Source organism: Arachis hypogaea, chromosome 6, assembly GCF_003086295.3.
Source record: "Arachis hypogaea cultivar Tifrunner chromosome 6, arahy.Tifrunner.gnm2.J5K5, whole genome shotgun sequence".
In the NCBI taxonomy this organism is placed as follows: domain Eukaryota; kingdom Viridiplantae; phylum Streptophyta; class Magnoliopsida; order Fabales; family Fabaceae; genus Arachis; species Arachis hypogaea.
This window is the reverse complement of record NC_092041.1, coordinates 65,624,370-65,696,458: the sequence shown is the minus strand read 5'-3', so window position 1 is coordinate 65,696,458 and position 72,089 is coordinate 65,624,370.

Sequence of the window (72,089 nt, the reverse complement as noted above, 5' to 3'; positions counted from 1 at the left end):
TATTCCTCTCTTACACGTTAGAGTTCACGTTAACTAAGTTAACATGACTCTTAACGTGGCTCATTGCCAATTTTTGGAGCGTTGGTGGTGTTCACGTTTACCACTAATGTTGGAGCTTTCTTTGTCTCCACGTTAACTACTACGTTAGCCTGGTTAACATGGCAATTAACGTGGGCTTATGATGGCTTCGCAGGCGTTATTGGTGATCACTTTTCTCATTAACGTTGCAAGCTCATTCCCATTCTACGTTAATGGTCACGTTAACTAGGTTAATGTGGCTACTAACGTGGCTCTTCCATGCTTTCTTTGTCCTGAAATCAAGCAAATAAAGTGCATCAAAGCTCTAGTCAAAGTCATGAGATTATGCATCATCAATTTGTCACTCAATTCTTGCAAAATCCTCATGAAATCATGTAAAATTCATAATAGTTGCTTGAATCAAGGTGTGAGTGTATTTTCATCCAAAACTTGCCTTATTCTCTAAGAAAATGCATGAAACTATCCTAAAACAATAAAAAAAGGTCAGTGAAACTGGCCTAGATGCCCTGGTATCATCTATCTTTGAGACGGTCCTTCTATTGTTTCCTTCCCTTTTTTGAGAATTGTGGCTGCTTCTCTCCCTCTTCAGTCTTCTCTTGATCATCCTTCTCTTTGAGCTTCTCTGAAATTTGCTTGCTTGTGTCACTTCTTTGTTGCTAGCTTCCTCTTTCTCTGTTGGCTTTTTGTTGCTTTCCAAAGGCTTATTAGTTGCCTTTTTGTCCTTCACCAAGGTTCTCCAACTCCTTAGCTGTATAGCTTTGCATTCTTCTTTAGGATTTGGAATGGTGTCACTTAGGAGTGAGCTTGATGGCCTTTTAATCATAACTTGCTTGGAAAGTTGTCCAATCTGCCTTTCTATGTTTATTATGGAAGCTTCATTGTTCTTGTTTGTGAGTTCTTGCTGTTTCATCATTTTTTTCAATAAAAATCTCCAAGTTGGAGATTCTCTGAGAGTCTTGTGGGATTTGTGGTTGGTTGTCAGCTGTTGAGGGTGGACGATAGTTGTTTTGGTTGGTGGTTTGGTTATTTGATGGATAATGGTTGGAATTTGGGTAGTTGTTTTGGGGTTTTCTATATGAATTATGGTTATTATTCTGATGGTTGTAGTTCTGGTTATTTCTTGAGTTATTTTGGTTTGAATTCCTTTGCCATGGCTGCTGGTTCTGGTTGTGGCTATCTCCCCATCTAAGGTTTGGATGGTTCTACCAGGGTGGGTTATAAGTGTCACCATAAACTTCATTTGATCCAGATCCTTGGTTGTGCATGTAGTTTACTTATTCTTGCTGTTGATCTTCACAAACTTCTTCACTTTACCCCAATGTGGTTGATGGTTGGCTTGTATTCACTGCTGCAACTTGGAGGCTATCAATTTTCTTGGCCATTTGCTTAAATTATTGCTGAATTTGCTGCTGCATCACTTTGTGTTGAGCTAGGATTGTGTCTACTCCTTCCAACTCTAGCACGTCTTTCCTTTGTGATGGTTGGCGTTGCCTTTGATGAGCAAAGAAATATTGGTTGTCAGCCACCATATCAATGAGATTTTGGGCCTCCTCTGCAGTCTTCATCAATTGTAAGGAGCCCTCCTGCTGAGTGATCTAGTGCTTCTTAAGCCTTCAAAGTTAGTCCTTCATAAAAATTCTGAAGTATGTCCCATTCATTGAACATTTCAGGAGGGCATTTTCTGATCAGGGTCTTGTATCACTCCCAAGTCTCATAGAATGACTCTCCATCCATCTGAGTGAATGTTTGGACCTCTGTTTTGAGCCTAATGATTCTTTGGGGAGGATAGAATTTGGCTAAGAACTAGTTTAGTAGATCTTCCCAAGTATTGATGCTATCTCTTAGAAATGACTCCAACCATTTAATAGCTTTATCTCTTAGGGAAAATGGGAATAGTAACAGCTTGTAAATATCAGGATGCACACCATTGGTTTTGATAGTGTCACAAATCCTTAGAAAAGTAGATAAGTGTTGGTTTGGATCTTCAAGTGGGCCTCCTCCGTAGGAGCAGTTGTTTTATACCAAAGTGATGAGTTGTGGCTTCAATTCAAAGTTATTTGCATTGACATTGGGAGTAAGGATTCTACTCCCACAATGCCTTGGATTTGCAAACGTGTAGGAAGCAAAAACTATTCTCTGAAGTGGATTGTTATTGGCCACTCCTTCTAGTGGGTTAGAATGAGAAGGATTCCCTTCCATTTCTTGATATTCTTCCTCAGGAACTTCTTCACCAATGACTCCCTTCCCTCTGGCTTCTCTTCTTATTCTTTTCAAAGTTCTTTCGTCTGGATCACCAGAGTTGGGAACCTCTCTTCTTGCCTCTGTCATACAAATAAAACACAAGAAACATACAAAACCAGAAAACCAGTAACAATGTACTCTATTGCTAGAGTGAGGTTATGGTTAGCTTAAGAAAATATTCAAACAGTTAGTGTGTTAGTAAAAAAAAGAAGAAAAGTAAAAAAATGCTTAATCTAGACCACCACCTTACTTAATCATTGTCAATCTAATCAATCTCCGGAAACGGCACCAAAAACTTTATGTGTGGAAAGCGATCCAACACAAAACTCACCGGCAAGTGTACCGGATCGCATCAAGTAGTAATTACTCACATGAGTGAGGTCGATCCCACAGGGATTGAAGGATTGAGCAATTTTAGTTAGGTGGTTGATTTAGTCAAGCAAACAAGTGTTAATTTGAGTGATTTGTATCCAACAGAGGCTAAATTGCATGAAATTTAAAGGGAGAGGGATAATTGACTGTAAATTAAAGGGCAAAGGAAGTAAAGAAGCTGAATCTTAAAGTGCAAGTAACATAAATGACAGAAGCTTAGATTGCAAGAAATGTAAATAGCTGAAGCTTAGAGTGCAAGAGATGTAAATTGCTTGATTCATAAAGGGATTTGGAAACTGGGATTTCAAAAATTAAACAAGAAAAAGTAAATGACAATCAACAGAGAAGTGATGGGTGAATTAAAATGCAGCAGATCTAAACAAAAAAGAAGAATTGCTTGAAGAAGCAAAACAAAAGGTAAATTCAGTTCACTTGCAATAATTAAAAGAGAAGTTGAAGATCTCAGGGGTTGAATAAGACTAGACAACAAGTCTAGATCTCAATTTCTTCCTTGATCCAACAGAGAACAATTGCAGAAGAAGTAGATCCAAATCACAATTCTTTGAAATTATGCAGAAAATAAACAAAGAGAGATGTCAGATCAAGAATGAAACAGAATTTCTTCAATTCTCAATCCAAGATTCAAAACAAAGAATGAAGAGTGTAGAAGTAAGAACAAAGAAGAAGAGAACTCAATTCTCTCTTCCAATTCCCAAACCTAAAGCTCAAAATCTCAAATTCAGCTCTCCAATGAAAATTAAAAGTGTCTAAAAATCCTAAAAGGTAAGAAAAGGTAAAGAAAAGTTTCCTCTAAATCAAACTAACTTCTATTTATACACTTCCTATTTTTGGATATTAGAATTTGGAGTGGGCTTTTTAATTTGGTGAAGAATTGAATTAAATTGAATTTTTAGTTGAATTTGGACCATGGGTCACACTCCCAAGGCAATGCTTGGTTGGTGGAGTGAGCGTAGCATCCCCCTTGCCTTGGCCTTCAAATTTTGTGTGACAAGCTCCTTGGACATGCATCAGGATAGTGCTCGGTTAATGGCAAGAGCGCAGCATCCAAGCCTTGCCAAGTCTTGCGCACCAAGCTCCTCTGGCCATGTCAAATTACTAAGTTTGTTGCGCTCCCAGCGCCTTGTCCGTGTCAACAGCGCTCGGTGAGTGGGGAGAGCTTAGAGCTCTTTGCTTGAGATGGGACCCTCCCTTCGAGGCTTGCTGGGAGCACTTCAGCTCCAATTTTGGAGAATAACCCAAGGTAGCGCTCCTCGGCTCCTTGGTTCAAACCCCTGTGAATGCATTTCAGCCAACTTTTGCTTATTTTCCTTGCAAGGAGCACTTCTCTTGGTCCCTTGGCTCATGGGTTTGAACCTTGTGGCCTTCACTAGTAAACATTGCACCTTGGATTTAATTTGGATTGGAGCCCGATAAAGTTAACTGTGTTAACCAAGCATTGTGATTTTTGCCTTGCTTTTTTGGTGCTCGGTTAACAAGCAGAGCACATCATTCCTTGCTTTGCTTCCTTGGCCTTGAGTAAGGCTCTCATAGAGAGCGCTGAGCTCTTTTAGAGAGTGCTATAGCTTCTCCTTTGATGTGCCACGCTTTCCTTCTTCCATAGGCCACGTTTTTCTTCTTCCTTAGGCCATGTTTTCCTTGTTTCTTTCTCTTCTTCACCTACAAGTAATCAAAACAACCAATCAAAGTATCACGAAATTCACAAGGTTTGTAAATCATTCAAAACCCCAATTAATTTTAGCTTAAACCTCATGATTTAGTCTCAAATAAAGGATGGTTGATTGATTCAACAAAACCATGCAATTCCACTCTAAACCACTTACTTACAATGCAAGAAAGTGCATAAAACCTAATGAAACAAGTGAAAAATGCTTGAAAAGCTAGCATAAGATGACTTGTCATCATAGTGAGCTCCGCTTCTCAAACTATCAGAAGAAAAACCTCAACATAGAGAAGAAATTGGCCATCCCCGCCGACCTGAGACGACGGATTAAAGCCCGTATTCAGGGGATGGGCCTAGGTTTTGTTGATAGGGAGTTGGGTAGGATAAACACGTCATGGGTCAAGAAATTTTACTGTAATTTCTTCAGAGCGACCCTGGATTCGATTTACCCACGAGGCAGACAAATATTGATTACCGAAGCTGCTATTGAGGATGCTCTCCATTGTCTACCTAAGACCGATGCACAGATGCCTATGAGTAGGTGGAGGTAGCGATGTATTGCATGAATTTTGACTATGAGGCTTTGAGATGTGTTATTGCCACCCCGGATGCCCCTTGGGTCATGGATACCGATAATAAGAAGCCAAGGGGATGCTGTTTGCTTATTGTCGAGAGAGGCTAGGACATGGCAGCAGATTTTTGCCACTTATATCATGCCTACCACCCATTTTACAGAGATTCTGGTGGACATGCTTGTCCTGATCGGATGTATTATAGAGGGGAAGGAGGTATACTTTTCCCGGTTGATCAGGAGATACATGTGGCGAGCACATGTCCGTGGCATACTTCCATTTCCCACTTTGGTCACTGTTCATACCCTGGGTCAAGCTGTTCGACCCGGGTTGCTTGATGACAGGATGACCGACCTCTTTAGGTTAGGAATATCCAACCTCTTCTCAAAGAGATCGACCAAAACACTACTGAGGCCCAAGAAGGCCCAAACAGAGGAACACGACCCAAATCTAAAGACAGCCCAAGCCTGAAAAGATAAGGGCGGTTCCCTTGAAGATAAGATGACTTCACTCAAAGATAAGATAAGATAACTATCTTATCTCAAGAGAAGATCACTCCACACTATTATAAATACACTAGAGCACCCAGGTATAACTCATACTCTGATTCTACTAAAAACCTGTTTAATACCCTTGCTAACTTAAGCATCGGAGTCCCTTGTAGGTACCACAACCCTCCGGTGACGAAGGATCAGCATCATCACCAAGTCCAACAAGCCGGACACGGCGGCTCTAACCACCATCATCAAGTCGGACTCCACAGCGCCGACCAGTATAGAAGATCTCGTCCGAGATCGACCTACAGTTTCAGGTAACCTTCAGAACATTGGCACTAATGCCGAGGAACCTGAAAGTCATCCCACCATCATGGCGGGCAACCTGGACAACGACCACAACTCTGATGTGGAGAACAAAACACCACATAAGAACGTGGAGGTTACACTAGATGATACCTCTCAACCTAACAAAGACAAGGACTTCGTAAACATGGGACCCATGGATGCACTTCAGGATCGCCTAAAATAACTCAAAAAAAGGTCAAATACCAGCGGGAAGCCGAGAAAGACCTACGAAGGGAAGTAAGGCGACGCCGCAAATTACAAGACAAGCTCCATAAGCTCAAAGCTAATCTCAAAACTAAAATTACTCGATCCAGTCACGAGGATAATTCCCGCAAGGACCAAGACCCATTCACCAAAAAGATTATGAAGGCCAAAATCCCAAAAAACTTCAAACCCCCCGATATGACTTTGTATGATGGCACATCAGATCCCAATCATCATCTCAGCAACTTCCGAAGCAGAATGTATCTCACCGAGGCCTCAGACACAACTCGGTGCAAAGCTTTTCCGACCACCCTAACAAAGGCCGCAATTAAATGGTTCGATAATCTGCCTCCCAGGTCCATCTCAAGCTTCGACGACTTAGCCAAAAAGTTTCTAGCCAGATTCTCCATCCAGAAGACAAAACTAAACACGCCCCAAGTCTACTAGGAATCAAGTAAGGAGATCGGGAAAGTCTTCGTAGCTACATGAAAAGATTCAATAGAGCATATCTGGACATTCAGAGTCTGCCAACCGAAGCAGCCATTATGGGTCTCATCAATGGCCTACGAGAGGGATCTTTTAGTCAATCCATATCAAAGAACCATCCCACATCTCTGAATGAAGTACAAGAACGAGCAGAAAAATACATCAACATGGAGGAAAACTCTCGACTAGAAGAAACCCCAAAATCTGGATTCTACAACTCCTCCCGAGATAAAGACAAAGATTCCAAGAAAAAGGATGATCCGCCTGGAGAGAAGATTAAGAAATACCACAACTACACCCCTCTCCAGGTATCTCTTGTAGAAGTTTACAGAGAAGTATGCCACACGGAGAAGATTCCACCACCCCGACCACTTAAATGCAAACGGGAGGAGGAAAACGGATGGAATATTGTGAATACCATCGAATCTATGGACATCCCACCAACAAATGCTTCGACTTAAAGAATATCATAGAAAAATTGGTCAGAGAAGGGAGACTAGATCGGTACTTAGCCAGTAAGACAGATGAGCCTAGAAAGAGAAGAAGGGATAAGGAGGTTGGTCGAATAGAACGACCACCTCGTACTCCGGAGAGGCATATTCACATGATACATGAGGGATTCACGGGAGGAGGAATCTCCAAATCATCTCTCAAAAGACACCTCAAAGAAGTTTACCATGTCAAGGAAGGAGAAGAGGCACCCAACCTCCATACTATCACCTTTACTAAAGAGGACGCAGCTGGCGTCATCTCGGGACATGACGATCCCATGGTAATTACTATCGTATTGGCCAATGCTAACCTCCACCGAACACTGGTGGATCAAGGAAGCTCGGCCGACATCTTGTTCAAAACAGCCTTCGACAAGCTCGGCCAAGAAGAAAAAGAGCTCAGAGCATATCTGAACAGCTTATTCGGACTAGGAGACACACCAATCCAATCACTTGGATACATCTCACTACACACAACCTTTGGAAAAGGGAACCAGTCAAGGACCCTCAACATAGACTACATCATGATCGACGTAAGCTCAGCCTACAACGCCTTAATAGGTCGGACAACACTAAATTAGCTGGGGGCAGTAGTCTTAACTCCACAACTATGCATGAAGTTTCCAACTATAGAAGGGATCGCTATGGTAAAAAAAAGACCAGAAGACGGCCCGCCGCTGTTATAACGAAAGTTTGAACCTCAAAGGCAAAGGAGAAGAAGTCCACACCATCGAACTCGGGGGAGTTTGAGGTCCGAAAGAATTCTGTCCGCAACCAGAAGGCGAGATAGAAAAAGTCCAGATCGGAGATGTCCCAGACAAAACAACCAATATTGGTACAACCCTTAAAGGAGACACAAAAAAATCCCTTATACAGTTCCTAATAGAAAATGCCGACCACTTCGCATGGAAAGTCGCGGACATGCAGGTCTTTGACCCCAAGTTAATGTGCCACATGCTGGCAGTATATCCAGGGTCTCAGCCAGTACAGCACAGATGTAGAAAGCTCAGACCAAAAAGATCCCAAGCCGTCGAAGAACAGGTACAAGCTCTACTGGAGGCAGGATTCATAAGAGAGGTCAAATACCTATTATGGCTAGCCAACGTCGTCTTGGTGAAAAACTCAAATGGAAAGTGGCGGATGTGCACTGATTACACCGACTTCAACAAAGCTTGCCCAAAAGACCCCTATCCACTCTCGAGTATCGACTCTCTGGTGGATGCCTCCTCCGGATACAAGTACCTCTCATTTATGGACGCCTATTCATGATACAATCAAATCCCAATGTATCCGCCTGATCAAGAAAAAACCTCATTCTTAACTCCAAAGGCAAACTACTGCTACGTTATCATGCCGTTTGGACTCAAAAATGCAGGAGCTACCTACCAAAAGTTAATGAACAAAGTCTTCGCAGAGCACATCGGAAAACTAATGGAGGTATATGTAGACGACATGCTAGTAGAAACACAAAGCGAGGAATCACTACTGTCTGATCTCGCCCAAGTGTTCAACACCATGAGAAAGCATGGCATGCGACTTAACCCTGCAAAATGCACCTTCGCGGTAGAAGCCGGCAAATTCTTCGGTTTTATGCTCACATAAAGAGTAATAGAAGCAAACCCGGACCAGTGCAGGGCCATACTCAACATGAAAAGTCTGACTTGTGTCAAAGAAGTGCAACAGCTCAGCAGGCGACTGGCCGCCTTATCCAGATTTCTAGCCGAAGCAGCCATGAGATCTCTCCCCTTCTACGCCACACTAAGGAAAGGGAAGAAGTTCGAATGGACACCAGAGTGCGAGCAAGCTTTCCAGGATTTCAAAAGATTCTTGAGGCAACACCCATTCTTACCCGACCACAGGAAGGAGAAACACTCATTTTATATCTTGTAGTAGGAAATCAGGCAGTAGCCTCAGCATTAGTTAAAGAGGACGAAAGTTGACAAAAACCCATATACTTCATCAGCAAAGCACTACAAGGGTCTGAGCTAAAGTATCCAAAGATAGAAAAATTCGCATACGCTCTCATATGAACGTCGCGAAGACTCCGTCCATACTTCCAAGCTCATACCATCACAGTTCGGACTAACCAGCCCATAAAAGGCATTCTACAAAAAATAGATTTGGTGGGGAATCCTACAATGGGCAGTCGAGTTATCTGAATTCAACCTTCAGTATAAAGTACGGATGGCCATCAAATCATAGTATCTGGCCGACTTCATTGCGGAATACACCGACACCCCATAAATCCCTATAAATTGGAATCCCTATGTGGATGGCTCATCAAATAAAATTGGGAGTGGAGCAGGCGTGCTAATAGAAAGCAATCAGGGAACCCAAATTGAAATTTCTCTCAAATTCGGGTTCCCTGCTTCGAACAACCAAGCCGAATATGAGGCACTACTAGCGGGTTTGAAGCTCGTTAGGGAGGTAGGAGCTCAAAAGCTTGTCATCTTCAGCGATTCACAGGTAATCACCTCACAAATAGCGGGGAGCTACCAAGCCAAGGATCCCACTATGAAAAAGTACTTGGACAAAACCAAGGAACAGCTCGGACAACTCGGGGAATATGAGGTCCGCCATATACCCCGGGAACAGAATGCTCGAGCTGATGCACTCTCAAAACTAGCCAGCACCAAACCAGGGGGTAACAATAAAAGCCTCATCCAGGAAATGCTGCAGAGCCCATCAATCTCGGAAGAGGAAAAGGTCCTAGCCATAACAGGGCAGGATTAAGGATGGATGACTCCCGTAATCAGTTACCTCAATATAGAAACACTCCCTACATATAAGAAGGAGGAAAAGAGGTTAAAACGGGAGGCACAATACTACACAATCATAAACAATACTCTATACAAGAGAGGGATTTCAACACCACTATTAAAATATGTGCCGACTTCCAATACAAAGAAAGTCTTAGAAGAAGTACACAGTGGCATCTGTGGCAACCATCTCGGAGCACAGGCTCTTACCAAAATGGTATGCTGGGCCAGATTCTATTGGCTGACTATACAAAGAGAAGCAACATAATTCGTAAAGGCATGTTCACCATGTCAGAAACATGCCAACTTTCACATCACCCCACCAGAGGAGCTTATCAGCGTAACCTCACCCTGGCCATTCGCAAAATGGAGACTCGACCTTCTCGGTCCTATCCCTCAAGGATCCGGACAAGTCAAATTCCTCATCGTAGGGGTAGACTATTTCATAAAATGGATTGAGGCGGAACCCCTTGCTAATGCCAATGCTCAAAGAAGTCAAAAATTCCTATATAGAAACATCGTCACAAGATTTAGGGTTCCATACTCCATCACCATAGACAATGGCACTCAATTTACAGATGCAGGCTTCAGAAAATTGGTGACCGATCTGAACATAAAACACCAATTCACATCCGTAGAACACCCTAAGGCCAATGGACAAGCAGAAGTTGCTAACAAAGTTATATTAGCTGGGTTAAAACAGAAATTACAGGATGTAAAGGGAGCCTGGGCGGAAGAGCTCCCGCAAGTCCTATGGGCATATCGGACAACTCCAAACTCCACCACAAAGGAATCACCTTTCTGATTAGCTTATGCAATGGAGGCAATGATCCCAGAAGAGGTCGAAGAAGGATCACCCAGAGTGATCCACTACAGTGAAGAGGCCAACTCCCAACTTCAAAGGGAAGAACTCGACCTACTCCCAGAAATCTGAGAAAGAGCTCGGATAAGGGAAGAGGCGTTAAAACATCGAATGGCTTCAAGATACAATCAAAAGGTAGTGCAGTGAGGTTTTGCCGAGAACGACCTCATCCTAATTCGAAATGGCATCGAAACAACTCGACCTGGAGAAGGAAAATTGGCAGCAAATTGGAAGGGACCCTACCGAGTCATAAAAGTACTCGGAAGAGGCTACTATAAGCTATCTGAACTTGAGGGGCGAGAACTCCCAAGGTCATTGATAAACCACTATTTTATGGTTTATATTGTATTTAATTGAGTGGTTTTTATCAAATTCTTGCCCATTTATTCATATGATTTGCATGAATTTCCAATTCCTTCCCAAAACTGTTCCATGATTGAAAACTTGCTTCCTAGAGATCCTTTTATTGTGCATTTTAATTCTTCTTTATACCATTCAATACCATGATCCATGTGTTAAGTGTTTCAGGAATCATAGGGCAGGAATGGCTTAGAGAATAGAGAGGAAGCTTTTAAAAAGGGAAGGAGCACAAGAAATAAAGGAGACAACCAGCGGACAGCGACGCGCACGCATGGCTGACGCGTGCACGCGAATTGGACAAAATCACAGCGACGCGTACGTGTACCTGACGCGTACACGTGGATTGGAGTTCGCGTAATGACGCGAGTGTGTGCTTGATGCGCACGCGTGGAGAGAAAAATCGTCAAACAACACGTACGCGTGACTGACGCGTACGCGTGCAATGCACGATCTGCAGAAAATTCAGGAAATGCTGGAGACGATCTTGGGCCGCGTTTTGACCCTGATTTCGGCCCAAAAACACATATTAAAGTTAGGGAACATGTAGAGACTCAAAAGATCAAATCATAATTCACTTTTCATAATTTAGATGTAGTTTTTAGAGAAAGAGGTTCTCTTCTCTCTCTTAAGAATTAGGATTAAGATTTAGGATTTCTATTATGTTCAGACTACTTCTCTTCATCACATGTTTAATGTTCCTTTTATTTTCCCAATTTGACTTATGAACTTTTCCATGTTGGATTTGATTTCTTTTATTAATATTTGAGGTATTTCATACATATGACTTTTATTTAGTTTCTTATATTCTTGGTTCTGGTTGATTAATTGGTGACTCTTGAGTTATCAAATTCATCGTGATTGATAATTGTTATCTTTGCTGATTGATTTAGATTCCTATAACTCTAGTCTTTCCTTAGGAGTTGACTAGGACTTTAGGTGTTAAATTGATTTGTCCACTTGACTTACCTTCATAGTTAGAGGTTGACTGAGTGAGAGCAAAAATATAATTCTCATCACCATTGATAAGGATAACTAGGATAGGACTTCCAGTTTTCATACCTTGCCAAGAGTTTTATTAGCTATTGATTTCTTAATTACTACAATTTATCTCTCTTGTTCAAACCTTTTTCAAAAACCCAAAAATACTGTTTTCCATAACCTATAATAAAACACATCTCCCTGCAATTCCTTGAGAAGACGACCCGAGGTTTGAATACTTCGGTTTATAAATTTTATTGGGTTTGTTACTTGTGACAACCAAACGTTTGTACGAAAGGATTTTCTGTTGGTTTAGAAGCTGTACTTACAACGCGATTATATATTTGTGAATTTCTTTACCGAGAGAAAATCCACTCGTCAAAATGGCGCCGTTGTCGGGGAATTGCAAACGTGTGCCTTATTATTGGTTATGGTAAATATTTTTAAAATTTTATCTTATCTTATCTTTTTTTTTTCAAAAATCATATCTTTTTCAAAATCTTATCTTATCTTTTTTTTTCAAGAATCATATCTTTTTCAAAATATTTTCTTTTTGTTAGTTTTTGTTTTTATTTTTTTCCTACTACTATGAACTCTCACCCCTTTGGCTATGAGTCTGGTTACAATTATGTTGCAGAAAGAGGAGATTACAATGAGAACATGCATCAAGGTTGGGACAATCAAAGATGGGAGGAGCCACAAGGATTTGATCAACCCTCATGGCAACAACCACCTCCAATGGACTAACAACAACCGTTCTGTGATGCATATCAAGGCAATGGCTATAGTGAGCGCTCTTTTGATTATCAACAACCACCACCATATGCTTATGAACCCCCTCCTCAACATGACTTTAGACCACCATACTCACAAGCCCCTTACCACCAAACACCCTCATATGATCCTAACCCTTATCCACCACACCAACCACCTTATGAGCCATATGAACCATATCTAGAACCACCCAATTTCAACCCAATTACTCCCAGGAACCACCACCTCCATATACACCATGTCCATATCCATCTACCCAAGAGCCATATGATCCTAATCATGCAATCCAAGCGGAACAAGAATCAAGGGATCATCTCAAGGAATCAGTGGATCGATTTCATGCAAATCTATATCAACTAAATCAAGCGATAAGTCGATTAGCTTCCCAACGCTCGGGCACTCAAAGTGCTCCCATGGATACATGTGGAGAATCAATAAAAGAGCGTAGCATAAAGGAGACACTAGAAACTCCAATAGACAATGAGGAACATACCTTTGTATTAGAACAAGTGGAGGAAACCGTAATAGCTGAAGAAGAGGAAGTGGTTGAAAATTTTGGAGATGCGAAACCTCCATGGGAAAGTCAAGTCATAGATCCTGTTTCCAAGACGTGTGAATTTGATGTTGAAGAGGGTGTACAACCTCCAAGGCATATCATGGTTGAAGACTTGGAAGAGGTTGATCAAAAGACGGAGACTAAAGAAGCAGAAGCACAACCTCCCATGCCCTTGGTAAGCAATGAAGAAGAGATTAAATTGGAAGAAAGCTACCAAGAAGAAGAGGTTGAAAGTGAATAAGCTTGGAAAGAGATGGAAGTTGTCAGAGAAGAGCACAAAGGAGTAAAGCCTGCAACTACCTTGCCAAAGTTGTTGGAGACCCCTCCCCCTAAGTTGCCATCATCCTTCACAACATTCAAGTGGGTAAAATTCATATCCATTAGCTTTCTAATTCCACTTGAATACGGGCTACTGGAGATGGATGGTCAACTTAGAACTCTTTGTGGCATTAAGAGTAAGAGGAAGATGGTCAGTGGTAAGAATTATCCTGCAAGGTTCATTTTGGTTGGAAGCTTTAAGTTTTAACGCAAAGGTTGGTGGAGAGCTCAATTGAATGGGTCTAGGAAGTTGTTTGGATGCTTCAGTGAGAATTCTAAAGCTGAACCACCCGGATAGAATCATGATAATCAACTTGAAGACGGGTGTAAAAATAAGATTTGGGATCCGGGAATATATGAGGATCAAATGTGGGAGCTCAAAGCTTGTGAAGAACTCCATCAAAGCTTGAGAAATTTACTTGGTATTGATAGAGCTTATTGGAAGTCTAAGCATTGGTGGAAGTTTCAGGATGAGTTCAAGCACAAGACACCATGACAAAGAGCTCACCAAATGTCCAACTTAAGGACTTTAACTAAAAGTGCTAGGTGGGAGACAACCCACCATGGTATGATCGTCCCTTTTTCAGTTTTAATTTTAGTCTATTTGTTTTTGAGTTTTGATTGAACCTGGAATCATGCATAACATTCATATTAGCATTGCATTCAGCATTTTGCATATTTAAAAAAAACGCACGCGACGCGACAGCGTCGCTGACGCGTCCGCGTCAAATGTGCGTTGGGAAGAAAATAAGATTGTACAGAGAGTCACGCGAAAGCGCGGCTGGAGGCATGCCTTTGGCACAATTTGACCCACACCACCGCGTCGCTCACGAGTCCGTGTCATGTGGGAAAAATGCCTCCCATGCATCCACATCACCCACGCGAATGCATGCCCTAAAAATCGACGTAAAAAGGGTGTATGGTAGCAATTTGTGATGGAGTGGGGCTGGAACCGTGCTAGAAGCATAAGCCCTACCACGCGAACGCGTGCCCCACGCATCCGTGCTATATTTCAGAAAAAGGCCAACCACGCGATCGGTCTCCCACGCAACCGCGTCACCCTAAAATTTGGGAATATGAGTTTCAAACAGAGAGTTGCGCAACCGCAAGGCTGCCCTCACGCTAATGGCACAAATCAGTCGACGCGACCACGTGGATGACGCGTCCGCGTCATTTCAAAGAAGCGTTACCGCACGAATGCGTCACTCACGCGTCTGAGTCACAAGCGGCGCACAACTTATCCAGATCAGCCAAATATCTTATCTTTTCTTCCCCATATCTAAATCTTTTCTTTCCTTCTTATTTCTTTCTTCCTCCTTTCTTACTTTCTTTTTCTTTTCCATTGGTGTTAAAATTCCCTTCTTCAACTATTGCATCTTTTCTTGAATTATTCTGGTGCTTCATGACTTGTTTTATTCTAATTGGGTATTATTATTCATAAGTCAATGCAAATTTTTATAATACTGATATTCCTTTTGCATTGATATGCACTTACACTATCTTGCATTACACACATTGTCTTCCCCATTGTTGCAACTTTTGCACTATTGATATGCCATTTGCTTCCACTATTTTCTCACTTGCATGTTGTAGCTACCATGTAATTGAGACCTTTATTATTTGGCATTAACACCGATATTTTATTTATGTTCTAATCTTTATTTCTGGGTTACTTTCCTTCTTTTTCTCTTCTTTCAGGATGGTCACCAAGGAAGGGAAAGGGAAAATTCTAACTGGTGAGATAGGCAAGTCAATGCACAATCTATAGAGAAAGGCATCAGTTGGAGCAGCCCGTCCACTTGTACATCTTAGCATGCACCGAGGACGGTACAATCTTTAAGTGTGGGGAGGTCGATACTGATCTCCGTGGGTTAGTACCTTCCTATCTCAACACCAATGTTTAAATTTTCTTTGTTAAATTAGTTGTTGCATTTGCATGTCTGTTAGATTTTATGCATATTTTACCACTTGGTTGAAGTAATATTTTCCTTTTAAAGAAAATCTTCTATAGCATTTCACTAATTTGAATTAAACTTTTCGAAAAACTTGTTTGAAGAAATTTTATTTTAGAACATGGTTTAGAGCTCGAACACACAAAACAGTGAGATTTTGAGCCTATTTGAATTGGTTGCATTCTATTAACCAATATTTTATTTTTGGTGTGTGTTTTTCTCTCTAAAATTGTGATCTTTGTCTTGCTTAAATCTATATTTCCATTATTTGATGTATGCATGCACTTATATGATTTAGGCCTTGTTTCACTGAGCTCACATACCCATGTGGTCTTACCCTTTTATTATCCTTTGCAAACCAATGTTGAGCATGTTTTACCCCTTTGTTCTTTACTTTAGCTCATCATTAACTCTAAGCGGAAAACAATAATGTCTTTAATTTGAATCCTTGATTAGCTTAGATTAGTGAAAGTGCTCATGAATTAAGTGTGGGAAAAGTGGGTTTGGAAACATTTGGTTTGGGAATTGAGTATGTTAGACTTTCTGTGAAAATGTGAAAAATATTGAGAACATGTTTATGCATTCAATACCTTAATCATATGCATTAAAAAAATATAGATTAAGAAAAGAAAAAGAGAAAGAAAAGAAAAAGAGCAAACCATAAAAAAGGGGATAAAATGCCCCAAAGTAAATGGTGAAAGCAATGCATATGTACTATACTCGAATCAGGATGCATGAATATGTGGAAAACATAGTAAATGGGTAGTTAGATTTTGTATTGTGATTACATGGATTGTCTTAAGTAGGTGGGAAAAGTTTAAGTTAATTAAGGATTCAGATTTTAGTCCACTTAACCAAATATAATCCTACCTTGACCTTGACCCCATTACAACCCTTAAAAGACCTCTTGATTTGTGTATTTGTGCATTAAACTTTTGTTGATTGGTAGAAGAAGAGCAAGCCTTAAAAAGCAAGGTTAGTAGAGAATTGAGAGAAACGAATCTTAAACGAATCTTAAACACTTCTAATAAGGGTTCGATGCTCGATTCCTTGCTCCCTGCTTTCATGAGCTATTTACTTCTTGCAAGTTATTTGTACTTTATTTTGTGATTTGAATTAGTGAAATCCAGTTCATATTTATTCTTGGAAGATTTATTTACTTTTTTACCAAGTTGGTAGAATCATTTTAGCATGTAAGTTGCATTCACATTCATAGGTTATATTGCATGAGTCTTGCTTTTCCCTACTCATTTGTTTTATCTCCTTAAGCTAAGCATGAGGACATGCTAATGTTTAAGTGTCGAGAGGTTGATAAACCACTATTTTATGGTTTATATTGTGTTTAATTGAGTGGTTTTTATCAAATTCTTGCCCACTTATTCATATGATTTGCATGAATTTACAATTCCTTCCCAAAACTGTTCCATGATTGAAAACTTGCTTCCTAGAGATCTTTTTATTGAGTATTTTAATTCTCCTTTATACCATTTGATGCCGCGATTTGTGTGTTAAGTGTTTCAGACTTCATAGTGCAGGAATTGCTTAGAGAATAGAGAGGAAGCTTGCAAAAAGGGAAGGAGCACAAGAAATAATGGAGACAACCAGTGGACAGCGACGCGCACGCATGGATGACGCATGCGCGCGAATTGGACAAAATCACAGCGATGCGTACGCGTGGATTGGAGTTCACGTAACGACGCGAGCGCGTGCCTGATGCGCACGCTTGGAGAGGAAAATCATCAAACGACGCGTACGCGTGATTGACGCGTACGCGTGACATGCGCGATCTGTAGAAAATTTAGGAAACGCTGAAGACGATTTTGGGCCACGTTTTGACCCAGATTTTGGCCCAAAAACACAGATTAAAGTCAGGGAACATGCAGAGACTGAAAAGATCAGATTAAAATTCACTTTTCATAATTTAGATGTAGTTTTTAGAGAGAGAGGTTCTCTCCTCTCTCTTAGGAATTATGATTAGGATTTAGGATTTCTATTATGTTCAGACTACTTCTCTTCATCACAGGTTCAATGTTCCTTTTATTTTCCCAATTTGACTTATGAACTTTTCCATGTTGGATTTGATTTCTTTTATTAATATTTGAGGTATTTCAAACATATGAATATTATTTAGTTTCCTATATTCTTGGTTCTGGTTGATTAATTGATGACTCTTGAGTTATCAAACTCATCATGATTGATAATTGTTATATTTGCTGATTTATTTAGATTCCTATAACTCTAGTCTTTCCTTTGGAGTTGACTAGGACTTTAGGTGTTAAATTTATTTGTCCACTTGACTTACCTTCATAGTCAGAGGTTGACTGAGTGGGAGCAAAAATATAATTCTCATCACCATTGATAAGGATAATTAGGATAGGACTTCCAGTTTTCATACCTTGCCAAGAGTTTTATTAGCTATTGATTTCTTAATTACTACAATTTATCTCTCTTGTTCAAACCTTTTTCAAAAACCCAAAAATACTGTTTCCCATAACCAATAATAAAACACATATCCCTGCAATTCCTTGAGAAGATGACACAAGGTTTGAATACTTCGGTTTATAAATTTTATTGGGTTTGTTACTTGTGACAACCAAGCGTTTGTATGAAAGGATTTTCTGTTGGTTTAGAAGCTGTACTTACAACGCGATTATATATTTGTAAATTTCTTTACCGATAGAAAATCTGATAGTCAGTCATGGCACACCTGCAACCTAAGAAGGTACTATAGTTAGGAGGTAGTAAAGGATCTTAGTATGAGGTGCACTCTTTTTCCTCAAAAAATGTTTTTTAACGAGGCACCAAACCAAGATCCACGAAATACCTAACTTAGAGGGGTGAAACTCCCATATGTATATATTTGCATATTTTCTTTTTCAATAAAGTTTTTTCAGATTTTCCACAAATCCTTTATCAAGACGCATTAATTTGAAATGCAAAAATTTCATCTCCCGATTAAGAAACTACAGATCGGCAAAAGTGAAAATTAAAATTCACTACCCGATCACGATAAAGACCAAAAAAGATGAAAACTAATTCATCTAAGGTCGACCAAGCGAGGATCAAACCCAATTTCTACAAAATCGGCAAAGATAAAAAGCGACAAAACAAATTAAATGCAAGAAGTTATCGAAAGTGACCCATAGGAAAGGACCTGACGAGGTCTTAATAAAAATGGGTTGCTAAAAAATATCTTAAAAGACGGACCGAAATGAAGAAGTCGGACCAGTCGACTACAAATAAACCAAAAAAGAGGATTGCTAGAAATAACTTAGAAGGGACCGATATAAAGAAGTCGGCCCAAAACCAAAAAGTTATAAAAAGTAATCCCTGAAAGAGACCTGACAAAGGTCCAAGAAAGACGATTACTAGAAATAACTTAGAAGGGACCGACGTAAAGAAGTCGGCCCAAAACCAAAAAAGACATAAAAGGTAATCCCTAAAAGAGACCTGACAAAGGTTCAAAAAGAGGATTCCTAGAAGATAACCGACATGATAAAGTCGGCCGACACGAGTTGGACCCAAAAATCCAGGACCTCAAGAGAAGCAAGCGGAAAAAATGAAAGCAATCAAAGAAGGTCGGACGACAAGGCTCCAACACTCCCAAGAACATAAAAGGTGTCAGACCGGTGCAGACAAACATATCATTCAAAAAAGGTTATAATAATAACAGGACTCAAGAGGACACCTGAAGTCAACCTCAAAGAGCCTGAAAAGCTACCTTTGTTTTTCCAAAAATAAAGTTGCTAACAGAGAAGCAACTAAAAAGTATCCAACAGTTACCACAAAAGATAAAGTTCAAAGACCACAAGCCAGGCTATACACAAAAACACTAAAGAAATAATCAAAGGTCCAAAGATTTCTTAGCAGCATCAGCACAGGGTGAAGGAGGGCAAGTCTGAAGAGGCACCGCATTCACTGTGCCATCATCCCGATTCAAGATCTGACAATCAGGGTCTGACTCGGGACGAATAACTGCAGGGGTTGAAGAAGTCGGCGCAACATAGACCTTGGCGGAAAGAACAGGAGGAGGATCGACATCATCATCATCATCAGGGTCATCAGGGACAATTTTACCATCCTTCACAATGTTATCCAAGCTGAAGAGAGAGAGGTCAAGATCAGGCGTAAGAACTCGAACTTGATCCTTCAAATTCTTGTAAGCAGCATTGACATTACCCACAAGATGACCCTAGAGCTCGGCATAATTAGCTCGGGCAGACTCCAAATCCTCCCTGAGGCACATCATCTCCCTATAGGTCGTGACATAGCTATCCTTATGCTTCAACGCTGTATCTTCAGCCAACTTGGCAGAAGCGGCCAAAGCAATAGCATTAGTTTTTTCACCCTCCAGCTCTTTTTTCAACTTGGTCACCTTCACCCTGAGCTCCTCCTTTAAACCCTTCATTCGGTCGAATTCCAACTTAGCCTCCTCTATGAAAGCCTTCATAGCATAAATGGGAAGACCTGGGTAGTCCGATATAAAGCCGCCCCTATGTGTGCCATCTTGCCATTTTGATGCTGCTCCGAGTAATAAAATCCAAATGGCGGAGAAGAGAAACATCGTCAGTGGGGATGGTACCATAAGGATGATGAGCGGATAATTTATACGCTTTTTGGCATTATTTTTAGTATGTTTTTGGTATGATCTAGTTAGTTTTTAATATATTTTTATTAGTTTTTAGTTAAAATTCACTTTTCTGGACTTTACTATGAGTTTGTGTGTTTTTCTGTGATTTCAGGTATTTTCTGGCTGAAATTGAGGGTCCTGAGCAAAAATCTGATTCAGAGACTGAAAAGGACTGCAGATGCTGTTGGATTCTGACCTCCCTGCACTCGAAGTAGATTTTCTCGAGCTACAGAAGCCCAATTGGCGCGCTCTCAACGGCGTTGGAAAGTAGACATCCTGGGCTTTCCAGCAATGTATAATAGTTCATACTTTGCCCAAGATTTGATGGCCCAAACCGGCGTGGCAAATCAGCCTCAGAATTTCCAGCGTTTAACGCTGGAACTGGCATAAAACTTGGAGTTAAACGCCCAAACTGGCATAAAAGCTGGCGTTTAACTCCAGAAAAGGTCTCTACACGAAAATGCTTCATTGCTCAGCCCAAGCACACACTAAGTGGGCCCCGGAAGTGGATTTTTACGTCATTTACTCATTTCTGTATACCCTAGGTTACTAGCTTACTATTAATAGGATCTTTTGACATTGTTTCTGTACCTCATGACACTTTACACGTTTCTTTGTGTACTTTTCACGGCATGAGTCTCTAAACCCCATGGTTGGGGGTGAGGAGCTCTGCTGTGTCTTGATGGATTAATGCAATTACTACTGTTTCTCATTCAATCATGCTTACTTCCATTCTAAGATATTACTTGTTCTTAAACCGGATGAATGTGATGATCCGTGACACTCATCATGTTCTCAACTATGAACGCGTGCCTTACAACCACCTCCGTTCTACCTTAGATTGAGTAGATATCTCTTGGATTCTTTAACCGGAATCCTCGTGGTATAAGATAGAACTGATGGCGGCATTCAAGAGAATCCGGAAGGTCTAAACCTTGTCTGTGGTATTCTGAGTAGGATTCAATGATTGAATGACTGTGACGAGCTTCAAACTCCTGAAGGCGGGGCGTTAGTGACAGACGCAAAAGAATCACTGGATTCTATTCCGGCCTGATTGAGAACCGACAGATGGATAGCCGTGCCATGACAGGGTGCGTTGAACATTTGCACTGAGAGGATGGGAGGTAGCCACTGACAACGGTGAAACCCTTGCATACAGCTTGCCATGGAAGGAGCCTTGCGTGCTTGAAGAAGAAGACAGTAGGAAAGCAAAGATTCAGAAGATGGAGCATCTCCAAAACCTCAACCTATTCTCTATCACTGCAAAACAAGTACTTATTTCATGTTCTTTTACTTTTCACAATCAATCCTGATAATTTCTGATATCCTGACTAAGATTTACAAGATAACCATAGCTTGCTTCAAGCCGACAATCTCCGTGGGATCGACCCTTACTCACATAAGGTATTACTTGGACGACCCAGTGCACTTGCTGGTTAGTTGTGCGGGGTTGCAAAAGTGTGATTGCAATTTCGTGCACCAAAGGACCAATTTGCTGGTCCACAAACTCGACAGCATCAAAATCAGAGGCATCAAGGTTAAAGGGCTCAACTGTTTTTTGTTTTTTTTGGAGGAGGAGCGCCAGTAAGAGAAGAGGTAGCTGCAGAAGTGTGTGGGGGATCGACCAAATGAACTCGAGGGGTAGGAATCATCATCCTCGGTCCGGGAGAGCTTGGTACCGATGGCTTGGACAAAGCATGAGAAGATCCTTCCCCAGCCACCTTGGTCGAGATGTTTTGGGCCTCCGTAGCCTTCCTTTCCTTTTTAAAAGCCTTCAAAGAGTCATTATTCTTGGCCATCTCTGAAAAACAAGATCAACCATAGAAGCGGATCACAAAACTGGAAAAAGAAGGAAGCAAAATAAAAATAGAGCAAAATATATTGATCAATACCCAGCACAGTTCGGACGAGGGACGGATCCCCCAAACACTTCCTAGTATCAAGATGGGGAGGTTCCCCCCAAATATCCTCCAAGACATTCACAAAAGACTGCTCAACCTCGTCAAGCATCTCCCACGTATACCGAGACACTACCACATTCTTTTGCCAATACAAGGGGAAGGCAGGCTCATTATTCGCTTCTAAGAAGAAAGGCCGAGCTCCCTCAACAGCTCGGACCTTAAAAAAGTAATTCTTAAAGTCCCTAAAGGACTCATCATACATAGCAAAAACTTTATAGTGCATGTGGAGGTTATTGCCATGAAGATTGATCATATGCATGTGGCTCCTCCCACCTTTGGTTATTCCATCCTTGATACATCTCTTCATTGTAATCTCCACTTCCTACAACATATTTGTAATCACACTCATAGCCAAAATGAGAATTCATAATGGAAAGAGAAAACAAAAATCAAAAGATAATGGAAAATAAGAGAAATAAAATTCTATAACTAGCAAATAAAGCAAAAAGCAAGATATTCACACTATTCACATATGTACAATAACCAATAACATAACACCATTGCAATTCCCCAGCAACGGCGCCATTTTGATGATTGGATTTTTGACGGTTTAGAATTTCACAAATGAATTCTCGTTGCAAGTATAGTTTCTAAACCAACAATAACCCTTTCATACAAAAGATTGTTTGTCACAAGTAACAAACCCCTAAAATTAATAACCGAAGTATTCAAACCTCAGGTCGTTCTCCCTAGGAATTGTAATGAAGTGTTTTATTATTGGTTGTGAGTTATTTTAGGGTTTTAATAAGAAACATGAAAGATAAATGGCAAGAAAGTAAACTAAGGCCTAAAAAGGTCTTGGCAAGGGTTGGTGGTCAAGGATCTCTATCCTAATCACTAACCACAATATGAGAATTGGCAAGGATTAATCTCATTAAATCATCCTCTAACTAGTAGTAAAGGAAAGTCAAATGAGCTATATCAAACCTAGTCCATAAGTCCTAACTTTCCACTAATTCAATTAGTGAGAACTAGAGTCAACGGATCCCAATCATCAATTACTTGGACATTAGTAACTCAAGAGTTCCTAAGTTACCTTTCCAAGCCAAGAACATAAAACTCTACTCTAGAATCCAACCAAGCATTTTCTCAAACACTTGGAAGGCACAAAAGAAAAGCATAGTAAATTGACAACAAGAATGAAATCTAACAACAATTATTGAAAGGAACTAACAACAACAATCAAAAGAAACACATTTATTATGAATTACCTTGATTGAATTGAAAGAGAGTAGAAGAAACAAAAGTAGATCTACAACAAAACACAAGAACAACATAAAGGAAATTGCAACAAAAGAATGGAAGAAGAATGAATGTAACAACAAGGAATTGATAAGATAGAAGTAGAAGAAGATAAATTAAAATCTAGTTCTAAGAACTAAACCTAATCCTAATCCTAATCCTAGAGAGAAGTGAGAGCTTCTCTCTCTAGAAACTAACTCTAACTACTAAAACTAAGCTAAACTAAACTAATGGTAACTAACTTCTAAAGTATAAAAAGTATATTCATTCTCCCTTCAATCCTTGGCTTAAATAGCATCAGAAATGAGTTGGATTGGGCCCACAAGGCTTTAGAATTCGCTGGCCACGTATTGCTTTAAGTGGATCATATGGCAGCAACGACGTGTGAGTGTACAGTGCGTGTACGCGTCACTATACGTGTAGCAACTATGGCAAATCTTATATCTTTTCGAAGCCCCGGATGTTAGCTTTCCAACCCAACTAGAACCGCATCATTTGGACCTCTGTAGCTCAAGTTATGGTCGATTAAGTGCGAAGAGGTCGGCTTGACAGCTTTTGCGTTTCCTTTATTTCTCCATGAGTTCTCCATTTCTACAAGCTTTTCCTTCATTCCCTTGGTCCAATCCTTGCCTCCTAAATCTGAAATCACTTATCAAACATATCAAGGCATCTAATGGAATTAAGGAGAATTAGATTTAGCTATTTTAAGTCCTAAAAAGCATGTTTTCACTCTTAAGCACAATTAAAGGAGAATATACAAAACCATGCTAATTCATTGGGTAAATGTGAGAAAAGGTCTACAAAATACTCTAAATTCAATACAAGATAAACCGTCAAATTGGGGTTTATCAAGCTACATTACATGACCACAACAAGTCGGTCTCAAAGAAAGTGAAAGGAAAAGTAATATTCAGCTGGCTGAAAAAATAGTCATAAGCTTAAAAGAAGGGGCGTTCCTCCCAGGTCAAAGCAGGAAAGCAAACCCTCTCCTCAGAATCAGGCGCTACCAATTCATAATTTTTCTCCTGCTCCCGATCAGTACAAATCCTATGATGTTTTCTCAGCTCTACACAATACTCAGAATTTACACAAAAAACACACATCAACACAAGGGAATCCAGCCAGTCCGACATGCCCTCAGGGACTTTGGAAGAGGTCTCGATAATATTCTTTGCAAGACGACATAGGTCAACTAAAATCCTACAGTAAGAAAAAGGAAAAGGCATTACTAATCAAACAACTCGGGCATAAATGGATACAACTCGAACTAAAGCATATAGCTGTCAAGAAGCCAGACAAAGCAACAAAAGGAAACCATAGGACCCATACTAATTTTCCAGGGGCATCCTTTGGAGGCAAGTATGGAACAAAGACTCAGAAAAATCTACAAGCCTACATCTCTACACTTCCTAATAGAAAGATAATGTCTCTATTCCAACAAAATTAACACTCTGAAAGGCCACAAACCGGATAAAGTCATCAAAATAGCCACCTCTCAAACTACAGTTTCAGTCAATCAGGAAAAAGAACTACCAAACAGTAAGAACACGCCAAGTGGAAAATTGTCAAAGACACAATCTTTCTTCAGAATCATAAAAGCCGTTATCAAAAAGCCCCAAAATCAAACAGGCAATAACATGCAAAGCCCTAAAAGCATCAAAAGGGAAACATCAAGAAAAGAGAACCAGAAATCACAGTGACAAAAAGTATAGAAATGCGAAAAGGTTCAAGCTTTCCAACAAACACTCAAGTAAAATCCCAACTTTACCAAGAAATAGAACAATGCAAGCACAAAGAAAAAACAGAAGGAAGAAACAACCTGAAAAAGGAGGAGAGTGCAGAAGAAGTTGAAGACGAATAGATCAGGAATTGCTTTCAAGCAAAGGAAACGCCAAACAACCACCAAAGGCCTCACAGAGAGAAACACGAAAAATGAGCTAAAACGGAAGAATGGAAAGAAAAGAAGGAAGTTACAGCAAAACAGAGAAGAGAAAACCATTTTTTGGTGTAAATTCAAAATGAAGGTGGGAGGCAAAAGAAACGGAGCATTAAAAGAAATTAATGGGTCATTAAACCCTCGCACATTCCCAAAGCAAAGGGATGCGCATTTTCAAAAGATGAAGGAAAAGAAAAACGTTCCGCATTCAGAAGAGTCTCTACAAAAGTAAAATCGACAAAATGCTCGAGCACGACTTCTCCCGAGAAGGATCGAAATCCTAAAACTAAGGACTCGACCTCAAGAGGAAGACTGCACTCGAGCAGGGGCATTGTTCATACCCTGGGTTGAGCTGTTCGACCCAGGTAGCTTGATGACAGGATGACCGACCTCTTCAGGTCAGGAATATCCGACCTCTTCTCAATGAGATCGACAAAAACACTACTGAGGCCCAAGAAGGCCCAAACAGAGGAACACAACCCAAATCTAAAGGTAGCCCAAGCCTAGAAAGATAAGGGCGGTTCCCTTGAAGATAAGATGACTTCACTCAAAGATAAGATAAGATAACTATCTTATCTCAAGAGAAGATCACTCCATACTATTATAAATTCACTAGAGCACCCAGGTATAACTCATACTCTGATTCTACTAAAAACCTATTTAATACCCTTGCTAACTTAAGCATCAGAGTCCCTTGCAGGTACCACCACCCTCCGGTGACGAAGGATCAGCACCATCACCAAGTCCAACAAGCCAGACACGGCGGCTCCAGCCACCATCATCAAGTCGGACTCCACAGCGCTGACAAGCACAGAAGATCTCGTCTGAGATCGACCTACAGTTTCAGGTAACCTTCGAAACAGTCACTAGGATGGCTGAGCTAGTCGGTGCTCCATGGAGACATGATGACGTGTCACCACTACCCGCAGACGACGGCAAGGAGGAATTTATTCCGTGGGGTACGTGGGTGAACAAGAAGCCTCTATCCCAGCGTGCATCTAGAGCTCGAGCCAGAGCGACAGCAGTTGGACCTTCTTCCTCATCCGCTGCAGCAGGACCCTTAGCATCAGCAGCACCCTTAGCACCACCACCAGCACCCCAGCCGACATATCTTTTAGTACAGCGTTTGTTCCGCTTCATGGATCATGGTGAGCACCGCATCAGGCGACATCTTGACAGAGTGGATCAGATGTTTGTGGCATTGGGCGTTGAGTTACCCCCTCTTCCTGACCCTTCTTCATCTGAGGAGGAGCACAAGGAGGAGCAGGCTCATCTAGAGGCACAGCAGCCCCCTGAGGAGCCACAGCCTGAGACCCAGCAGCCAGATGCGACCGTCGACCCTCACCCTAAGCCCGAGCAGTAGCATCGAGGACGATGCTTCATTCTAAGTGTGGGGAGGTCACCGTCGTCGCTGTCGGTGGATAGCTTTATTTTGGTGAACATTTTCGAACATTATCTCCTAGTTTATGTCATTCTGCTTTATTTTGCACTTTTTGGATTATTGTATATACTAGTATTGTGGATACTCTTATTTTAGTTGATGCATACTTTTATTTTAGTTTATCTCATTTTGCACCTTGGTTGGTAGGTATTTCATATTTTTAGTTGGATTTTAGTTGGATTTTGCTTTATATAGTTGTCTTAGCTTTTTGGTTGTGATTAGAAAAATATTTTGGATTGTTGGAACCTAGTTAACCCTTTTGCATATGAAACTTGCTTTGATTGAAAAAGGGATAAACTAAGGAATTTTTAGAATTTCTCAATCACAACATTGCATTTAGGATAAGTTTAGTCAAAATAATGAGATTTTTCCAAGAATTTATATATAGGGCACCACCTAAATTAATTTGAAAACTTTTGTGAAACTTGCATGAATTCTATATTTTGTGAAGCATGTTTTGAGCTAAGAACACAAGCTTGTGAGATTTGAGCCTAACGGTGTGGTTACATCTTATAACCACTTATTTTCCTTTTTGTGTACAATTGTTCTCTCTCTATGAATGTGATCCTTGATTTGCTTAATTCTATATGTCCAATTATTTCTTGTATTCATGCATCTATATGATTGAAGCCATTACTTCATTAGCTCACTTACCCAACTAGCCTACCTTTTACTCTCCATTGTAACCAATTTTGAGCCTATGCTTAACCCAATTATTCTTTATTTTAGCACATTACAAGCCTAAAGCAAAAAAAAAATAAAAGTCCCTTGTTTGGATCTTTGATTAGCTTAGGCTAGTGAGAGTGTTTATTATTCAAGTTTGGAGAGATTTGGGAACATTGGTTGGGATAAAAGGGTGTTTTGTATTTCTATATTTGGGAATTTGATGCATGCTCATGTGTTAATCAAATGTTAGACCTTATGCATTGATGTTCTTGTACAAAGTTGAAAGAAAAAAAAAAACTGAGAAAAAGAAAAGAAAAAGGAAAAGAAAAGAAAAAAAAGGATATGGAAAAAATTGGAAAAAAATATGGAAAAGAAAGAAAAGAAGAAAAACAATAAAAAGGGGATAAAAATGCCCCAAAGTGAATCCAATAATAGGTCAATGCATAAGTGTTGTAAAATGAAAAGAAAATGCTTGAGTATGTGAAAAAGTGAAGAATGGGTAGTTAGGTTAGTTTGCAATTTGTATATGTCACTGTATAGGTTAGGTGGGAAAGTTTAGGTTAATCAAAGATTTAAATTTTAGTCCACTTAACCATATATGATCCTACCTTGACCCTAGCCCCATTACAACCTTTGAGAAAGACCTCATGATATTTGTATGCATGCATTGGGTAATTGTTGATTTTTAGATGAAGAACAAATTTTGGAAAGCATGATTAGGGGAGAATTGAGTGAATCAACCCCTAAACACTTGAGTGAATAGAGCGGATACAAATCCGGTGAGGGTTCGATTGCTCAATTACATGTTTTCACCACTATCATCTATATTCCTGCAAGTTTGTAAATCTCTTTGATAGTCCAATACAATTGTGGGTTGAATTTGATTCCCATTGCTCTAGCCCTTGTGCTTGCATATGTTTTCTTGGAAGTTGATTTATTTTGACCAAGCAATTGCATTCATATAAGATAGTTGCATTTAGTTAGTTTGCATATAGTTTAGTTGCATTGAATAAATGTCATACCCCTTATTTCCTTCTTAATTTAGCATGAGGACATGCTAAGGTTTAAGTGTGGGGAGATTGATAAACCCCATTTTTTGGGTTTATCTTGTGTTGAATATAGAGCATTTTGTTAACCTTTTCTCACATTTATTCAATAAAGTAGCATAGTTTCATGATTGTCTCCTAATTTGTGCTTAAATGTGAAAACATGCCTTTATACCGTTGAATTGATGATTTTAATCTTCTTTTGATTCCGCTAAATGCCTTAATGTATTTGCTAGTGATTTCAAATTGGAAAAGGCTAGGAATTGATCAAAGGAGTGAAGATAAAGCATGCAAAGTGGAGAAAATCATGAAAAGCCAAAGATTTGGGATACATCCATGGACGCGCACGCGCATTAGACGCATACGCATGGATCGCACAAAACCCCATGGATGTGCATGCGTGCTGTACACGTACGCGTAGGTGATGGCACGTGATTTTTAAGTGAAATCATGACCAGCGAATTCACAGAGGCTGTGAGGCCCAGTTTCGAACCAACTTTGGTGCCAAAATGCTTAAAAGGACCAAGGATTGAAGGGGAAGGAACCATTCCATACCTTAGAACATTAGGAGTTTAGATCTAGTTTTAGAGTTAGTTCTCTAGAGAGAGAAGCTCTCTCTTCTCTCTAGAATTAGGATTAGATTTAGGTTAGAATTTCTTAGATCTAGGTTTTCATCCTTGCTTTCATCTACTTCTACCTTTCAATTCTATGTTGCTACATCTTGTTCTTCTATTCTCTAGTTGTAATTTCTTCTATTTTGTTTCCATACTTTGTAGTTGATCTACTCTGGTTCTACTTATTTTCTTTTAATGCAATTTGAGGTAATTCATGTTAATCGTGTTTTCCTTGATTATTGTTGTTGATTCTTTGCAATTAATTGTTGTTAGAAGTTATTCTTGTTGTCAATTTACTATGCTTTCCTTTTATGCCTTCCAAGTGTTTGATAAAATGCTTGGAAGGATGTTAGAGTAGACTTTTATGATCTTGGCTTTGATGACAAGTCATCTTATGCAAGCTTTTCAAGCATTTCTCACTTGTTTCATTAGGTTTTATGCACTTTCTTGTACTATAAGTAAGTAATTTGGAGTAAGTTTTCATGATTATGTTGAATCAATCAACCATCTTTTATTTGACACAAAATCATAAGGTTTAACCTAGAATTAGTTGGTTTTTGAATGATTTATAAACCTTGTGAATTTGGTGATGCTTTGATTGGTTGTTTTGATTACTTGTATGTGAAGAAATGATGAAAAAAAAGGAAAAAGGAATCTTGGAGCACATATGCCTGGGTATCTTAGGTGAAGGAAAGCATGGAGGAAGGTTGAAAATTGAGCATATAAAGATGGAGAAGAAGCAACGTTGGTGGCCAAGTTGGACCACCAACGTTGAATCAAACTTGGAAGAGAAACAGAACACAAATATGTTGAAGCTCACGTTTGAGATGGCGTTGGGGGACCAATGTTAACCCCAACGTAATGAGGAAATGATCAATTTTGGGGCTGAACGAATTTTGAGTTGCGCGTGCATGTACATGCCGCGTACGCGTAAAAACAGCAAATTTTGGCATCTGCGCGGAAGTGTACGGTGTGCGTACGCGCCACAACTGAATGTTGGAGGTCCAACGTTACCTCAAACGCTACCTCCAACGTCCGCGATGCTTAGCCCAGAATTGAGATTGGAAAAATTGGAATCGATGCGCACACGCCAATGTCGCGTACGCATGGTTTCAAAAATAGCAATGGGCGCCTAAGTGTAAATCATGTTTCTTGTATGCGAAGTTTGTATTCGTAGGTTTTGATGAATGACAAACCAACAAACGACATGAAAGACAAACCAACAAACAACTTGAATGAACAAGCATGTTGAAAGATCAACTAACATTCAACGTTGAGGAATGAAGAGTTGAAAGCAACACAACAACAACAAGAAACTCAAGTCCACAACATTTGAAGACAAGTATAGTGTCTTAGGACTTAGGTAACTTCTTGTTAAGAACCAATTGCTAAATCTCTCAACACACACTTACAAAATGTTTTGATTATCATATCATATGCACATCTTGCAATTCGATGCTAGCCAAATGGTTTAAAACTTGTTTTCAAAGGTACAAAAGCATAGGAATTGACTCCAACAACTTTGAGATCAATCCTAAGTATTTTGAAGTGATTTTAAGCCATTCTTTAAGGTTTGCATCGATGCACACTCATCTTGCATCGATGCAAAGCATGCAACCTACCTAAAAATTCAAATTTCAGCTTCAAAGACACATTTGCATCGATGCAAAGTGTTATGCATCGATGCAAATGATTCAAAAACATAAAAAAACGGCTAGTTTTGACAAAAAGGCTCCATCCCACTAACTCCCCAACGTTTCTAAGGTTTGGGGAGTCTATAAATAGATGGATTGAAGCCTTATTTCATATACTTGAGTATTTGCAAACTATCTTGTTCATATTCTTTCATTCTACACATTTTTTAAGGTGTTATAATACACAATTTGAGAGAGCAATATCAATTGGTTCAATAGTGCTAAACTTGTAATCATACACTCTTCTAGAGAGTACTCATTTCATCTCAACAATTCTTTGAGAATTGTTTTCTTGTACACTTTGTAAATTGGAGTGTGATCTCCAAGGTTGAGTCAAGAGTTATAAACACTATAGTCGGTGAGGATACCAAAGAGGTATACTAAGTACTCAAGGCAAATCTTAGAGAAGGTATCTCTAAGTGGAGTGGGTTAGTATACGAGTGGTGATCATATACCGTGAGGTGTTAGAAACTAAGGACTCGGATTGTAAAAGGTTTTGCGCGAGCACCTTGAAGCTTGGCAATAGTGGAACTTCTCAATTGCGATTGAGAAAGAAAGTGGACGTAGGACAAGGATTGTGCCGAACCACTCTAAATAGCGTTTGCATCTCTCCAAACTCATCTCTTCAATATTATTGTCTTTTACCTTTGAGCAAATAAATTGTGATCGAAAAGTAGCTTCGTAAGTACTTAAGGAGTAGCTTAAGTCCGATTGGTGAAAAGCTTGATCAATTTATTTGAGTTGGTGTCTATTGGAAAGTAAAAGCTCCTTATAAATGCTTAGCAATTGAGTTAAGCTCTTGGAAAAATACTAGTACAATAACACTTTTGTATATTGTCTTTAACTTTCGCAAAAGGATTCATTGTTGTTGCAATACTCAATTCACCCCCCCTCTTGAGTAATTGTGCATAGGTTCTACAAGTGGTATCAGAGCTTAACCCTTTGAAAGACTTAACCGTTTAAGGGAAAAGATCATGGCAAGCACAAGCTTTATCAACAACAACACTAGCGAAGGTAACTCAACCGCTAGACCTCCTCTTTTTAGCGGAACAAATTACTCTTATTGGAAAAATAAGATGAGAATTTGGATCCGTTCTCAAGATGTGAGAATTTGGAAAGTGATTGAGAATGGAAATCACATTCCAACAAAGACAACAAGCGCTAAAGAAGGAGAAGTCTCCGTCTCAAAGCAAGTACCGAAAGGAGAAGATGAATATAGTGACGATGATTGGAAGAAAGTGGCAATGAATGATAAAGTCATCAACTTCATTCATTGTGCACTTAACGAGCATGATTATATGAAGATCTCTACATGTGAAACCGCTAAAGAGATTTGGGATAAACTCCAAATCACTTACGAAGGAACCGACCACGTTAAAGAATCAAAGGTATTTATGTTGGTTCATGAATGGGAAAATTTTAAAATGAAAGATGAAGAGAGCATTGAAGAAGCTCTTGAAAGACTCTCCAAGATCTTCAACAATCCAAGCATGCTTGGCACAAAATACAATGATAAACAAATTGTGACCAAGGTGCTTACAAGCCTTACACCAAAATGGAACTCCAAAGTGAACGCCATTGTGGAAGGAAGGCTCTATGATCAACTTACATTCGATCAACTACGAGGTAATCTTCTCACCTATGAAATGACTATGCTAAATAGACAAAAAGGTGAAGAAAGCAAGAAGAAAAGTCTCGCCCTTAAAACAACATCACTACAAGAAGAGAGTGATGATAATGAAGAAGAAGGAGATGAAGAATTTGCACTCTTATTGAAAAGATTCAATAAGTTTGCAATGAAGAAAAACTTCAAGAGCAAAACAAAGGTACCAAAATGCTATGAGTGTGGAGAAGTTGGACACATCAAACCCAATTGTCCAAAACTTCAAAAGGAGGACAAAAACAAGAAATTTAAGAAGAAGGAGAAAGCATACATATCATGGGAGAACGAGGATGAATCCGACTCCGATGACGACGAGGTTGCAAATCTTTGCTTAATGGCAAGCGAAGAAAAGGTTAGCGATGACAACTCCACTTCTTTTAATTTACAAGATGAATATGATGCCTTACTTGAGGTGTACACAAAACTTACCCAAGATTATTCTCTCCTAAAGAAAAAGAATATGGATCTTTTAAAACAAAATGAGATGTTGAAAAACGAGAATATCAATCTTGGAAAAGATAAGTGTAGCACAAGTAGTGATCCATACAAATATTGTAAAATGCATGAAAATGAAATTACAAATCTTAAGAACACTTTAGCTAAGTTCAATGAATCTTCAAAGAACTTAGATAAAATGTTGAAAAACCAAAAGTATGTTCATAATAAGGAAGGTTTAGGTTTTGAAAAAGGAAAATTTAAAAATGCTAAAACTCCTATTAGGCAACCGCAAGCCCAAAAGGCAAGCATGCCTAAAAGGAATGAAGCCTTTAAACATCCTCCTCAACATGCTTCATTTAGAAATTATAATCACAATGCATATAGATCAAAAGATGTTGTATTTAGGAAACAACCTAGGCAACCATTTAGAAACATGCATAGGATGCATAATCCAAATGTCATATGTCATTATTGTAATAAAGTAGGTCATATAGCACCCGTATGCTTTACTAGAATTAAACATATAAACTTTCGTAGTCAAGATACGAGATGGGCACCTTATGGGCATTATGCTCATGCTAACCATCAAGGACCCAAATTCACTTGGGTACCTAAATCCCAATTTTAATTGTTTTGTAGGTACGTGTTGGAGCTAAGGATACAAATTGGTATGTTGATAGTGGATGCTCCAAACACATGACCGGCGATGAATCAAAGTTCACCGCAATAGAGCCTACAAATGGAGGAAACGTGATCTATGGAGACAACAACACCGGCAAAGTAATCGGCGTTGGAAAAGTTGGTAAAAATTCTTCTACCTCCATAGATAATGTTATACTTGTCAAAGGTCTCAAACATAATCTCATTAGTGTTAGCCAACTTTGTGACAAAGGAAACTTAGTCACCTTTGATTCAAAATGTTGTTTGATAAAAAGGCAAGACACTAATGAAATTGTGCTAATTGGGCACCGTGTTGACAATGTATACATGATTAATCTAAATGAAGTTTCCTCAAATGATGTGAAATGCCTTGTTAGTAAAAATGATGAAACTTGGTTATGGCATCGTAGAGTAGCTCATGCTAACATGGACCATCTTAGCAAGTTGGTCTCTAAAGAGTTAGTAATTGGCTTACCAAAGCTACGTTTTGAAAAAGACGTCCTTTGCGACGCATGTCAAAAGGGAAAACAAGTAAAGGCCTCTTTTAAATCCAAAAACATTGTTTCAACAACAAGGCCATTACAACTTTTGCACATGGATTTATTTGGTCCTTCTAGGACTATGAGCTTTGGTGGCAATTACTATGCTTTAGTTATTGTTGATGATTACTCTCGATTTACATGGACCTTGTTCCTAGCAAACAAGAGTGATGCATTTCGAGCATTCAAAAGATTAGCCAAAGTTATTCAAAATGAAAAGAATTTGCATATATCATCTATTAGAAGTGATCATGGTGGAGAATTTGAAAACAATCTTTTTGAAACTTTTTGTGAAGAAAATGACATTGAGCATAATTTTTCCTCTCCTAGAACACCACAACAAAATGGTGTGGTTGAAAGGAAAAATCGTCATTTAGAAGAAATGGCGAGAACTATGCTCAATGAGGCTAATATTCCTAAGTACTTTTGGGCGGATGCGGTTAGTACCGCGTGTTATGTTATGAATAGGATTATCATTCGACCTATTCTTAAGAAAACACCGTACGAATTGTACAAAGGAAGAAAGCCAAATATTTCCCACCTTCACGTCTTTGGTTGTAAATGCTTTATTCTAAATAATGGAAAAGATAACTTAGGCAAATTTGATGCTAAGGCTGATGAAGGAATCTTCTTAGGCTACTCTTTAACTAGCAAAGCTTTTAGAGTATATAATAAACGCATCATGACTATGGAAGAAAGTATTCATGTCGCTTTTGATGAAACTAACCGTTGTTGTGCTAGAAAAGATTTTGATGAAAATGTAGAAAACTTTGATTCACTAAATTTGAATGGTGAAGACAAAGAAAAAGATTTAAATGAAGCCTCTACAAGCTCAACAAAGGATAGTGTTCAAGTTGAAGAAATTGAACCATCACAAGCACAAATAAATGCACTTCCAAAGGATTGGCGTACTTCAAAGGATCATCCTCTAGACAACGTCATTGGTGATGTTTCGAAAGGGGTAACAACTCGATCCACTTTTAGAAATTTATTTGCATATAGTGCTTTTGTTTCTCAAATTGAACCATCTACCATTGAGTCCTCAATTGATGATGAACATTGGGTTATGGCAATGCAAGAGGAGCTTAACCAATTCAAACGAAATGACGTTTGGGAATTGGTGCCTAAACCAAGTAATCAAACAATTGTAGGAACAAAATGGGTTTTTAGAAATAAACTCGATGAAAATGGTACAATTGTTAGAAACAAAGCTAGATTAGTAGCTAAAGGTTATAATCAAGAGGAAGGCATTGATTATGACGAAACTTATGCTCCCGTAGCTAGATTAGAAGCAATTAGGATGTTACTTGCTTTTGCATCCTCTTATAACTTCAAACTTTATCAAATGGATGTTAAGAGTGCCTTTCTTAATGGTTTCATTCAAGAAGAAGTATATGTTGAACAACCTCCCGGTTTTGAGGATTATGAAAATCCTAATCATGTTTTTAAACTCAAGAAAGCTCTTTATGGTCTTAAACAAGCTCCAAGAGCTTGGTATGAACGTTTGAGCAAGTTTTTAATAGAAAAGGGTTTTAGAAGAGGGAAGGTTGATACAACTTTATTTATCTTGATTGAAAACAAAAATATCCTTTTGGTACAAGTTTACGTCGATGACATAATATTTGGTTCAACTAACGAATCACTTTGCAAGTTTTTCTCAAACCTCATGCAAAGTGAATTTGAAATGTCCATGATGGGCGAACTCAACTTCTTCCTTGGTCTTCAAATCAAACAAGGAAAAGAAGGAACTTTCGTTAGCCAAACCAAATATTGCAAGGAATTGCTCAAAAGATTTGGAATGGACAATGCTAAGGCAATGGACACACCAATGAGCACTACTTGCTACCTTGACAAAGATGAACAAGGTAAAAGCATAGATGTAAAGAAGTATAGAGGCATGATAGGATCATTACTTTATCTAACGACAAGTAGGCCAGATATCATGTTTAGTGTATGCATGTGTGCGAGATACCAAGCTAATCCTAAGGAATCTCACTTAAGTGCGGTGAAAAGGATTATGAAGTATCTCATAGGAACATTAAATGTTGGATTGTGGTATCCGAAAGGATCCACTTGTGATTTGATTGGTTATTCCGATTCCGATTTTGCCGGTTGCAAATTGGATAGGAAAAGCACTAGCGGCACTTGTCACTTGCTAGGAAACTCTCTTGTTTCATGGCATAGTAAGAAACAAGTAAGTGTAGCCTTGTCTACCGCCGAAGCCGAGTATGTAACCGCCGGTAGTTGTTGCGCCCAAATTTTATGGATGAAACAACAACTTGTGGACTATGGACTCATGCTTGATCACATTCCTATCAAATGTGATAATACTAGTGCAATAAATTTAACCAAGAATCCGGTTCAACATTCAAGAACCAAGCATATTGAGATTAGACATCACTTCATAGGAGACCATGTTCAAAAGGGTGATGTGGTTATTGAATTTGTCGAAACTAGTAAACAACTAGCGGACATCTTCACTAAACCTTTATGTAAAGAAAGTTTTTTTAACATCCGAAATGAACTTGGTATCTTGGATTCTAATCTAATATGATTTGTTTGAATTCGTTGTATTTATATTGCTATTTTTGTATCTCTTACTAACTTAAGCATTGGAGATATCCAATTAGCCATTGTTTTGTAGGTTTATGAGTTGATGAATGAGTGATTAATCTTGAGGTAGATTGAAGAATTTGAAGATTATAAACAATGGAGGATCAACAAATTGAAGTTTATAATGGTTTACGTGAGTATATACATGATGGAACTCAAAGGATTGAAGAAAGAACCACCAAAGGATGAAAATTTGGTGATTTTGGGCAAAATGATGCATGTTGCATCGATGCAACCAAGCTTTGCATCGATGCAAAGCACACAACGTGCTATGTGCATCGATGCAAAGCCTATTGCATCGATGCAAACACGACCAAATTGCACAAAAACACGTGAATTTGGCATTTTTGAGCAACAAAACCCCACTTTTTCATCATCTTCAACCTCACAACTCATATCCCCACATTCAAACCTCCATAACCTCCAAAACAAGCTCACATATAGCTTCATACAACTCACAAAACTTTGATACCCACTACAAAAAAATTACTTATTTGAAGTCCCCACATTCTCCTCTACAAAACCCATAAAACAAAATCATCCACAATGCCTAGAATCAAGAGAACCATCAAGAAGTCAAAAGGCTCTTCAAGTGTGGTTCCACCTCCAAATGATCATCCTTTGGTAAGGTACTTTGCTTCTAATGAAGATCTTCAATTCTATGAGGCAAGGCTCGCCGGAAGAAAGGAAATTCCTCCGAGGTATTTGGATCCGACCCTTCTTGTCATTCATAAGTTTGATACTCTTAAGGCTATTCTAGTTCATCAATGCCTCATGGATTTTGTTCAAATTAAGAGTAAATATTATCCGGATTTAGTTGCCATAGCCTATAGTACACTCATGATTGAGATTGATGAGGAAGATGAATCAAATTTCACATTATTCTTCAAGATAGGAAGAAAGGATTATAGGCTAGATGGTGATGAGTTAGCCACCATTTGGGAGTTGCCAAATCAAGGTGACTTGTTTCAAGGTGGTAAAACCCCAATTGATGAATGAGGTTATTCAAAGGACAATGCCATGCATTTGTTCAACCTTGTACAAGGAGCTCACTCCAAAATTAGTTGCAATTCAATGAGTGCGGAACATAGAACTTTGTTATATCTAGTCACCTATGTATTGCAACCTAGAATATCTGGGCATGCGAATGTAAATGATGAAGATTTGATTGTCATGTGGGCTATGATGAATGGGATTAAGATTAATTGGCCATACTTTATAGTACAACATATGATTAGGCTCAAGATGAAGGATAGGAATGGTGGATTAGGATTCCTTTGCCTATGGTCTAAAGTCTTTGATTATGTTGGTATTGATGTATCAAATGAGATTGCCAAGGAAGTACCACCTCAATCTTGTATCAACACTCATCTTCTCAACAAAATGGGAAGAAGAAATGTTGATGAACAAGGTCCTCAAGAGCAAGCTCCTCCACAAGCACCTCAAGCTCAAGAACCACCCTCCTTGGTTGATGTAATGAGAGAATTACAATCCATCAACCAAAACATCCAAAGGATTGAAGTAGAGCATGGTAGGCAACTTGAAGCACTTAATCGTCGTGTGTCTCGTGTAGATCATCGCACGGGTCGCTTGGATCGTCGTATTGATGACTTATATGAGCATTTCGGCATCCACCTACCGTACGAAGAGGATAATGATGATGATGAAGACCAAGATTGATTGTCTCCTCTTCATCAAGTCACTTTTTATTGCTTTATGTTTATTTGATTATATGAATTGTTAAACTAACTCCTAGTAAGCTAAGGATTTCTATTATGGTTTAAATACTTTGATATTTCCTTCATAATTTTGTTTAATGATTAATGCTTGTATGCTTATTTGGTGAATAACTCAAAATAGGCTTGGTACCCCTATTTTAAGTTAATGTGCATGCTTTGATATATTTCACTTCTTTAGGGGGAATTATGCATGCTTGTTATATATAAAAAGAGGAAATCAAATTCTTTTTGAAAGGGGGAATATCTCATCCTTGAGATTAATAAAGAAATTGAACTTAAAAAAATTCATTGTTTTATGCATGCTTCTATGACACATTTCAAACTCCTTTCTTTTTGATAATGTCAAAAGGGGGAAGAGAAGTTTGAGGATATTTGAAGTTTTGAACTTTTGAAAAAGAAGAAGTTTGAGGATTTGAAAAGAAGAAATAAGTTTGCGAAACAATGATTTCAAAAAGACTTCCGCCAAGCAAAAACTTTGATATCTAAATCGTTTTCTTTGATAATCGCCCTTTAAGGGAACAAATGCACATATTTAGGGGGAACTCCTGCAAAATTTTTTTGTGAAGTCTTCTCCAAAGCTTTCTATAAAACAAAGTGCATTATTGTTGCTTTCAAAATCATTTATAAATGCATATCCTCAAAATTGGTTTGTCATTGTCAAAAAGGGGGAAATTGTAAATCATGTTGCTTGTATGTGAAGTTTGTATTCGTAGGTTTTGATGAATGACAAACCAACAAACGACATGAAAGACAAACCAACAAACAACTTGAATGAACAAGCATGTTGAAAGATCAACCAACATTCAACGTTGAGGAATGAAGAGTTGAAAGCAACACAACAACAACAAGAAACTCAAGTCCACAACATTTGAAGACAAGTATAGTGCCTTAGGACTTAGGTAACTTCTTGTTAAGAACCAATTGCTAAATCTCTCAACACACACTCACAAAATGTTTTGATTATCATATCATATGCACATCTTGCAATTCGATGCTAGCCAAATGGTTTAAAACTTGTTTTCAAAGGTACAAAAGCATAGGAATTGACTCCAACAAGTTTGAGATCAATACTAAGTATTTTGAAGTGATTTTAAGCCATTCTTTAAGGTTTGCATCGATGCACACTCATCTTGCATCGATGCAAAGCATGCAACGACTTGTTGCATCGATGCAAAGATGTTTGCATCGATGCAACCTAGCTGAAAATTCAAATTTCAGCTTCAAAGACACATTTGCATCGATGCAAAGTGTTATGCATCGATGCAAATGATTCAAAAACATAAAAAAACGGCTAGTTTTGACAAAAAGGCTCCATCCCACTAACTCCCCAACGTTTCTAAGGTTTGGGGAGTCTATAAATAGATGGATTGAAGCCTTATTTCATATACTTGAGTATTTGCAAACTATCTTGTTCATATTCTTTCATTCTACACATTTTTTAAGGTGTTATAATACACAATTTGAGAGAGCAATATCAATTGGTTCAATAGTGCTAAACTTGTAATCATACACTCTTCTAGAGAGTACTCATTTCATCTCAACAATTCTTTGAGAATTGTTTTCTTGTACACTTTGTAAATTGGAGTGTGATCTCCAAGGTTGAGTCAAGAATTATAAACACTATAGTCGGTGAGGATACCAAAGAGGTATACTAAGTACTCAAGGCAAATCTTAGAGAAGGTATCTCTAAGTGGAGTGGGTTAGTATACGAGTGGTGATCATATACCGTGAGGTGTTAGAAACTAAGGACTCGGATTGTAAAAGGTTTTGCGCGAGCACCTTGAAGCTTGGCAATAGTGGAACTTCTCAATTGCGATTGAGAAAGAAAGTGGACGTAGGACAAGGATTGTGCCGAACCACTCTAAATAGCGTTTGCATCTCTCCAAACTCATCTCTTCAATATTATTGTCTTTTACCTTTGAGCAAATAAATTGTGATCGAAAAGTAGCTTCGTAAGTACTTAAGGAGTAGCTTAAGTCCGATTGGTGAAAAGCTTGATCAATTTATTTGAGTTGGTGTCTATTGGAAAGTAAAAGCTCCTTATAAATGCTTAGCAATTGAGTTAAGCTCTTGGAAAAATACTAGTACAATAACACTTTTGTATATTGTCTTTAACTTTCGCAAAAAGATTCATTGTTGTTGCAATACTCAATTCACCCCCCCTCTTGAGTAATTGTGCATAGGTTCTACGCGCGGGTTGACTGACATTGGCCCTCCAACGTTGAATCAAACGCCAATGATAGCAACATCTTCTGGTTTTTGCTGGTCTGTTCGAAAGTTGCGTTTGAGTCAACGTTGGCCCTCAAACGTTGACTCAAGCTTAGAGCATCAGTATTCAAATTTTGCATAGATATCTTCTCAACACCCAGGGCAACTAATTGGAGCCATCCTCAACCCAATTCCATCAAAGGCCAAAAGCCCAATTCAAGGCTTGAAGATCAGTTGAAGAAATTATATAAATAGAAGTTAATTTGATTTGGAAAGGAAGGACTTTCACAGGGGGGAGCATTTTTAATTTCCTTTAGCCAAATTTTAGTTTTCACTGAGTTTTCACTGTGAATTCGGGGAATTGGGATTGAGAACTGAGTTTTCTTTTTTATTGTTCTTGCTTCTGCAACTTTTACTCTCGGTTTTAAATTTTGGATTGAGATTGAAGGATTTCTATTTTGATTCTCGATCTAAAACTCATCTTTGTTCTTCTTCTGCATAATTCTGAGAATTTAGAAATTGGATTTGATTTTCACTTACTGTCTTTATTTACATTTCTTCTGCAATTTATTTTCTCTTTGATCAAGGAAGGAATTGAGATCTAGATCTACCTGCTAGTCTCATTGATCCCCTGAGATCTTCAATTTCTCTTTTAGATTTCACAATTGAGATAAGTTTACTTTCTGTTTTTTTTCTTCAAGCAATTTTATCCTTTTGTTTAGATTTTCTGCAACTCATCTCATCTTCTACTTCTTTGATTAATTGCTCTTTACATTCTCTCGTTGAATTCTGAATCCCATCTCCCACATCCCTTTACTATTCAAGCAATTTACAATTCTTTCACTCTAAGCTTCAACTATTTACATTTCTTGCAATTTAAGTTTTAGTCATTTACATTACTTGCACCTTAAGATTTAGCTCATTTGCTTTCTTGTACTTTAAATTTTATGCAATTTACTCTTCTACACTTTAGTTTTTTGTGAATTTCCCCTCTCCCTTTTATTTTCATGCAATTTATCTTCTGTTGATCATAATTCACTCAACTCATCAACTACTCGCTTGACTAAATTCATCACCTAACTAAAATTGCTCAATCCACCAATCCCTGTGATGACAAGTCATCTTAGCCTAGTTTTACTAATCTTTTTCTTTTGTTTTCACTTGAATTATGCACTTTCTTGAACCATAAGCAAGCCAATTGAATAGAATTTCATGCTTCCCTTGATTGAATTAACCATATATGATTTAATACAAATTCATGAGGTTTGATGACATAATTGGTGCATATTAGAATAGAATGATCATCTCATGATTTTGAGCATAACTTTGATGTGTTTGGTTGATTTATGATAGGTGAAGAAAGCTTGGAAAAGAGTTGAAGTAAGAAGGAAATGCTAGAAGCTAAGAGAGAACAAGGAAACAAGTGAAATTGAACCAGGAATAAATGAAGTTGGACTTGAAGTTAGCCCCCAAACTTTGGCACAAACTTTTGGTGAAAAAGTTAGCCTCAAAGTTAGCCCCCTAACTTGAAGGCTAACGTTGGCATAAGAAATTATGCTCCAGGGTGGCCAAAGTTTGCGCCAACGTTAGCCCCCTAACTTGGAGGCTAACGTTGGCATATCAATTCTTCCCAGGGTGTGCCAAAAGTTTGCGCCAACGTTAGCCCCCTAACTTGGAGGCTAACGTTGGCATGAGACTTCTCCTCCAGGGTGTGCCAACGTTTGCGCCAACGTTAGCCCCCTAACTTTTGGGCTAACGTTGGCGCCACTCCAACACAAAGCAAGGCCAACGTTAGGGTCAAAGTTAGCCCCCTAACGTTGGCACCAACGTGAAGTGCAGCAGATTGGGCTAGCTGCTAGAAAAAGTTGGCCTCAAAGTTAGCCCCCTAACTTTGAGGCTAACTTTAAATCCAACTTTGCAAAACTCCAATCCGTTTCAATTGATTCACTTGGGTTTCTCTCCAAACTTCAAGAGCAATCAACCAAGGCCTCTTTCAACCCAATTCCACCAAGAGCAAAGGCCCAATTCAAGGCTTGAAGATCAATTGAAGAAAGTGTATAAATAGGCTAGAATTCAAGTTATTCGGGGAGCTTCCTTTTTGAGTTTTCAGAGAGTTTACTTTTGGTTTTGGGGAGCTTGAATGATCTTTATTTTCTGAGTTTAATTGCTTTCAATTTCAATTACACTTGTCTTGGATCTTGGGTTAGAGAATTGAAGGAATTCTGTTTCAATCTCACCTTAGATCTCTCTGTTGATTTTCACTGCAATCTAATTTCCAATTCGGTTCATTGCTTCTTCATCTAATCTCTTTACAATTTCCAATTCCTTTGCTATTGTTCTTGTTGGATCTAGGAAGGCATTGAGATCTAGACTTAGGTTTCTAGTCTCTTGGGTCCTGAGATCTTGATTCATCTTTTCAATTCCCTGTTTCTTGCTTTACTTGTTCATTTACTTGTCTGTTGAATTCAATTCAATCCCAATTCCCATTTACTCTTCTGGTTGATGCAATTTACTTTTCCTTTGTTTAATTTCTGCAAATCCAAGTCCCAATCCCCTTTACATTTCAAGTTATTTACATTTCTTGTCATTTAAGATTCTTGCAATTTACATTACTTGTTCTTTAAGTTTCTGCCATTTATTTTCTTGCTCTTTAAGATTCAGCAATTTATTTCTTGTTCTCTTTACTTTCAATGCAATTTAAATTCTGCAAGTTACCCATCAATCAACCAAATCTTGATTCGCTTGACTAAATCAACCACTAAACTAAAATTGCTCAATCCTTCAATCCCTGTGGGATCGACCTCACACCCGTGAGTTTTATTACTTGATGCGACCCGGTGCACTTGCCGGTTAGATTGGTGTTGTTTTGGAAGAGATTCTTGTCTCAACCAAAATTTACCCATCAAGTTTTTGGCGCCGTTGCCGGGGATTGATTAGATTGACAATGATTAAGTGAGGTGGTAATTTAGATCAAGCACTTTTTCTTTATTTTTGATTAACCCACTAACTGTTTGTTTATTTGCTTAAACTAACTAAACCTTCAATTTAGCAGTAGATTGAAGTATCATTGGTGTGTGCATCTCTCATGTTATGCTTGTATGTCAGGTACAAGAAGAACCACACTAAATTTTCATGAACAAGATGAGAGGACCCTCAGGAGGTTAAGGAGAGCTGAAAGAGGGAAAAATATTGTTGGAGAAGAGGAATCAGAAGAAGAATTTCATGAGATGGAAGAACATTCAACTAATCCACCAGGAGGAGCAGAGAACAACAATGAAAACCCACCTCAGAGGAGAGTTTTGGCTTCCTATACCTTTGCCAATCCTAGACATTGTGGAAGCAGCATCTTGGCTCCAAATGTTAATGCAAACAATTTTGAACTTAAGCCACAACTCATCACTTTGGTTCAGAACAATTGCTCTTTTGGTGGAGGATCACTTGAAGACCCACACCAACATTTATCCACCTTCTTGAGGATATGCAACACTGTCAAAACTAATGGTGTGCCTCCTGACAGTTACAAATTGATGCTATTCCCATTCTCTCTTAGGGACAAGGCCACTCAATGGTTGGAATCATTTCCAAGAGACAGCATCAATAACTGGGATGATTTGGTAACCAAGTTCCTCGCCAAGTTTTATCCACCACAGAGGGTTATAAGGTTGAAGGCCGAGGTACAAACATTCACACAAATGGAGACTGAACCCATCTATGAGGCATGGGAGAGGTACAAGGCTCTAGTCAGAAAATGTCCCCCTACCATGTTTAATGAATGGGAGAAGCTGCAAAACTTCTATGAAGGCTTAACACTGAAGTCTCAGGAATCCTTGGATCACTCAGCTGGAGGTTCCTTGCAACTCATGAAAACTGCAGAGGAGGCCCAAGAACTCATTGATATGGTGGCCAATAACCAATATTTCTTTGCTCATCAAAGAAACCGCCAACCATCACAAAGAAGAGGAGTAATGGAGCTAGAAGGAGTGGATTCAATCCTGGCTCAAAACAAACTAATGCAGCAGCAAATTCAACAACAATTTGAGCAAATGACCAAGAGGATTGATAGCCTCCAAGTTGCAGCAGTTAACACTAGCCAACCATCAACCACATGGGGGCAAAATGAAGAAGTTCAAGAAGAGCAGCAGCAGGAACAAGTCCAGTACATGCATTCGAATCCAAACGAGTTCTATGGTGACACTTACAACCCCTCATGGAAGAATCACCCCAACCTCAGATGGGGAGACACTCAAAACCACCAACAACCATGGCAGAGGAACTCAAACCAAAACAACCCAAGAAACAACCAAAATTACAACCAGCATCAAACCAACCAAAACACCTACAGGAAACCTCAAAACAACTACCCCAACCTCAACCAATACCAATCCAATAACCAACCCATTAACCAAAATGCCCACCATCCACCACCTACAACTCACAACCCACCACAAGCACCACCTGAATCCCAAAGACTCACAAACTTGGAGGCCTTGATGGACAAAATGATGAAATATCAGGAAATGGCAACCAAAAACCAAGAAGCATCAATAAAAAGCCTAGAGAGGCAGATAGGGCAAATCTCCAAGCAAATCTCTATTGAGAGACCTTCAAGCTCACTGCCTAGTGACACAATCCCAAATCCCAAGGAGGAATGCAAGGCAATCCAATTGAGAAGTGGGAGAATACTGATGGGCAACAATGACACTACAAAGAAGCAAAAAGAGAGCATCAAAGAACCAACAGAGGATGAGAAGCAAACAAAAGCGGATCAAGCTAAGGATCAAGAGGAGATGCCAACCAAAAGCACTGAGAAACTCAAGGAGAAGGACAACCAGCCACATAGCTCAAGGGAAATGACTCAAGGGCAGCAGTAACTAGGAAAGAGCATCACACCTCCATTACCATATCCTCAGAGATTCAACAAAGAGGTTAAAGACCAACATTTCCACAAATTTCTTGAGACCTTCAAGAAGCTGGAAATCAATATCCCTCTAGCTGAAGCAGTTGAGCAGATGCCTCTGTATGCCAAGTTCTTAAAGGACATTATCAATAAGAAAAGAAGTTGGGATGAGAAGGAAATCGTATCACTCACTGAGGAATGCAGAGTCTTGATTCAAAAAGGGCTGCCTCCCAAGCTTGAGGACCCAGGGAGTTTCTTGTTACCTTGCACCATTGGGGAAGTAACCGTCACTAAAGCAATGTGCGATCTCGGAGCAAGTATTAATTTGATACCGTCCTCCCTGGTGAAAAAGCTGCACATAGAGGAAGTCAAACCAATACAAATGTCGCTGGAGCTGGTAGATAAGTCAATGGTGCACCCTAGGGGTGTAGTTGAAAATCTCTTGGTCAAGGTGGATAGCTTTATATATCCTGCTGACTTTGTGGTCCTAGAGTCAGACGAGGATGATGGTGACTCTGTTATACTAGGAAGGCCATTCTTGGCCACTGCTAGAGCCATCATAGACATAGAGAAAGGGGAGTTGACTCTCAGGATGCATGATCAGAGTGTCATTCTAAAAGTCTTACCAGAGGCACAGTTTAATGAAAAGAAGAAAGACTATATGAAAATTGACAAGGGAGAATCACAGTTGAAGGAAGAAAATGACAAGGAGAGTCAAGGCAACATCCCAAAGATAAGAGTTGTGCAGATTGATGAAGGAGCCCAAGAGGATATTGGAGTATTAGCCACTGAGAAGAAAAGTCCCCAAGTGAAGCCCACGGCCAGAAAAGAAAGATCAACAAAAGGAAAGATGAAATGCAGAAACAAAACAAAAAGGGGTTGGAAGAACAGAAAGATCCCAACAGAGGGGCTTTCCAAAGGTGACAAAGTGCAACTGATATATCAACAGCTGGGGGCAAACCAACAAACTGAGGACTACTACACTGTCAGCAACATACTCTCATTAGAGCATGCTGAAATTGAACACCAGAGAACAAAGAAGAGGATCACAGTCAGGGGAGACAAATTGAGGCTCTACAAGCACTATGATTTTCAACCTCCATGATCAAAGAATGAAGGATGTCAAGCTAGTGACATTAAAAGAGCGCTTGTTGGGAGGCAACCCAACATGAGGTAGTTTTCTTTTCATAGCTTTTTCAATAAAAAGGTTGAATAATTGGTATGTATCGCAAGGAGCTAAGTTTGGTGTTCCACACCAAAACAAATTAAGAGAGAATGAAGCATTCTAGGTTTGGTGTTCCACCAAAATCTCACTTAAAAGCACATTCTCACTTCCTGCACAAAGCTAGCTCCAAGCAATCAGACAAATCATTCAACCATTTAATTACTTTCTAGTTTTAGTTTTATAACCTTTAGCAAGGACACAAGATTTTACATATAGTTAATCTGTTGCATCAGAAGAAGTGGCAAGGAATTAAGTTTGGTGTTCCCACACCAAATTAAATCCAAAAGCCACATTCAATTCATGCATACTAACCAGTCACCTAAGAGCTTGAGAAGCAAGCAACTTTTGAGAATTGTGCATGGAACTAACCACCATTTGAAGACATTATGCATTATAACTCAAAAGGGACACAACAGAAGGAAAAACAAAAGAACTGCAAACCAATAGGTTGTATATACACTTAATCTTTGCTGTTGAGAAATGTTTTGAGTATGTTCTGTTAAAGTGTTCATTTAGTTCAAACAGAGTCAATTTTCTTTTAAAATAAGTAAACTAGTTTAAGTTTGTGCTTGTGTTTACTTCCACTTGACTAAAAGCATGTACTGTCCCCTGCCTCTTTAATTCAATAAAAGGAATGTTTGAATGTGAAGTGAGATGGTTCATTGTTAGAAAGAAGTAGAATAAAGGTAAATGGTGGTATGTGTGTGAGTGTATAATAGCTCACTGTTAGTGAATAAGTGAACTAGAATGTCTCATTTTAAGTATAAAGTAGCTTACTGTCTATGAATCTCAATAAGAAAATCCTTGGCTTAAAAGAAAAACAAAAAGAAAGAAAGAAAAAGAAAAGATAGCCAAAAGATGGCAGAACCAAAGAAAACAAAAAGAAACAAAGCTGGACACCAATAGCTTGAACCTTAAAAATATATGCCTGTGGTGTCTGTGTATTAGGATCTGCTTGGACTACTAAGCTCTTTGGAGTGCTTTAACACTCGGTGACTTGGATTAACTAATCCGGGATCATCAGCTGAAAATCCACTATCAAGAGCAACCTAACTACAAGGCATTTAGTAACCAAAAAGGTGCTGGGCATCAATGTTTAAAAGGAAAGGTAAGCCAAGTGTCCATGGTGAATAATGTGTCAAGTATACAGAAAAGAAAATGAACTTGCTACACATGACACTCAAATAAAGCTTTGAACAAAAAAATTAGCCAAGGATAAAGAAATAATGAGAAGTCATAGCAATAAGTTACTCGAAGCTTGAAGGAGACTTTCTAGGCCTAAGAATCAATAAGAAGTGAGTATGTGCATATCCACACAAAATCCCATGAACTATCAATAACATTCTGCTAGCATGAACATCTTTTTCCATTTCATTCTTTCTTCCTAATAATTCATTTCTTGCTTGGGGACAAGCAAGCTTTAAGTTTGGTGTTGTGATGACAAGTCATCTTAGCCTAGTTTTACTAATCTTTTTCTTTTGTTTTCACTTGAATTATGCACTTTCTTGAACCATAAGCAAGCCAATTGAATAGAATTTCATGCTTCCCTTGATTGAATTAACCATATATGATTTAATACAAATTCATGAGGTTTGATGACATAATTGGTGCATATTAGAATAGAATGATCATCTCATGATTTTGAGCATAGCTTTGATGTGTTTGGTTGATTTATGATAGGTGAAGAAAGCTTGGAAAAGAGTTGAAGTAAGAAGGAAATGCTAGAAGCTAAGAGAGAACAAGGAAACAAGTGAAATTGAACCAGGAATAAATGAAGTTGGACTTGAAGTTAGCCCCCAAACTTTGGCACAAACTTTTGGTGAAAAAGTTAGCCTCAAAGTTAGCCCCCTAACTTGAAGGCTAACTTGAGAAGTTGAAATTTTCTCCCTAGGCACTCAAAGTTTGCGCCAACGTTAGCCCCCTAACTTGGAGGCTAACGTTGGCATGAGAAATTATGCTCCAGGGTGGCCAAAGTTTGCGCCAACGTTAGCCCCCTAACTTGGAGGCTAACGTTGGCATATCAATTCTTCCCAGGGTGTGCCAAAAGTTTGCGCCAACGTTAGCCCCCTAACTTGGAGGCTAACGTTGGCATGAGACTTCTCCTCCAGGGTGTGCCAACGTTTGCGCCAACGTTAGCCCCCTAACTTGGAGGCTAACGTTGGCATATCAATTCTTCCCAGGGTGTGCCAAAAGTTTGCGCCAACGTTAGCCCCCTAACTTGGAGGCTAACGTTGGCATGAGACTTCTCCTCCAGGGTGTGCCAACGTTTGCGCCAACGTTAGCCCCCTAACTTTTGGGCTAACGTTGGCGCCACTCCAACACAAAGCAAGGCCAACGTTAGGGTCAAAGTTAGCCCCCTAACGTTGGCACCAACGTGAAGTGCAGCAGATTGGGCTAGCTGCTAGAAAAAGTTGGCCTCAAAGTTAGCCCCCTAACTTTGAGGCTAACTTTAAATCCAACTTTGCAAAACTCCAATCCGGTTCAATTGATTCACTTGGGTTTCTCTCCAAACTTCAAGAGCAATCAACCAAGGCCTCTTTCAACCCAATTCCACCAAGAGCAAAGGCCCAATTCAAGGCTTGAAGATCAATTGAAGAAAGTGTATAAATAGGCTAGAATTCAAGTTATTCGGGGAGCTTCCTTTTTGAGTTTTCAGAGAGTTTACTTTTGGTTTTGGGGAGCTTGAATGATCTTTATTTTCTGAGTTTAATTGCTTTCAATTTCAATTACACTTGTCTTGGATCTTGGGTTAGAGAATTGAAGGAATTCTGTTTCAATCTCACCATAGATCTCTCTGTTGATTTTCACTGCAATCTAATTTCCAATTCGGTTCATTGCTTCTTCATCTAATCTCTTTACAATTTCCAATTCCTTTGCTATTGTTCTTGTTGGATCTAGGAAGGCATTGAGATCTAGACTTGGTTTTCTAGTCTCTTGGGTCCTGAGATCTTGATTCATCTTTTCAATTCCCTGTTTCTTGCTTTACTTGTTCATTTACTTGTCTGTTGAATTCAATTCAATCCCAATTCCCATTTACTCTTCTGGTTGATGCAATTTACTTTTCCTTTGTTTAATTTCCGCAAATCCAAGTCCCAATCCCCTTTACATTTCAAGTTATTTACATTTCTTGTCATTTAAGATTCTTGCAATTTACATTACTTGTTCTTTAAGTTTCTGCCATTTATTTTCTTGCTCTTTAAGATTCAGCAATTTATTTCTTGTTCTCTTTACTTTCAATGCAATTTAAATTCTGCAAGTTACCCATCAATCAACCAAATCTTGATTCGCTTGACTAAATCAACCACTAAACTAAAATTGCTCAATCCTTCAATCCCTGTGGGATCGACCTCACACCCGTGAGTTTTATTACTTGATGCGACCCGGTGCACTTGCCGGTTAGATTGGTGTTGTTTTGGAAGAGATTCTTGTCTCAACCAAAATTTACCCATCACCCTGTGGGATCGACCTCACTCTTGTGAGTAATTACTACTTAATGTGACCCGATACACTTGCCGGCGAGATTGTGTGGAATCGTTTTTCCCTCATCAGGCTTGAAATGGTAACTTAGGAACTCTTGAGTTACTAATTTCCAAGTGATTGATAATTGATAGCCGTTGCCGGGGATTTTTGCCAGTAAAGAATTTCATAAAAATAGTCGCGTTGTAGATATAGTCTCTAAACCGACAGAAATTTCTTCGTACAAACGTTTTGGTTGTCACAAGTAACAAACCACTTTTTAAAATTGATAACCGAGTATTTAAACCTCGGGTCATCTTCTCAAGGAATTGCAGGGAGGTATGTTCTTATTATTGGTTATGAGTTGTAAATTGGGGTTTTGGAAGTAAGGTGCGAATGTATTATATGATACGTAAAATAAAATAATAATAGCTGTAAAATAATCCCTTGGCAAGGTATAAGAACTGGAGGTCCTTTCCTAGTTATCCTTATCAATTGTGATGAGAATTGGATTTTTCTCCCACTTTGTTAACCTCTAACTATGAAGGTAAGTTAAGTGGATGGATTCCAATTTTCAATCAACAATGAGTTTGATAACTCTAGAGTTACCAATTATTTAACCAAGACCAAAAGGAAAGAAAATTGTAGCTGCTGGAATAAAAATGCTTTTAGATGGGAAGCAATAATCAAGTAAATAAAAGAAAGCAATAATAACTGAAATACCTCAAATATCATTAAAAATGTCAATTCTAACACGGAAAATATCAACAGCCAATTGGGCAACATCAATCAAACATAATAAAAGCTTCAGAGTAATCGAAATATAAAAGAGAGATTTAAATAGAAAAAGGAATATTGAACCTGGATCGAGTGTCACTCTAGAAAGCTAAGAGAAGTCCTAAATCCTAGTTTCTAAAAATCCTAATTTCTAATCCTAATCCTAAGAGAGAGAGGAGAGACTCTCTCTCAAAACTAAATCTAAATCATGGAAAGTGAATTATGAGTGAATGCTTATGAATGGATGCATTCTCCCACTTTATAGCCTCTAATCTGTGTTCTCTGGGCCAAAAACTGGGTCAGAAATAGCCCAGAAGTCACTTCCAGCACTTTCTGGTCCGTACAGGTCGTGGAAAAGTGACGCAGTCGCGTCGTCCACACGGCCGCGCGGGTTGCGCTCCTGCCAGGTCACGTGTCCGCGTGACCTACGCGTTCGCGTTGCCTGGTGTCAGGGCAGCTATGACAAATTATATATCAAATCGAAGCCCCGAACGTTAGCTTTCTAACGCAACTGGAACCGCGTCATTTGGACCTCTGTAGCTAAAGTTATAGCCGTTTGAGTGCGAAGAGGTCAGGCTAGACAACTTAGCAGTTTCTCCAATTTCTTGTATTCCTTCCACTTTTGCATGCTTCCTTTCCATCCTCTGAGCCATTCATGCCCTATAATCTCTGAAAACACTTAACACACATATCAAGGCATCTAATGGTATAAAAGGAGAATTAATATTAATAAAATTAAGGTCAAAGAAGCATGTTTTCAATCAAAGCACATAATTAGGAAGGCAAATGTAAAACCATGCAAATAGTATGAATAAGTGGGTAAAGAGTTGATAAAAACCACTCAATTGAGTACAAGATAAATCATAAAATAGTGGTTTATCACTCTAGCTCTCATTAATTCAATTAGTGAATAGTTAGGACCTATGGACTTGGATTGATATAGCTCATTTGACCTTTATTTACTTGTTAAAGGATGATTTAATAGGATTGATCCTTGTAATTATCATGTTGTGTTTAGTGATAGGGATAGAGATCCTTGACCGCCAAACCTTGCCAAGACCGTTTTATCATTTGATTTTCCATGCCATTTATTTTTCATGTTTCTTATCCAAAACCCCAAAATATGCAACTCATAACCAATAGCAAGAACACTACCCTGCAATTTCTTTGAGAGAGGACCTGATGAGTAGATAATTTATACGCTTTTTGGCATTATTTTTAGATAGTTTTTAGTATAATCTACCTATTTTTAGGAATGTTTTCATTAGTTTTTATGCTAAATTCACATTTCTGGACTTTATTATGAGTTTGTGTGTTTTTCTGTGATTTCAGGTAATTTCTGGCTGAAATTGAGGGACCTGAGCCAAACTCTGATAAAAGGCTGACAAAGGACTGCTGTGCTGTTGGATTCTGACCTTCCTTCACTCAAAATAGCTTTTTTGGAGCTACAGAACTCCAAATGGCGCGTTATTAACGGCGTTTAAAAGTATACATCCAGAGCTTTCCAGCAATATATAATAGTCCATACTTTATTCGTGATTAGATGACGTAAACTGGCACTCAACGCCAGTTTCATGCTGCATTCTGGAGTTAAACACCAGAAACACGTCACGAACTAGAGTTGAACGTCAAAAACACGTTACAATTTGGCGTTCAATTCCAAAAGAAGCCTCAGCTCGTGTAAAGTTCAAGCTCAGCCCAAGCACACACCAAGTGGGCCCCGAAAGTGGATTTCTGCATCAATTACTTACTTCTGTAAACCCTAGTATAAATAGGAACTTTTACTATTGTATTTTCATCGGGGATTGTATTTTTTCCTGTGATCACATTTTGGAGGCTGGCCATTCGGCCATGCCTGAACCTTCATTACTTATGTATTTTCAACGGTGGAGTTTCTACACACCATAGATTAAGGGTGTGGAGCTCTGCTGTACCTCGAGTTTTAATGCAATTACTACTATCTTTTCTTCAAATTCAATCTTATTTCTGTTCTAAGATACTACTTGTACTTCAACCTGATGGATGTGATGATCCGTGAAACTCATCATCATCCATCCCTATGAACACGTGCCTGACAACCACTTCCGTTCTACAAGCGAAAGCTAGAGTGTGTATCTCTTGGATTCCTGATGCACGACGCATGGTTGCCCTCGCCTGACAACCGAGCCTTCCATTCCGTGAGATCAGAGTCTTTGTGGTATAAGCTAGAATTGATGGCGGCAATCATGAGAATCTGGAAAGTCTAAACCTTGTCTGTGGTATTCTGAGTAGGATTTCGGGATTGAATGACTGTGACGAGCTTCAAACTCGCGATTGTTGGGCGTGATGACAAACGCAAAAGAATCAAGGGATTCTATTCCAACATGATCGAGAACCGACAAATGATTAGCCATGCCATGACAAAGCATTTGGACCTTTTTCACTGAGAGGATGCGATGTAGCCATTGACAATGGTGATGCTCTACATACAGCTTGCCATGGAAAGGAGTAAGAAGGATTGGATGAAGCCAGTAGGAAAGCAGAGATTCAGAAGGAGCACAGCATCTTCATACGCCTATCTGAAATTTCCATCAATGATTTACATAAGTATTTCTATCTTTATTTTCAGTTTATTTATTATTAATATTCGAAAACTCTCTCACCATTTATTATCCGCCTGACTGAGATTTACAAGATGACCATAGCTTGCTTCATACCAACAATCTCTGTGGGATCGACCCTTACTCACGTAAGGTTTATTACCTGGACGACCCAGTACACTTGCTGGTTAGTTGAGCGAAGTTGTGAAATTATGTTTAGACCATGGTATTGAGCACCAAGTCTTTGGGGCCATTACCTGGGACAATCAATTTCGAACAACAATTTAAGTATGAATTACAATTTCATCCACCAGGACTCGAGGTTTAAATACTTCGGATATTAGATTTATTAGGGGTTTGTACTTGTGACAAACAAATTTTTGTATGAAAGGATTATTGTTGGTTTAGAAACTATACTTGCAACGAGATTTCATTAGTGAAATTCTATACCATCAATTTTCAATTCATCAGACACCTTCACACCACAAGCATTTAGTTAGGGGGAGGAGCTCATTTGAACTTTTTAGGCCAAGATTTTGTTTCTTTTACGCCCTCCTAACCATTGATGTTCAAAGCCATGGATCCTTGCTCTTGCCTTTTGGTTTAAAGAGCTATTGGCTTTTTCTTTTTCTTTCTTGTTCTCTCTTTTTTGTTTTCACATAATTTTCTTTTTCTTTCGTTTTTTTGCTGCTTTTTCTTGCTTCAAGAATCAATTTTTGGATTTTTTAGATTACCAATAATACTTTTCCTTTTTCATATTTTTTTTCAAGATCCAACTCACTTTACTCCAACATCAAATATGCACTGTTGATTCATGCACTCAGAAAGTAAAAGTAATGCCACCATATCAAATAATTGGACCATTCTTATTATATAACTCAAGTTCACGCATCTTATTTCTCTTTTTTTTTTGAAAAAAAAATTAAGTATGGTAAGAGATACATGGAATATTTTATAACTGTAAGATATAGATAAAGATGATCATGCACCAAAAATAGGAAACAGACAATGAAATATAATGGAAAACAGAAAATAACATAAAAATAACATAAGCAAGGGGGTAATGGAACGTGACCACCTTAGTGATGGCGGCTACTGCTCCTTCTAGAGAATCCAATGGAGAAATTGATTTCTTCTATTTCATGCCCCTGTCTCTATGGCTATTCCCTCATAGTTCTTTGATCTTCTCTTATTTCCTAGAGGATGGTGAAATGCTCTTGATGTCCGATCCTCAGCTGATCCATGTTGTAGCTTAGTTCTCCTAGAGAAGTATTCAGTTGATCCCAATAACCTTGGGGAGGAAAATACATCCCTTGTGGCATTTTAAGAATTTCTGGAGGCAGCTGCACATGCTCTTGTGCAAGCTCTCTTACATGCTCCATCCTTTTCTTAGTGGCGGGCTTGTCCTCCTCAATGGGGATGTCTCCTTCTATGACAATTCCACTTGAATTGCATAAGTGACTTTTAAGGTGGGGAAAAGCTAGGCTTGCTAGGGTGGAAGGCTTCTCAGCTATCTTGTATAATTCTTGAGGTATCACTGGTGCACGAAATTGTAAATCACACTTTTCACAACTCGTACTAATAACCAGCAAGTGCATTGGGTCATCCAAGTAATACCTTACGTGAGTAAGGGTCAAATCCCACAGAGATTATTGGCTTGAAGCAAGCTATGGTTATCTTGTTACTCTTAGTCAGGAAAATAATAATTCTCAGTTTTGATTGGTAGTAAATAAAAAGCATAGATTAAATAATACTTGTTATGCAGTAATGGAGAATATATTGGAGTTTTGGAGATGCTTTGTCTTCTGAATCTCTGCTTTCTTTCTGTCATCTTCTTCACGCACGCAATGTTCCTTCTATGGCAAGCTGTGTGTTGGTGGATCACCGTTGTCAATGGCTACCATCCGTCCTCTCAGTGAAAATGGTCCAGGTGCACTGTCACCGCACGGCTAATCATCTGTCGGTTCTCACTCATGCTGGAATAGGATCCATTGATCCTTTTGCATCTGTCACTACGCCCAACCCTTGTGAGTTTGAAGCTCGTCATAGTCATTCAATCCCTAAATCCTATTCCGAATACCACATACAAGGTTTAGACTTTCCGGATTCTCAAGAATGCTGCCAATGGATTCTAGCTTATACCACGAAGATTCTGATTAAGGAATCCAAGAGATACTCATTCAATCGAAGGTAGAACCCAGGTGGTTGTCAGGCACGCTCTCATAGGTTGAGAATGGTGATGAATCTCACGGATCATCACCTTCTTCATATTGAAGTGCGAATGAATATCTTAGATAGAAACAAGCGTGTTTGAATAGAAAACAGAAATAATTGCATTAATTCATTGAGACACAACAGAGCTCCTCACCCCCAACAATGGAATTTAGAGACTCATGCCATTAAAGAGACAAAGTTCAGATCTAAAATGTCATGAGGTACCCAATAAATCTCTAAAAGTTGTTTAAATACTAAACTAGTAACCTAGGTTTACAGAAAATGAGTAAACTGAGATAGATAGTGTAGAAATCCACTTCTAGGGCCCACTTGGTGTGTATTGGGGCTGAGACTTGAGCTTTTCATGTGCCTGGGCTGTTTCTGGAGTTAAACGCCAGGTTGTAACCTGTTTTGGTCGTTTAACTTCAACTTGTAACCTATTTCTGGCATTTAACGCCAGAATGGAACATGGAACTGGCGTTAAATGCCAGTTTACGTCGTTTATCTTCAAGAAAAATATAAACTAATATATATTGCTGGAAATCCCTGGATGTCTACTTTTCAATGCAATTGAGAGCGCGCCAATTGGACTTCTGTAACTCCAAAAAATATATTTTGAGTGCATGGAGGTCAGAATCCAACAACATCAGCAGTCCTGTTTCAGCCTGAATCAAATTTTTGCTCAGATCCCTCAATTTCAGCCAGAAAATATCTGAAATCATAGAAAAACACAAAAACTCATAGTAAAGTCTAGAAATATGAATTTTTCATGAAAACTAATAAAAACATACTAGAAAGTAGCTAGAACCTACTAAAAACTACCTAAAAACAATGCCAAAAAGCGTATAAATTATTCGCTCATCAATCACCTCTTGTACCTCCACCTCACTCCCATTGGAGGAAATATGCACCATCATCTAAAGAGATAAAGAAGGATACAAAATGTAAAGATGGTGATGACAAGAAGGAAACAAGTGGACACCGAGAGGTTGTATCGTTACTTAACTGTCTCTAGCTTAAATGTGTTATTGAAAGTGCAATTGTACCCCTGTTGATCAGTGTCCTTTTAGTCATGATTCATTTGCATTAGGTTGATTTTTATTTTGGCTTACTAGTTTAAGTACCTATATCAATAAAAGAAAATGTTATGAACCAGCGAAGAGCAAAGTCCACAAAAGATGAATAAAGTCTTCGGATATGTGGTGGTACATGCTTGAGTACTTAGTAAGTTCACAAATAAAGTGGAAGGGTAGAATGTTCCCTTAAGTATAGGCTCAGTGTGTATACTATGAAACCTTTGTGAATAAAAGATCCTTGTAAAAAGAAAGAAAAAAGAAAAAGAAAGAATGAAGAAAGAAAAGAGCGATGAATAAGCTAGGCACCAATAGCTTGACCCTAAGGATATATGCATGTGATGCTTTTGTACAAGGATATGCTTGGATGATTAGGTTCTAAGGAGTTCTTCATCACTTGATAACTTGGGTTAACTAACCCGTGATTATCAACCAAAAGTCCATTATCAAGAGTAACCTTACTACAAAGCATTTAGCAACCAAAAGAGGTGCTGGGCATCAATGTCTTAATGTTAAATTGCAAGTCAAGTGCTTGTGGTGTGTATGTATTGAGGAGATGCTTGAGTCATTAAGTCTTAAGGGATGCTTCAACACCTAACACCTTGAACCAACTGGGTCGGGAGTGTTGACTAAAACCTTATCATAAAGAATTGTCTTAACACAGAGCACTAAACTTCAATAAAAAGAATAAGCCTTTAGCAAGGAGAAAAAGAAAAGCAAAAAGTTCAAACCAAGGATCAAAGAATACAAATGTCTCATAGAAGTAGCAGAGTTAGTACTTAAGAGGATGCTATAACCTACAAACCAATAAGATTATGAACCTCAAAGATGTCATGCATAAAACCCCATGAACTAGGATTGAATATCTTTCAATTAGGGCTTAAATCTCTTTGTGTTCTTATTCATTCTTCTTATGCTTTATCACTTGCTTAGGGACAAGCAAGATTTAAGATTCGTGTTGTAATTCTTAGGCATCTTTGTCTAGTGTCACAAGCCATTTTCTATAGTTTTTACTTAGTTTCATGCATTATCTTCATCAATAAGCAAGCATTTGGATGAGTAATGTATGCATGTCTTGATTCAATCAAACATTGTGAATTATAAACATTTTCATGAGATTTATGTAAAAACTACTTGATGCAATGAATGGTGTATTATCTTGTGATTATAGCAAAGCTCTGATGTACTTGTTTGATTTATGATAGGCAAGGAGAAGCAGAGAAGAAGCAGAGGAAAGCAAGGAGGTTGTGGCGTTAGTGGCCAAGTTAGCACACTAACGCCATGGTTAACGCTACACCAAGGAGGGTGCTAGCGTTAGTGCCAAAGTTAGCCCACTAATGCCAGTAATAACGCTGGCTCAATGAAGAAGGTGCTGGCGTTAGTGGCCAAGTTAGCCCACTAACGCCAGTGCTAACAATGCCAAGGAAGGAAAAGAAGCTGGCGTTAGTGGCCAAGTTAGCCCATTAACCTCAAATTTCCCTCACTGCTTCAGTTAAGGCCAGGGACCCCCATCCAATATTTGAAGACACATTTGAAGATCAGTAGAGTAGTATATATAGGAAGAGTTTTGAACTTAGAAGGGATTACGGACTCCTAGAGAAGAGGATCCGAATTGAGAATCTTTGAAGAATTTTCTTTCTTCTTTGTAATTAGTTTTACTTTTGATGTACTTTATTTTGCTTTCGGAGTTTTCCAGAGAAATGATGAACTAAACCCCACATCATTAGGGGGAGGAGCTCAGTTATAATTCAAATGAATTAATGTAATTCTTCTTCTTTTTCTCAATCCGCTAGTTGTAGCTAAGGGAAAGCTTTTGTGCTTCATAGATCCATTCACTACCGGAAGGGGGATTGGATCTACTTGAATCTTAATGTGATCCTTGAAAAAGGGATCATAGGATTCAGTTTGAGGCTTCTCCCTCATAACTCTTTTGATCAACACATTCTTAGTTGGTACGTGACATATAACCTCTTTGAATTGAGATCCTAAGAATTGTGTAGCTTATGGATTAGAAATTTGAGCTTAATCTCTTATCATGAACAATTAGATTAAGGAATTGACAATTGATTATGTTAAAAGAAATTAGGTTGCCAAGGAATTGGAACTCAATTATTTACAATCCGCCATAAATCTACTTCATATGATTGATAATGAAGTTGAAACCCATTGATTCATGAAGGATTATAATATCTCCAATCCCTAATGAATCTAACCCATTGTTGCTCTTCCTTTCAATTACTTTAAATTTATTGTTATCTTTGATTCCCACCAGCTCTCTCCAGTAAACTTGCTGGAGAGTGCCACTTGCCTACACTTTCACCATACTTGACATGACTTGACACCCCTTGTCACAAGCAACACCAAAGGCCACGCTCTCCATCCCAAGCTCCCTCAAGAGCGCCAAGACAAGCACACCATGTCTAAAGCCACGCTCTCAAGCAGTGCTGTCTAGCAAGCTTACTGGAGAGCGCCAATCCTCATGCACAATGCTCTTTGGTGACGCTCTTAAAGGAGCGTAGCGCTCTCCTGGGAGGTGCAATGCTCGCACTCAATGCTCTCCCCACACTCATAGGCGAGTGTCTTCGATGAGTTATCCAAGAAGAAATTTGGACTTGTGCGTACGCACAGCCCCTAGTGCGTACGCACAATAAGTGACGCTCACTTTTCATGCCCATCACCAAGCGTCAGATCCATAAACCAAAATGGAAAGTCCAAAGGACCAAGTACAGGAAGTGAAGACTTTGGGGGAAGCACTATAAATAGAAGGAGTTTTGAACTCATTAGGGGCTTACACACTTCTACATTCTATGGAGTAGAATTAGATCACTACACTCTACATTTTTGTTCTTGCTTGTATTTAGTTTTACTTCACTTTCATGGAATTTGAATTTCTTTCAATTGTTCTTAGAGCTATGATCAACTAAACCCCAACTCATTAGGGGGAGGAGCTCTGTTGTAATTCAAATAAGTTAATGAAATTCTTCTTCTTCTCAATCCGCTTGTTGTGGCTAAGGGAAAGCTTTTGTGCTTCATAGATCCATTCACCACCGAGAGGGGGTTTGGATCTACTTAAATCTCTATGTGAGCCTTGAAAAAGGGATCCTAGGATTCAGTTTGAAGCTTTTCCCTCATGACTCTTTTAATCATCACTTTCTTAGTTGGTACGTGACATATAACCTCTTTAAATTGAGATCCTAAGGGTTGTGTGTCTTGTGGATCAGAAATTATGCTTAACCTCCTCTCATGAACAATTACATCAAGATATTAGCAATTCATTGTGTTAAGAGAAATTGAGTTGCCAAGAGATTAGAATTCAATTAATTACAATCTGCCATAGATCTACTTCACATGATTGAGATGGAAGTTGAGACCCATTGATTCATGAAGGATCACAACATCTCTGATCCATAATGAATCTCACCCATTATTCTTCTACATTTCAATTACTTTAAATTTCTTATTTCCTTTGATTCGCAGTACCCAGAGCCCCTTTATATTTATGCAACTTATATTTCCTTGTCATTTACAATTTTGCCTTTACTTTCTTGTCATTTAAGTTTCTGCTCTTTACCACTTTGCCATTTACTTTCAGTCTTTTTATCATTCAGTTATTTCGATTCAGCACTTTACATTCTATGTCATTTACTTCTTTTTTAATTCAATTACACAAAATCATCAAATATTTGTTTGACCAAAGGAACCATTTAACCAAAGTTGCTTAATCCATCAATCCCTGTGGGATCGACCTCACTCAACAGTAGGTTATTACTTGAGGATACAGTATACTTGGAGGTGGAATTTTTGTTGAGTAAATTCTATGTCATCAAAGGTCAACTAGCCTAAGCGTCCAGAAACATTACATATATGTTAACAGCAACGACGATGGTGACTCCACGAACGACAACTAGGCGCAGCAGCGCGAACAGTGCCTCCTCCTTCTTCCTCGGTCTTCCTTCCTCCACGCGTCTGTCTCTCCTGCGCATCCTCAGTGTCGTCTGTGATGGGAGATGCGATGGCCATGAAGTTGGCAATGACCTGCTCGTGATGAAGACGACTATGGTGGTGGCTTCCTTCGGCGACAGCAAAATGCGAATTGACGGCGGCGATGGAGACACAACGGCGCTCCTTCCTCGAGCAGCTCTTCCTCTCACTCAACGTCTCCCTCTTCCTGACGGTGACATGACGGCGCGGCAACAGTGATGCCCACCGGCGCCGTTCTCACTCTTCCCCATCTCCTTCTCTTACTCTCTCATTCTTGCTTCCCCCTTTCTTTTCCTTTATTTCCCTCTCTATTCTTCCCTTTCTCTTGTTGTGTGTGTGTTTTTATTAGGGTTAGGGTGAGTGAAGGTGAGTAAGTGAGTGTGGGTAGAGTTGGGGTAAAATTAGGATTAGAGTTTGAGATTTAGGATAAGTATTTATGAAAATTATATAAGTTTTAAGTAATGTTAAACTCAAAATCTCATCACTGTGATTTAATTACTTTTTGATAAATAATTTGTTGAAAATAAAATCATGAATAACTATAATAAATCATAAATAATTTATTATTTATTTTTTAACAACCAAGAATTTTAAAGGCTTAATAATTAGTGTTGGGTTATAGTGGATTTAAGATTTTAGTAAAAAGAAGGAAAAAACTAGAATTCTATATTTTGTTTTTAAAGAAGTTTTTCAAAAATTTATTTAAATATAAAAGTACATTAAATTTTAGAGTGGTAATGAAACAAAAAATAATATTTGTTATAAATTTATTTTAAATAAGAGAAGGAGGGAGACCCAGCGAGCGGTTTTGCCTTACCTTGAGTGTGAGAAGTGGAACCATAGAGACAGTGAAAATGGACGAGGATAGCGAATAGTAGAATGAAGAGTGAAAGTGAGGATTAGAATGAAGGCTTTTGCTTTTTACATTTGTTTTTATTTTTCAATTTTAACAATTTTTATTTATGTTTAACAATTAATTTTTTTAATTTAAAAAATTAAATTTTAGTCAACATTTAAGAGTTGATTATTATTAAAATTTATATATTAGTTTTATAAAAAAATATAAAATAATATATACCTTTTTAAAAATTAATCATTTAATTTTAAATTTTTTTATATAAAATAATTAATTAATAAAAATAATATTTTAATAAATTAAATTTTTAAAACAAAATAAAATGATCTTAAAGATGTTAGTATTTTAAAATATTTTTTTGTTACAAAAATTCTTGCATTTTGTGACAAGGAAATAACTTGTTACAAACAATATTGAATTTTGTGACAAATTAATTTTTTGTTACAAAATATTTTGAACTTTTGGAACAACTTCATCTTTTGTTGTAAAATATTATAAAATTTTGCAACAAAACATCAGTTCGTTACAAAAGTCAATACAATTTGTAACAAAAAAATCAAATCGTTACAAAATAACAAAATATTTTGTAATAATTTATATTGTTGTTACAAAACGTTATTATTATGTAACAATCACTAATTTTTGTTAGAAAAAAAATAATTTTTTGTAACAATTTTAAATTTGTTACAAAATTTTTGTTACAGATGTTCCATTTTCTTGTAGTGATATTACATAAAAGAAACCGAAACCATACCTTGGCCAATTCCTAAAATGCACTAAACACCAAAACGAAGCCACCAAGCTCGATCTAAAGCCTCAAACCAACTCTAAGAACACCAAAACTCAATCTAACATCATATAATATACCAACATCAAATCTAGGATTCACAAAAATAACTAAACACAAGGGTTTAGTGAGCCCTTACCTTATCCAACGAGATTAGGGGCAAAACCCAACAATATTCCAAAGCTTGATTACCCCTAAACAAACAAACGTAAAAATGAAAAATTGTTAGGGTTGAAAACTGGAGCTTGGGTTTTGAAATCTTACCAGCAAAACTTAGTTATAAGTGACAAGCTCAGTAAGAGATTTTTGTGGCCGCAAACAGCTCGTCAATCGGAGCTTCAAAGCTCAAGATATGGCCAAAAGAAGGAGGAGATGAATAGTAACAATGTCTTCTTCTCCTCTCTTCTCATCTACCCGAGTTCTCTCTCTCTATCCATTAAAATGAACTGAAAGCACATTAATAGAGAATATATATGTTGGGCCTTGGGCCTGGTCCAACCCATTAGTATTTTTAGCCCGTTTGGCCCACTTTGGGCCGAAACCATTAATATTAGCACCCAATTTTCAATTCTAAATTATTTTTGTCCTTTCAAAATAATGAATTCAATTTTTAAAATCCTATTTTTCTACGTGGTACCAGACTAGAGCCGGTACTACCGACTTAAGTGCCAGTACGCATTTTTACAAAAAATTTCTGTAAAAGATACATTTTCACTCTCAGAAAAATTCATTCAATTAAAATTTGACCTTTTTGTTTTCAAAATATCATTTCTATATTTTTGAACCTATTTTGGACAATTAAATTATTATTTTATTAAAACAGTTATTCCGGTTCTTACATTTTCCTCTCCTAATTAGAATTTTGTCCCCAAAATTCGAATAGCGTGATGTATCCTCCACGAAGCATTCTGAACCAACATTGTCAACCCAAACAAGTCATCAAAGCCTCTACCATGTCGATGTTTCTCTTTCACCTTCCGCTGTGTCACTCTGATTATTCATCACTAATAACTCAAATTACTCCACTACATCGAACATAACTTTTCCTTCAAACCAAATACCGCTTTTATAAAATTTTCCAAAACCTTCAAAATAAGTTAAATGTTAAAACTTTTTTCAAAAGACTCAAAAATCTTTTATTCTTAAATCCTTCACTTTAAACCATGATTTTTCTTAAATTCATTAAAATTCTTAAATCGTAGCTTTTTAATTTGAATCCCTTTTGATGAGTTAAATTACAAACCAAATGCACAAATTAACAAAATCATAGAACTCATTGTTCTTTTAAACCATATCATTTAAACCAAGAGTTCTAAAGCTTATAATATATAATATATATATCCAAGAATTTATATAACTAGAAGCCCGATGAAGGAATAAAACCTCAAAGTCGCATAAATTGGAATTATGAAATGCGAAGTGTTCACACACAGTAACTAGATGCGTAGGTACGAATAGAACAAGACATAATACATATAAAACATAGTAGATAGCTTCAGGATACACAAGGTAATAATTAAATTAACAAGATGTATATATATAAGTATGATGTACCGAAAATAGGACTAGTCACAGCCTGCGGAGTTTAAGCCAGCTAGTCAAACTGAAATACAAAAGAGTTTTGAAAGTTTAAAACAGCTTATACAACTTGTCTCTCAAATCAAGCTTCTAAGGTCGTAAAGTCTAAAATAAAAATGTGAGAGAAAGTACTACAACAAGTAATCAAAATACAAAATAATGCATAAGATCCTCCACTCCGTCACCTTCTCGCAACTCACCGAGGTGGGTTACGATCTGCATATGAAAAACAACAACATATGGTATGAGAACCGGAGGTTCTCAGTTTTGTAAGTGCCCAATATATAAGATGTAAGATTCCAGGACGCCGAAGGCAATCCTAGAACTTCACACCAAATAGATATTCAAGCTTAACAAAAATAAATAACTTTAACCATAAACAGGGTTATCTAAACTTAGGGGATTTCTAACTAATATCAATCACACCGCTGTATCCTACAGCCTTCGCGAACCTACCCTCCACGCAATCCCATCGCCACTGCCTACCTAACCTCCTCAGCACCAAACAATCACAAGTATATGCAAACAAGTAATACACGGGTAATATTCATGTATAACAAGTAATTTAAAAAGCAAGTAGGCATATTATACAATTAGGAAAACTGCAAGTAATCAAAGCAAACAAGCACATAAGAGATGCATATGATAAATTCCTGTCTTATTGGCTGTGATATCACATGTCGGTTATAGTACCAAGCCAAACGCAAAATCCAGTCGGCAACTCCCGGATTAGTCTCTCTGTTGCGCATACTCAGGAGGAATAATTCCAAGGGATCAGTGCCCTAACACCTTCTACTTTCAGAGAGAAATGTTCCGAGGGAGAGTGCCCTACTACCTTCCTCTGGAAGCCACATGATTCTATGGGTTAGTGCCTTACCACCTTGCAACCAGAGAGAAATGTAAGTGGGAAGCCCGACTTCAATCTTCACATCTCAACGTAAGCGGAAGACTACTACAGAACCTACGCTGGCACCGCTACCTCGATAAGCAGGAGACTGCCACAACCCTTGCCCGAGGCGCATAGCGTCTTACCAAAATAATGCATCTCACGTGTGTGGGAAACTACCACAACCCTCACATCCGAATGTAGGCGGGAGACTGCCACAGTCTATACAACGGAGAATAATGCATGTGACAATCATATAAATCATCTCAGAGGCCACTACTCACAGCACACTTTCGTTCATACTCATCCCATTAACCATATTCATTCATTTTTCAAGTTCCAATCTCATCATTCATCATCATTATATAAAGTTCATCATCAACCTGGCTCGCTATTAGTTCACAAGACAAAAACCACCCAATTGACATATCTAGCCTAAGTCACCATCTTCTAACCTCACATAAATTAACAATTTAATTCACCAACCCATCTCTATGAATCTTAGGGCCTTATTTATTAACATAAGTCTTAAAGAGAAGTTATAGAAGTTTGAAAAGCTAGAGAACCCTTAAAAGTGAAGAAAAACACATTTTCAGTAAAATAGGTGTTGTGCGTACGCACATCCCTATCGTGCATATGCACACGTTGAAAAGGGTACTTCCGCATACGTGTAACACCCCGTTACCCAAAGCCATACCTCTAGCCAAAAAGAAAAGGATAACAAAGTTCCACAATAGTTCTAAAGCTTATAATATATAATATATATCCATGAATTTATCTAACTAAAAGCCCGATAAAGGAATAAAAGCTCAAAGTCACATAATGCAGAATTATGAAACGTGAAGCGTTCACACATGGTAACTAAATGCGTGGGTACAAATAGAACAAGACATATTACGTATAAAACTTTGTAGATAGCTCCAGGATACTCAAGGTATTAATTAAATTAACAATATATATATATATATATATATATATATATATATATATATATAAGTATGATGTATCTAAAAGAGGACTAGTCATATCTTGCGGAGTTTAGGCCGGCTAGCCAAACTGAAATACAAAAGAGTTTTATAAGTGTAAAACAGCTTATACAACTTATCTCTCAAATCAAGCCTCTAAGTCTATAAAATCTAAAATAAAAAGGTGAGAGAAAGTACTACAATAAAATAATCAAAATACAAAAGAGAGCATAAGATCCTCCACTTCGTCACCATCTCGCAACTCACTGAAGTGGGTTACTGGTGCACGAAATTGCAATCACACTTATGCAATCTGCACAACTGACCAGCAAGTGCACTGGGTCGTCCAAGTAATACCTTACGTGAGTAAGGGTCGAATCCCACGGAGATTGTTGGCTTGAAGCAGGCTATGGTTATCTTGTAATTCTTAGTCAGGATATCAATTATAATTATCAGTTTGAATTACAAAAAATAAAAGGGCACAAAATAAATAATTGTATGCGATTATGGAGAATATGTTGGAGTTTTGGAGATGCTGTGTCCTCTGAATTCCTGCAACATAATACTTTCTTACATGCAAAAGTGCAAAGTTCCTTCCATGGCAAGCTGTATGTAGGGTGTCACCATTGTCAATGGCTACTTCCCATCCTCTCAGTGAAAATGGTCCAAATGCTCTGTCACAGCACGTCTAATCATCTGTTGGTTCTCGATCATGTCGGAATAGAGTCCATTGATTCTTTTGCGTTTGTCATCACGCCCAACAATCGCGCGTTTGAAGCTCGTCACAGTCATTCAATCCTTGAATCCTACATGGAATACCACAGACAAGGTTTAGACTTTCCGGATTCTCTTGAATGTCGCCATCAATTCTAGCTTATACCACGAAGATTCTGATTAAGAAATCTAAGAGATACTCATTCAATCTGATGTAGAACAGAAGTGGTTGTCAGGAACACATTCATAGATTGAGGAAGGTGATGAGTGTCATGGATCATCACCTCCTTCATAGTGAAGCATGAATGAACATCTTAGATAGGAACAAGCGTGTTCGAATGGAAAACAGAAATAATTGCATTAATTCATCGAGACGCTGCAGAGCTCCTCACCCCCAACAATGGGGTTTAGAGACTCATGCTACCAAAAGGTACAAATTTCAGATCTAAAAATGTCATGAGATACAAAATAAGTCTCTAAAAGTTGTTTAAATACTAAACTAGTAACCTAGGTTTACAGAAAATGAGTAAACTAAGATGGATAGTGCAGAAATCCACTTTTGGGGCCCACTTGGTGTGTGCTGGGGCAGAGACTTAAGCTTCTCACCTGCTTGGGCTGTTTCTGAAGTTGAACGCCAAGTTGTAACGTGTTTTTGGCGTTCAACTCTGGTTCGTGACGTGTTTCTGGCGCTGAACGCCAAATTGCAACATGGAACTCGCGTTGAACGCCAGTTTACGTCGTCTATCTTCATACAAAGTATGGACTATTATATATTGCTGGAAAGCTCTAGATGTCTACTTTCCAACCCAATTGAGAGAGCGCCAATTCGACTCCTGTAGCTCCAAAAAATCCATTCCGAGTGCAGGGAGGTCAGAATCCAACAGCTTCAGCAGTCCTTTTTCAGCCTAAATCACATTTTTGCTCAGCTCCCTCAATTTTAGCCAGAAAATACCTAAAATCACAGAAAAACACACAAACTCATATTAAAGTCCAAAAATATGATTTTTGCTTGAAAACTAATAAAATTCTATAATTAAAATAATTAAAACATGCTAAAATCTACATGAAATTACCCCCAAAAAGCGTATAAAATATCCGCTCATCACAACACCAAACTTAAACTGTTGCTTGTCCTCAAGCAACTAGATAAATAAAATAGGATGAAAAGAAATTAAGAAGCAATAATATTTCAGAGTTTTAAGTGAAGCTCAAATTCTTATTAGATGAGCGGGGCTGGTAGCTTTTTGGCTTCCGAACAGTTTTGGCATCTCACTTTATCCTTTGAAATTTAGAATGATTGGCATCCATAGGAACTCAGAATTTAGATCGTATTATTGATTCTCCTAGTGTAGTATGTTGATTCTTGAACACATTTAGTTTATGAGTCTTGGCCGTGGCCCTAAGCACTTTGTTTTCCAGTATTACCACTGGATACATAAATGCCACAGACACATAATTGGGTGAACCTTTTCAGATTGTGACTTAGCTTTGCTAAAGTCCCCAATTAAAGGTGTCCAGAGTTCTTAAGCACACTCTTTTGCCTTGGATCCCGACATTAACCACTCAGTCTCAAGCTTTTCACTTGGACCTGCATGCCACAAGCACATGGTTAGGGACAGCTTGATTTAGCCTCTTAGGCTAGGATTTACTTCCTTGGGCCCTCCTATCCACTGATGCTCAAAGCCTTGGATCCTTTTCACCCTTGCTTTTTGGTTTTAAGGGCTATTGGCTATTTTTTTCTTTTTCTTGATCCAATGATTCCTTGTAAAAAAAATTTTTTTTTCACTGCTTTTTCTTGCTTCAAGAATCAAATTCATGATTTTTCAGATTAGCAATAATATTTTTCGTGTTCCTCATTCTTTCAAGAGACAAGAAATTTAACATTCATAAAATTTAAGATAAAAAATATGCACTGTTCAAGCATTCATTCAGAAGACAAAAAGTATTGCCACCACATATAATTAATTATAATTTTTCTTATTAAGAACTCGAAAAATATAAATTACCTCTTTATTCTAAAAATCTACTATTTTATTCATGTTTGATGATGATGAGAAAAATAAATTATAGCTTAATTGAAAATAAAATCAAAATAGATATACTAATTACCACTACTCCTATATAACTTCTAAGGTAAATTCCTATAATAACAACTTTCACAGAGTTAAAGCTAAAATTAGAACTCAACAACCTGTATTTTGGGAAGTAGGTGTTCCTTTAGTCTGTGGGGTGCTTGGTCCTTCAAGAATTAATTTCTGATGCTTCAGTTCCCTCAAGTCACTCCCTTGCTCCTCTTGTTCCCTAAGCAATTTGCAAAGCATGCTATTCTGATTATTCTGTTCTTCCTTTATTTGGTCCAAAGCTTCTTGCAACATGGAAACAGATGCCTCAAGATGCTCCCAGTATTCAAATTGAGGGATTTCTGGGAGGAATTCCTGTGCTCTCCTCTTGATGGGGTCATCCTGCAACTGTTGTTTTTCCATTGATATTGTAGTGATTGGCCGCTCAACTGAGATATACTCAGTTATTCCCATCCTCACTCCAGCATCTTTGCAGAGCATAAAAATTAAGCTTGGATAAGCCAATTTGGCATCTTTGGAGTTCTTGTTTGCTGTTTTGTAAAGTTCACACGAGATTAGTTGATGAACTTCTACTTCTCTTCCCAACATGATGCAGTGAATCATCACTGCTCTTTTAACAGTGACTTTAGAACGGTTGCTAGTAGGCAATATAGAATGCCCAATGAAGTCCAGCCAGCTTCTGGCAACTAGTTTGAGATCTCTCTTGAGTTGATTGGGATGCCAGTGGTGTTTGTGGTCCACCTGGCTCCAGGGATGCATATATCCTCTAGAATCTTGTCCATGCCCTTGTTTGTTCTCATCATTCTCCTATTAAAGGAGTCTGGGTCATCTTTCAGCTGAGGCAGCTTAAAGATCTCCCTGATTTTACAGGGTGGATGTGAACAATCTTTCCTCTGACCAAGGTCCGATAGTCATAGAGGGTAGTTCCAGATATTCTCTGCCTATCTGTTTGCCACAGATTAGCATAGAACTCCTGAACCATATTCCTTCTCACTTTTGTTTTAGGATTAGCTAGGATTTCCCAGTTCCTGTTTCGAATTTGCTCTTGGATATCCGGATATTCATCTTCTTTCAGATCGAACTTGACTTCCGGGATCACTGACCTTAGACCCATTATTTTGTGGTAGTGGTCTGAATGTTCTTTGGTTAAGAACTTCCCTTGATTCCAAAGTGGTTTTGGAATATTCTCTTTCTTGCCTCTTAGAGTGGATTGTTTTCTTTTAGGAGCCATGATCTTAGTGAGTATGTTTTTGTGATCACGGATAAACACACCAAACTTAGAGGTTTGCTTGTCCTCAAGCAAAAGAAAAGAAAGGAGAGGGATAGAAGGAGAGCTAATGTCGAATGGTGGATGAGAGGAGGGAGGCCGAATGTGGATTTAAAAGGGAGGGGGTGGGTTTTGAAAAACAAAATTTTAAAAAGATAAGTGATGAGCCGATAATTTATACACTTTTTGGCATTGTTTTTAGTATGTTTTTAGTATGTTTTAGTTAGTTTTTAGTATATTTTTATTAGTTTTTAGTTAAAATTCACTTTTCTGAACTTTACTATGAGTTTGTGTGTTTTTCTATGATTTCAGGTATTTTCTGGCTGAAATTGAGGGACCTGAGCAAAAATCTGATTCAGAGGCTGAAAAGGACTGCAGATGCTGTTGGATTCTGACCTCCCTGCACTCGAAGTGGATTTTCTGGAGCTACAGAAGCCAAATTGGCGCACTCTCAATGGCTTTGGAAAGTAGATGCAGGTATTAGGTTGATACTTGCCCCAAGATCATATAGAGCTTGCTTGGTACAAGTACCCTCTAATATGCATGGTATCATAAAGCTTCCGGGATCTTTAAGCTTCTCAGGTAAGCTTTTCAGAATGACTGCACTGCATTCTTCAGTGAGGTAAACTTTTTTAGTTTCTCTCCAATCCTTCTTATGACTTAAGATCTCTTTCATGACCTTAACATAAGAGGGTATTTTCTCAAGTGCCTCTGCAAACGGAATCTTTATTTCAAGAGTCCTGAGATAGTTTGCAAAGCGGGCAAATTGCTTATCCTGTTTCGCTTGGCAGAGTTTCTGAGGATAAGGCATTTTGGCTTTGTATTCCTCAACCTTAGCTGCTGCAGGTTTATTGCCTACAGATGTGGGTTGGGACGCCTTTTTAGAAGGGTTATTATCAGCACTTGTATGTGTCTGATTCCCCCACTGGCATTTGAATGCCAGGGGTGGAAGCTAGAGTGGCGTTAGACGCCAACTCCTTACCTGTTTCTGGCGTTTGAACGCCAGAACTGTGCTTCCTTTGGGCGTTCAACACCAACTCCTTGCTTGTTTCTGGCATTGAACGCCAGGACTGAGCATGGGTTGGGCGTTCAACGCCAGCTTCCCACCCATTTTCTGGTGTTTAAGCGCCAGAATTATTCCTTTCTGGGCTCTTACTGTCCTCAGATGGATTTTGGGTGGTTTGCTCATTTCTTGGCTTCCTGCTATCTTGAAGTGAGGTATTTAATGTTCTCCCACTTCTTAATTGAACTGCTTGGCACTCTTCTGTTATTTATTTTGATAGTTGCTGTTCTGTTTGCTTCAACTGTACTTCCATATTCATATTAGCCATTCTTGTTTCTTGTAATATCTCCTTGAATTTGGCTAACTGTTTTGTTATAAAGTCTAATTGATGATTGAATTCAGTAGCTTGATCTGCAGGACTGAGTTCAGCAGTTACTGTTTTAGCCTCTTCTTTTATGGAAGATTCACTGCTTAGGTACAGATGCTAATTTCTGGCAACTGTATCAAAGAGCTCTTGAGCTTCTTCTATTGTCTTTGTCATGTGTATAGATCCACCAGCTGAGTGGTCTAGAGAAATCAGTGCTCTTTCTGTAAGCCCATAGAATGCCTAACTGCACCCACTCTGAAAACATTTCAGAGGGGCATTTTCTTAGCATCTCTCTGTATCTCTCCCAAGTATCATAAAGAGATTCATTATCTCCCTGTTTGAAGCCTTGGATGCTCAGCCATAGCTGTGTCATCCGTTTTGGAGGAAAGTAGTGATTCAGGAATTTTTCTGATAGCTGTTTCCATGTCTTTATGCTGTCCTTAGGTTGGTTATTTAACCACCTCTTAGCTTGGTCTTTTACAGCAAATGGAAACAGTAACAATCTGTAGACATCCTGATCTACTTCCTTATCATGTACTGTATCAGCGATTTGTAAAAACTGTGCCAGAAACTCTGTAGGTTCTTCTTGTGGAAGACCGGAATACTGACAACTTTGCTGCACCATGATAATGAGTTGAGGATTCAACTCAAAATTACTAACTCCAACGGAGGGTATACATATACTACTCCCATATGAAGCAGTAGTGGGGTTAGCATATGACCCCAGAGTCCTTTTGGACTGTTCATTTCCACTTAGGTCCATGATGGAGAAAGGAAGATGACTTGGATTTATTTTATTTAATTTA